Source organism: Polyodon spathula, chromosome 11 (assembly GCF_017654505.1).
Source record: "Polyodon spathula isolate WHYD16114869_AA chromosome 11, ASM1765450v1, whole genome shotgun sequence".
Taxonomy (NCBI): Eukaryota; Metazoa; Chordata; class Actinopteri; order Acipenseriformes; family Polyodontidae; genus Polyodon; species Polyodon spathula.
Genome location: NC_054544.1, coordinates 40,234,714 through 40,304,534, shown reverse-complemented (window position 1 = coordinate 40,304,534; position 69,821 = coordinate 40,234,714). Strand labels below are relative to the sequence as shown.

The following is a 69,821-nucleotide window of genomic DNA, read 5'->3' as shown; positions in this document are numbered from 1 at the left end:
ATTGCACTGCACGCAGTTTAGTTTAGTGAAAACAAAACGTTTCTAGTCGTAAAGGCTGCTTGACTAGGATGGCAGGCACAGTATTTTACAACACAGGTGAAAACGACTTGCTAGTAGTACGTCATTAATGATCTAATTATCAGCCCTATGAAAGCGACTCTATGGCTGATTCATGTGAAGCATGTGTGAAAGCCATGGAAGCCATTTTCGAGCGTTTGTTACTGGGAAGTTCTTTAAAGCCACCTTGCGTGAGTAAACATCAACAGTGTTTGTTTGCGTCCCAACGGGACAGCCTTATAGGGTTACAGTGTGTAACAATTATCATGTGTTTTGTTGCTGGAGAAACAGATTAACCTCAGTTATGGAAATTCAGTGTTTAGTTAGTACTCTAAGTGGAGTTAGTTTATTTTGCTGTTGTGTTTTCCATGCACTGTAAGCAAACGCACCCATTGTTTCGGAAAACAATCAAGTCGCCACACAGCATACATCCACTTTGTGGCGGATCGCCCCCTGCTCACACATTTCTCTTCTCCAAATAAACACTTTAGATACAGAATGCCAGGAAATGCCGTAGTGTGTGTATTATTTACAATAAAAAGAAAATAAAACAAAACAAAACCTAACCTGATCTCGGGCCCTAGCTAAACAAATGTTTCCCTAATTAATAACAAGGCAGGCTAAGCCTGTTACCTCATCACCAAAACCAAATCGCAATCCAAATCATAATCCAAATATCTTTTCCAATAGTTCGTTTTCCAGTTTCACAATAACTAGCTTGCTCTCCAAACTCTCCCAACCAAACTCCTACCATCACCCACACTCACACTCTTTTAATCATAATTAATTAGTGAATTAAATTAACCTGGAGTTGGTCCTGACTCCAGTAACCTCTACTGGGTCCCAATGCCACCCTTGTATGGTCTCAGCAAAACAAAAGTGTTTATTTGAAACCAGACTTATTTAACACACCGTTATCATTTAGCAGTTTATCAATTAACCAATTTTTTGTGTTAATCTCAAACACATTATATTCTGTGGCTCCGGCTCGACCTGGGCTTCCATGGGAGACCCAGGGGCTGAATCTGGTGCGAGTGGTAGCATGGCTGGGGCCTCAGGACCGCAGGAACTTGCTGCCTAGACAGCAGCTCAAGGACCTGAACCATCTGCTCCTTGAGGTAGATGATGTCCCTCGTTCACTTTGAGCACTTCACCCTTCTCACCTGGGGGGAGGGGTAGCAACTGCGAGGTCACAGGAGCCTGACTGTAGGGAATCTCCTGCTAGGGGCTCTGTGAGAGCTGGAGGAGCGGGGATGGCTCAGCCATCTCAAGGCTTCTGCCTTGAGAGTTCTTTGAGTTTATGACATATTCTAGAAGGATCTGGTCAACTCCTTTCAAAAAAATCTGATAGAACTTCTTTCCAAAAAATAGTGCAACATGATTTGGCTCTCTTTTTCCTATCCCCTCCTCTTTTCTCTAAATATCAGATGAAACAAAGTTCACAGGATACTTGCCACAGTATAAATGCAATATGATAGAAGTTAATATGTGTATTAAAATAGTTTTTTTTTTATATATATATTTAACATCAACTTTCTGTGTGATTATATTAACCTGAGCATAATATATTCCTTGTAACATACAATGGCTCTCAAAAGTATTCACCCCCTTTGGACTTTTCCACATTTTATTGTGTTACAACATGGAATCAAAATTGATTTAATTAGGAGTTTTTGCCACTGATCAACACAAAAAAGTCCATAATGTCATGACAAATTGTTCTAAATTAATTACAAATATAAAACAGAAAATTATTGATTGCATAAGTATTCACCCCCCCCCTTTGCTATGACACACCTAAATAAGCTCTGGTGCAACAAGTTGTCTTTAGAAGTCACATAATTAGTTGAATGGAGTCCACCTGTGTGCAATTAAGGTGTTTCACATGATTTCAGGTTAAATACACCTGTCTCTGGGAGGTCCCACAGTTGGTTAGTACATTTCCTAACAAAAACTACATCATGAAGACGAAGGAACATTCAAAACAAATCTGGAATAAGGTTCTTCAAAAGCACCAATCAGGGGTAGGATATAAAAACATTTCCAAGGCATTGAATATCCCCCGGAGCACAGTAAAGTCCATTATTAAGAAATGGATAGAATATGGCACAACTGTGAATCTGTCTAGAACAGGCCGTCCTCAAAAACTGAGTATCCGGGCAAGAAGGGCACTAGTCAGGGAGGCCACCAAGAGGCCTATGGCAACTCTAAAGGAGTTTCAGTCTTCCGTGGCTGAGCATACGGCAACAATAACTCGGGTGCTTCACAAAACTGGCCTTTGTGGGAGAGTGGCAAAAAGAAAGCCATTGTTGAAAACTCACATCAAATCTCGGCTAGAGTTTGCCAGAAGGCACGTGGGAGACTCTGAGACCAAGTGGAAGAAGATTCTATGGTCTGATGATACCAAAATTGAGCTTTTTGGCCTTAACACTAAGCGCTATGTTTGGTGCAAGCTTAACACCGCACATCATCCTGAGAACACCATCCCTACCGTGAAGCATGGTCGTGGCAGCATCATGCTATGGGGATGCTTCTATGCGTCAGGCCCTGGTAAGTTCGTGACGATGGAGGGCCAAATGGATGCAGCAAAGTCCAGAGAAATCCTGCAGGAAAACCTGCTGAAGTCTGCAAGAGACCTGGGACTTGGGAAAAGATTCATCTTCCAGCAGGACAATGACCCCCAACATACAGCCAAAGAAACACTGGAGTGGCTTAAAAACAAAAAGGTCAATGTCCTAGAGTGGCCCAGTCAAAGCCCGGACCTCAATCCAATTGAGAATATGTGGAAAGAGTTGAAAATTGCTGTTCACCAAAGGTCCCCTTCCAATTTTACGGAGCTTGAGCACTTTTGCAAAGAAGAATGGGAAAAAATTGCAGTGTCCAGATGTGCAAAACTGGTAGAGACTTATCCAAATACACTCATAGCTACAATTGCTGCCAAAGATGCCTCTACCAAATATTGGCTCAAGGGGGTGAATACCTATGCAATCAATTATTTTCTGTTTTGTATTTGTAATTAATTTAGAACAATTTGTAGATTTTATTTTTCACTTTGACATTAAGGAATTTTTTGTGTAGATCAGTGACAAAAACTCCTAATTAAATCCATTTTGATTCCATGTTGTAACATAATAAAATGTGGAAAAGTCCAGGGGGGTGAATACTTTTGAGAGCCACTGTATCTCATCATCTTTTCAGTTTGATTTACTTTCACATACAGATATATTAACAAAATGTGGAATGAAAAGACTGTAGGGGTTTATGACAAGCCTTTAAATAAACATACAGTGGTTAGTTCAGTTATTTCCATTTATATTTAAGCTATACAAAAACCTGTTAAATATAATAACCTTATGTTAACTTGTACCATGCTTGGACTAAAAATGACCTCTCTTTCTTTCTAAAAGTTACCTTCACAAGCAGGTTTCCACACACCTTGTTTACTTGCCAAACCTAGTGTTTTTAATTAATATATAACTTTACTGTAAGTGTTTTTCCAAATTCCCTGCATTAAGTCATTTTTGGCTTGCAAACATTTTCCCAATTAAAATCACTACCTAGCTGATAAGGACTGATACTGTAGAGGACTTTTCTATTTTAACCAAATGCTCATTCGTCTGCCAGGTATTCATTAATTTCTATAATATCGTGAAGAGAGTTCATTTTGAAAGAGCTTGGATTCAAAACTGCTGATGACCAGTGAATCTAGCTTTTTAAAGAGCCAACACCGAACCCTGCTTTAAATTGCCAAAGACTAAGCCTTACCTTTTGAAGGTCTATTGCCCTTCCAGAATTATACTGTGTGTCCGAGAAAAAAAACATTTACAGAAGAAAATTGTAGTTTAAAATTATTTATTTAACTTTCAAACTAAAGCTTTTTCTGCAAATAAGTATCTCTGTTTATTACTGCAGTAAAATCTTTATATAAACTAAACACGCATATTCTTTGGTTTAATTGATATTGTAATCTATAAAAGACTTTTTGTTTAGTTGAAGAAACTGAACTAAGTCTTAAATTGATTAAATTAAATTAACATTATTTTAAATGTGTCTTAAAAAATATGTTTACAATATTGTCAATGCCATTATTCTGTTATAATAAACTTTTACTATGTTCTTCCAACAGCTTAACTTTAAATGGTATTTTAAGATGTATTTCTAATTAAATTTCTTCGGTATAACAGTTACCCCTAGAAATTGTAATATTATTTTACTTCAATGATAAATCTTTTAGGCTTTTAATAGAAGTTCCAGTTATTTATATCTAAATACAGGCTAGCATTAATATATTAGAATGATGACCACCTTCTTCACTGTTCATAAAAAATCCAGTTAAAGCAGTGCGACAGAAATATGAGTTCTGGTGATGAATCTTCCTCCAGACCTGTGAGGGCGCTAAAGAATGAGAGGAAAAGTATCTGGAAGGGCTGGCCTGACAGTTCGTTTCCGGGTCAGGGAAGTGGTTTCGTCTGGAAAGAAGCGAGACTCTGTTGTAAGACCGTATTTTGCCAATTTTAAGGATGATTAATATGAAACACTATCGTAAACATTTTTCAATACTCGTTATTTCAAACCAATATCTAACTTAACGTATTAATATGTCCACACTTTCCATTCTCATCTCTTCCTACCAGTTTCTAATTAATTTCTATTACCCGAATGATATTTCCGTTTATTAATATTAATGAAATCGCTCATTATAGAGGGGATCTTGGCAGTTAAATCGCTGACCATCAGAAAAAATCCTCGCTTCATCGGCCAAAACCAATGAATCAGCTTTAACACTGCCTGTACCATGAGCGGGTGAGAACGAGGTTACAACATTAGTTGTATTCCTTTAGTAAGTTTACTGTTAGAGTTACAGTTTATACTATTTGTCTTGCTTCTTTTAAATACAACATTCTAATAAATGTATTATTGTAATCTAAATAAAAGATTTACTTCTAACTCGGGATCCTTTTAGATCAAGTCTTAATATTTATTTCAAATAAGATACATGACTGCCAATCCATTTTAAACTATACATTTGTTTAGCTCCCTGAAATACAGCAGCAGTTTTAAGACTTTAAATTGTTGATTCAAGTATTCTGTTTTCATTACTTTAGAATACTTATTTTTAAATCAGAGACCGTCTTTAAATAAGAGATTTGACTGTGAGTCTGCTTTATAACTGGTTACCCTGTACACTAGTTTTTCAATTACAAGATTTTTATTTGTTTTCTACTTTAAACATCTACACTAACATGTAGAACATGTATATATTTATTTCAAAGTATGTTTTTCATTTTTAACTGAGCTTAGCAGCTTTCTCCAGGAAAAAAAAAGGGAACTCAGGAAAGAACAGAACGCAGCACTCTGGCTGAAGTACTTTACAGCATGTTGATGCAGAGTCGTTATCGACATGCGATGAGATGCTGGTGTGGTTCAGTTGTGTGTACCATGTGAAAGTTTTCTAAGGGCGTGCCTGGATATATACATACTTTTTTTTATTGTTTTAAGAGGCGAGCGAACGAGTGTAACGTATTTCAAAATAATGTGACAGGGGCGGTACTATGATGCACTATAAATAGATATGCTATGGTTTGACTGTGATGCTAAACTGTAAGATTGCACTGTGTCTACGAATTCAGAACAAATGCCGTCCTGCAGGCATTAAGCCCGGGACCGGGACCTGATCCTTACATTTCGGGACTGTTCCACCCAATTAGGGATGGGTGGTCACCTTAGTCACTGAATGACCACTTTCACAACCCACACATTCAATTCTTTTTACATCCCGTGTGTCTACATTCAAGTGTGAAAATGACATCCCTTCAGGACTATTACATTCAAACAGAATTCGGCAGTGTCTGACTAAGTGACCTGATCAGGGGTAACTCATCTCACATCTTCACTTGTCACATCCACACTTTAAAAAAGGATTGCGTTCAACTGCTCTGTTCAAAGTTAGTTCTGTACCATGAACAACGGTTCAGGCTCTAACTGTTCTTTTTTTTTTTTTTTTAATCGTGCATTAGTTAATCGCCAGGTCAATGACATGACAGATAAACCAATCGGAGCGGGGAATTTGTTTTATACTTTACTAGAATGGCACCGGCGGCATATAACACTATGTAACACAATTTTTGTTCCTGGGTAGTAAATGTTATTTCCTAATTGCTTATGTCTCAAAAGTATAGAAAATGGCTATTATTCCCCACAAACTTTGCTTTTGTGACCAGGACAGTGATATTTTGAAATGTACCTATTTCCAATGAGAAAACGGGTGAATTTGTGTCTTTTCGTTCACATAAAGTCAGAAAAAAACAACATATGAATCCAAATTAACATGTATTTATACTAAAGTAATACAAAAATGACTACAAAAGATTTAGAAGTGAGAAGTTTTTCGAGATCTACGATTATACTGTAAATCACTTTCACGAATCAGCCCCCAAATGTAGTCTCCCATCATGTTCTCGTTATACTGTCCTTGGTAGCGGCGTTCAAAGTCCAGTATATCCTGGTAGAAGTGCTCGCCTTGCTCCTCCGAGTACGCTCCCATGTTCTCCTTGAATTTATCAAGATGAGCATCAAGGATATGGACTTTGAGGGACATCCTACAGCCCATTGTGCCGTAGTTCTTCACCAGAGTCTCAACCAGCTCCAGATAGTTTTAGGCCTTGTGATTGCCCAGGAAGCCCCGAACCACTGCGACAAAGCTGTTCCAAGCCACTTTATCCTCACTAGTGAGCTTCTTGGGGAATTCATTGCACTCCAGGATCTTCTTTATCTGTGGTCCGACGAAGACACCAGCTTTGACCTTTGCCTCAGACAGCTTAGGGAAGAAGTCTTGAAGGTACTTGAAGGCTGCCGACTCCTTATCTACAACTTTGACAAATTGTTTCATAAGGCCCAATTTGATGTGCAGTGGTGGCATCAGCACCTTCCGGGGGTCCACCAGTGGCTCCCACTTGACGTTGTTCCTCCCCACAGAGAACTCGGTCCGCTGTGGCCAGTCCCGCCTGTGGTAGTGCGCCTTGGTGTCCCTGCTGTCCCAAAGGCAAAGATAGCAGGGAAACTTGGTAAAACCACCTTGGAGACCCATCAGGAATGCCACCATTTTGAAGTCTCCTATGACCTCCCAGCCGTACTCATCATACTTCAAGGCGTCCAGCAAGGTCTTGATGCTGTTGTAATCCTCTTTGAGGTGCACCGAGTGAGCCAGGGGAAGAGACGGGTACTTGTTACCATTATGGAGCAGCACGGCTTTGAGGCTCCTGGATGAGCTGTCAATGAAGAGGCGCCACTCATTCTGGTTACAGGCGATTCCGATTGCCTCGAACAGACTGGTCACATTGTGGCAGAAGCAGAGCCCATCTTGACGGGTGAAGAAGCTGGAAAAAGGTTGGTGACGCTTCCTCTGATCTGCGACTTGCACACTTTCATCCAACAAGTTCCACTGCTTGAGCCTAGACGTCAAAAGCTCGGCATTGGACTTGGTGAGACCAAGATCTCTAATCAAGTCGTTGAGGTCTTTTTGGTTGGGGTAGTATGGGTTTCTCTCCTCAGCTCCACCTCTGAAATTGTCATCTGGATCTACAATGTCTTCCTCACTCTCTGACTTGCTGCTCTCTTCTAAAGACGGCTGCTCTCTCTCCGGAGGAGTGGGTACGGGGAGCTCATGGCAGTGTGGCACCGGGGCGATGGATGAAGGAAGGTCCGGATACGTGATAGCAGGTGCATTCTTGCCAGTCCGACGTTTGGAAGGGTCCACCATGCAGAAGTAGCAGTTGCTTGAGTGGTCAGTGGGTTCCCGCCAAATTCTTGGGATAGCGAACTTCATGGCTCTCTTTTCCCCTCTGTACCATCCTACAAAAATACATTTATTTCACCCATGACTAATGTGTAAGAGATTTTCGCAACATTTTTCATATATGATATATTTTTTCAATAACATTGAAAATTGTAAAACATTTTAAAATTATAAACTTTTACAATTTTAAAAATTTTAACAACATTTATAACATAAAATTCTGAGCAACAATTGTCCATCTTACCTTCCAGAGTTTTTTTGCAGTGCTTGCAGGTGAAATGAGGTGCCCAGGGTTTGTCTTGATCCCCGACAGGCATGCCGAAATATGCCTTGTAGGCCTCATACATCTTAGCAGATGCTTCCATGGAGTACTTTTTCGCTCTTGTCTTGATAAATTGGCCGCAGACATAGCAAAATGCATCTGCCCCGGATGCTTGCAGCCTCTTGTTGCCATCTCAGAAAAATGCAGATATGTATCCATTTAGGCAGCTGGAACTAAAATGAACTGGTGGGCTTAAGGCCCCTGTATTTATACTACTATTTATATTACTGGAAAGTTCTAGAAAGTTCTAGAAGTTACTCCAAGTTTACTCAGCACTGAATCTATCTGTAATGTTCTGGAAAATAGGTAAATTTCAAAATATCACTGTCCTGGTCACAAAAGCAAAGTTTGTGGGGAATAATAGCCATTTTCTATACTTTTGAGGCAAAAGCAATTAAGAAATAACACTTACTACCCAGGAATCAAAAAAAAATAAATAAAAAAAATTGTTACACGGTTTAATCGAACACAGTAGAAACTTAATAAAGGTGCGTTATTTTATTATTTTTATTTCCAACTGATCAATTAGCTAAAGGTATTGTGAGGGAGCCCCTTCACATGGTACCGTCTTTATAAAGTGTGCAATGCATTTGTACTATTTTAAATGTATACCCTGACATGATTGTTGTTTTTATTAAGTCAGCAGAAAGCCGTGCTCATGTTTATATTCTGTGTAAATATTTAGGCCACCAAGTTTATTTATACGGTACTACTGTATATTGATTGTATAAAAATAATAATAATAAGTCTTGAAGACAAATACAACACTTGCAGAGTGTGAGTGCACAGGGTAAAAAAAAACAAACTAATTGTTTTTATATTTATGTGCTTTATAGATATGTTATGAATATTTAAAAATATAAAAGTAAATGGTACGAAATTGTTTAGCTAGTGAAGGTAAAAGGTGTGGCTAAGTTCTATAAAAGGCACAGGTGAGGAAAAATAAAAACAACACTACTTCTACTACAAGTGCATAATAATTCCAGAACATGATTGTTTTAATTTGTTATGCAGTGAATGTTTTAAAACCAATGATGAGATATTGGTTGGATCAAAAACTCAGACTGTGTGAACGCAGGACTGATAAAGTCTGGGAAAATAATACAAATGATGCTGTCAAACATAATTCCCTACATAATTTATTTGACTGATATTAAACTGTGTGGAAGGTTGTACAGCAAGCCTGGCTATTAAATAGTAATCTCTGATCAATACATTTTTGTGGTTCTCTGCTGTGAAGAGGTGTAGAGCCTGGCATTACAAAGTTAACTCTGTTAGCTAATAATAGCTAAATAATAACTAAAATTATATTTAGTTAACTGTAATAATAAATACAACTAAAATTAAACTAATAACTATAACTATAACTAAAATAAAATAAAATCATAACTAAAAAAACACTGCTGCAAAAGTCTATATCTGGTACATATAAATCTGCATCGCAAATTTTCAACCACGTCATATATCTTCCACAGTTTTGAGTACGTGTGTATCGCTGTTATATGCATTGTTGTCTGTAATATGCCTTTCAAACTGCTCATTTCTTGTAAAGCCTATTTCTTAGCCCCCAATCTCTAAGATTAGATCTAATTTTATAGGACAACCCATCCACGTGGCTTGGCTGTAATGAACAAACAAATTGCCAACGAGAAGGATATATAAACAAACAGTGGTTCTAGGAGCCTGAAGAACTTGCAAATAAAAAAAGCATTTGGTATCGAATTCCAAAAGTTTCCTTTTCAGTCATGAAAAACATAATTCTTTTCTCGACTCTTGTTTTGCTTTTTCAAGTTGCATTATATACTTGCAAAGCACAAAAGGTAAGTGATTCTATAATACTTTAAAACTATAAGTCTTAAATTGGTAAGAGCAATTATACAGTGTAATGTTCTTTAAGACTAGAACCGCCACGCGGGTCACCCATACATTTTTAAACTGCTTATGGAAATGAAAGGCATACTATCGGATACAACTGAAAAGTTGTATTCATGAACACCACATCTACCATTTGCAACGCAAAAACACCGTAGTTAAATGTAAAATTAAACATAATACTTTATTTTTATAATGAGCATATACAGCACTACTACAAACAGAGAAACAATATAATAAAATAAACATTTCAAAAGAAACGGATATATATATATTGCTCTATCTGAGTGCAGCTTGCCGTATTCCAACAACGGAAGAGTAATTAACATTTTAAGCGCAAAATGGGTCACATCGACCCGCATGGCTGTTCTAGTGTTAAACATTGTGAGAGAACACATTTTGTTAAGCAAGTAAATACATCTTTATTGTCAACGTTTTATCGATGTTTTCTAAAAACACCTTCATGTGTTCAATTTATATGCACAATAACATACACTAACCTATACATAATTTTTGTTGTACAGTAACAGTACTTATGTATTCACAATATATATCCTAAAGTAATGGACAGATCTGCCCTTCTGACTGTCTGTGTATTTTGAAATGATCAATCTAAGCCTGTAAGTAATCAATGTTGTTGCAGTGTGATTTGAAAGGAAAATGGAAAAATGAACTTGGATCCACAATGACTATTTCCAGTGGACAAAACGATGGAAACTTCACTGGCTCATATTTAACTAAAGTGACAACAGAAAATAACGTGGAAATTAAGACATCGCCCATCTCTGGAGTTGTACATAATTCTTCTGAGCCGATATTTGCTTTCCTTGTTAAGTGGTCTTTCTCAGGTAAAGCAATACTTTTGTCCATTGCACAGTATATCAGAAACTCCTAGCACTATGAGCACTTGTATAACTCCCAGACTTCAACTTGGAACATCTCAGAATCATAAAGCTTAAATTAAAATCTAAAAACATCATGCATTGTAGAGTTAGTCAGAAAATATACTTTAATGAACATGGTATCTTGTATATATATATTGTATATATGTATATATATATGATTTTTTTTTTTTTTTTGCAGATTCTATAACAAGCTTTATTGGCCAGTGCTTTGATGACGACAAAGGTGATCGTCTTGAAACCATGTGGCTGCTCAGAGCAAAAGCGAGCTCCAGCGAAAACTGGGCGGCAACCAGGTAATCCAAAGACAGTCAAGCTATATTTGTAAGCAAGTAACAGGAGTATAAAGCTATAACAGTACATACTTATAAATGACGGTTCTGAGTTCTTTGCTATTTTTACATAAAATTACTTATTCCAACACTTGCCTTAGCTTCATTAACACAATAACTGCATTTTGTATATTCAAATACCTCTCTCTAGAATGGCCTGGGGTAAAGAAGAATATTTGCGTCCCTTTTATTATGTGTTTCTTCGCTTGGGGGGGGGGTTAACAAATTTCACTAACAATAAATACTTTGTATATTGAAACTGTGTCTCCAACTTTCCTGGAGCAAAATAGGTTTTATGGGTATAGCTACGATTTTGGCACTGATTTTTAGTACATTTCACGGGTACAAAAAAAAAAAATTCATAGAAAGGTCACCATATAAATGTAGCTTTTATTATCTATATCTATATCTCTCGCACACACACACACAAAATCAGCATATCATTGTTTTTCTGAGTAGCAAAGTCAAATCGCAGACAGGCAACGTGTTAAAGAAAGGGGGCCTCAAAAAGGTCAGAAAAAAGACCAGAAACAGATAAACCTCTCGTTTTACCTACAGTTTGCAGGAAATAAAAAAAATATATATGTTCAACGGCAGTCCTGAAGTATTTTGTTTAGCAATGTTTAGTTATAGAGAAAGTGAGCATTTATTTTCAACAGACTACTTGTAGACTACATTGTATGAAAAAAGTTTTTTTGAAGATGCAAGTACAATTTTTAGTGTAAAAAAATATATTATCAAGCGCTATACGTATTCAAAGATCACAACTAAGAGTTCACTATGAGGTGCCATTCAGGAAAAAAGTCATTTACTATATCCCAAACTATATTGAAATGCTGCCGCATATATTGAATTTTATTTGTGCATGTATTTGTTTGCTGGCGTATATTGGTCATCTATTGGTTTTCTTTTGTATTTATTGGTTTCCTGAATCATCTACTGGTTTGCTGGGCATATGTATTGGTTTACTGGGGCATCTATTAGATTGCTGGCGCATAAATTGGTTTGAAATTTAAAAGTGGGCATGATTTGCTCAGCCTCTGGCCCTGCATATATAAGCACAATTTATTTATTTTTTTTTTTTTTTTTTTCCTCAATAGAATTCAATGTAATATTTCGTGTAAATTCTTAGAAAGTATCAGGGATCTTTACTTCTCAGGTATGTACAAAATGACCACGCAGAGGAAGCATATAAACGGATCTCCCCTTAAGGACCCTTACCTTTTCTTTCGTATTGTGTTATGGCAGGAGAAAAGTTGCACATTTAATTATCATTTGGGTAGATATAATTCGATAAGGCTAGCATAAACAAAGGGATCACGCATTTCACATATGAGAGAGTTAAGTGACTTCTGAAGACTTTTTGTGACTTTTTTTTAGAGTTAGATAGGTGTACTGGTACTGTGCAATCTCTGGACTTGGCACAGTTAGAAGTTACATCAAGACACCTAGAGAGTCATAAACATATCATTTATTGTTTTGCCGAGTGAGTCTCAGCAAACGGCAAACATAATTATTGTAAACGGTCTACTAAACTCATTGTATATTGAAATTAATTCCCTTGTAGAAAGCTTTTCTGAACAGATGTATCACTTCAATCCAGAATTAGAGATTTCTGGTTGTTCACATCATAGCTGGCCGACCACGGTACAGGATGTAGTTACTGTGTTTCTGTTTAGACAGAAGAATTAATCTTTTTATGTATTGTACTATTTTAAATGGTTTAGTAAAAAATAAAAACAAAAAAAGTTAATATTACTTTGAAGTCTATTGAGGGAAAAATAAAAATAAATTGTGCTTAAGTGCAGGGTCAGGGGCTGTCCAAATCATGTCTGCTTTTAATTTCAAACCGATGTATGCCCCAGCAAACCAATACATGTGTCAACAGATCAATACATGTGCAAACAAAATTCAATATGCGCCAGCATTTCAATATAGTTGTGAATACAATGGTGTTTCTCTTTTTTGCCTCATAGTTCACTGAGCTACAAAATACAAATCTCATTTGCTGACCTACATAGCTACACAAATGCTGTGTGCTACACAACCAAACAATTTACACATACTGACATATTTGTATTTTCAGTGGATGACACTGCTTTTTTGCAGGAAGTAAAGGCAGTGCCTAACAATGTGTTTTTACATCAATTTCCAAGATTTCACTGACTTTTGTTTAAATTAATGATTTCCGTGACAATTTATAGGTGTGATTTGCCAAATATTTTGATTGCAAATATTTATGGATTTACAGCATTTGTAATCATATGGCTAAAGAGGATTTGAGCAAAAAAAAAAGTTATTTTTGTAGATTCCAGTATATCCTTGTGCATGCTAAACCAAATATAATTAAATATTATACATTAATAGAATAGATTTTAAATTGTTAGAACATAACATTCGTTTTACATTTAGATGCATCTAGATTCCTGTCTAATTGTTCAGTTGTAAAACTGCCCAAAGTGACTTTTGTTGACACTTTATTTTCTCTCAATCTGTAAAACAGGGTTGGCAGTAACGTGTTTCGTCGGTTGACCTAAAGAAAAGGAAATTCATCAGGAAGTTCAAAGCGATTGAAGCGGCGTTATCAAAAAAGGCTGAAATAATTTGCTCTCCCTACTTTGTAATCTTTCTTATCATGAAATTTAAGCATACTTAAATGAAATCTCTCTCTCTCTGATCTCATTTGATTTGTTTTTCCATTGTTCATTAAATTTAAAGCATTAAAATACATGTATCCTGTGTTTATTTAGTGTTATGAAATAAACAACAGTGGTAATATTCCTAGGGTGAACAAAATTAGTTTGTATATTATTTTTTGAGCACTGTCTGTACAGAAAATGTAATCATTATAATAATAATGTACAGCTTCTAAGGTGACCAATGAACTTTATTCAGTTGTGTACATTACTTCCCTTAGGCCTCTACACCTCTATGAAGTTTATAGGTTTGTAATAACTGCAATAACCATGACCCTATCTGCACTCTCGAAAGAGTTATTAGCAAGTTTTGCATTTGACCTTTAGCAGAGGTCACAGGTAAGGACATTTTTTGATAAGAGCATATGTGGGTTCCAGAATGTGTTCATAGTAACCATGACTCTGCACTCTCTAAGAATTTATAGAGCCAGTTATGCATTTTACATCAAAAGATAGGTACAGTAATGCATTAAAGGTTGTAATCATTGAGTGAAAACATTGAGTGAAATCACATCAAATGAGTGTAGTTCATTTGGAAAACCCATGGCCAGGGCACCAAGGTCTATACTTCAGCAGATGGCGCCTATGTTAATATCATGTCTGATTATATTTGTCTGATCAAAAGGATGGCAGCTCCAACAGAAGGAAGCTCCCACAAACTGTGATATGGTGCAGTACATGCAGTCCAGACATTTCCTTCTCATTTTCAATGACATGTAAAAGCAACTCTACTACCCCCTGCTGTTAGTACACCATTATGCAACATACTCTTTTTTTAACTTATCCATCTACAGCAATTAGCTGATTTTTTTTCCAAACAGAGGGGGGACTGAGTTCAAATAAAACCATACCCCATTCTAATAAACAGAGAGGCACATATTTTCAGAGCATTTACTTAAGTTTTTAACACATATTTTTGAAAGATGAAAATTTAATAGAAATATATAAAACTGAGAAACAATCAACTTGAGAGTGCTTGAAAGGCATTACTTTAGTAAATGTTTAATGTCATTTTTCTAAATAGCCATTTTTTTCCTTTCAAATAATAAGTGTTAAAGACTAGAGTGAACTCTTTGAAAATATGGCCCTAAAATACCCTTATTTGGCATTGAAAAGGGTCTTTCAAAACTAAAAAGTTGCCTCTAATTCTATTATAATAAGTCTACTTTTTGTCCGTTTGTCACCCTGTTTAAATTTCCCCTCAGATTGGTGTGTATACCTCAGAAATGTAAGCTGGTAACATTATCAGTAAACAACAAAAGATAGTAAATCTGGTCAAAGCATTACCACATAGTTTTGAAATTCTGAAGAAATATATATATATATATATATATATATATATATATATATATATATATATATAAACCTTAAGAGACACATTACAGCATTTGCTGTAATCAGTTATCAGTAATCAGTCATGCTACACAACCACCACATTGAGAAAAAGATTAATATTACACAATCTGGTCAGTAAATGTGGTCAAAGCATTACCACATAGTTTTGAAATTCTGAAGAGAGAGATATATAATATATATAATATATATAATATATATATATATATATATATATATATATTATAATAATATAGCATATATCACACAGTACTGTGCAAAAGTTTTAGGCAGGTGTGACAAAATGTTGTAAAGTAAGAATGCTTTCAAAAATAGACATGTTAATAGTTTATATTTATCAATTAACAAAATACAAAGTGAGTGAACAGAAGAAAAATCTACATCAAATCAATATTTGGTGTGACCACCCTTTGCCTTCAAAACAGCATCAATTCTTCTAGGTACACTTGCACACAGTTTTTGAAGGAACTCGGCAGGTAGGTTGGCCCAAACATCTTGGAGAACTAACCACAGTTCTTCTGTGGATTTAGGCAGCCTCAGTTGCTTCTCTCTCTTCATGTAATCCCAGACAGACTTGATTATGTTGAGATCAGGGCTCTGTGGGGGCCATACCATCACTTCCAGGACTCCTTGTTCTTCTTTACGCTGAAGATAGTTCTTAATGACTTTCGCTGTATGTTTAGGGTCGTTGTCATGCTGCAGAATAAATTTGGGGCCAATCAGATGTCTCCCTGATGGTATTGCATGATGGATAAGTATCTGCCTGTACTTCTCAGCATTGAGGAGACCATTAATTCTGACCAAATCCCCAACTCCATTTGCAGAAATGCAGCCCCAAACTTGCAAGGAACCTCCACCATGCTTCACTGTTGACTGCAGACACTCATTCGTGTACCGCTCTCCAGCCCTTTGGCGAACAAATTGCCTTCTGTTACAGCCAAATATTTCAAATTTTGACTCATCAGTCCAGAGCACCTGCTGCCATTTTTCTGCACCCCAGTTCCTGTGTTTTCATGCATTGTTGAGTCGCTTGGCCTTGTTTCCACATCAGAGGTATGGCTTTTTGGCCGCAAGTCTTCCATGAAGGCCACTTCTGACCAGACTTCTCCAGACAGTAGATGGGTGTACCAGGGTCCCACTGTTTTCTGCCAATTCTGAGCTGATGGCACTGCTGGACATCTTCCGATTGCGAAGGGAAGTAAGCATGATGTGTCTTTCATCTGCTGCAGTAAGTTTCCTTGGCCGACCACTGCGTCTACGGTCCTCAACGTTGCCCATTTCTTTGTGCTTCTTCAAAAGAGCTTGGACAGCACATCTGGAAACTGCTGACTGCCTTGAATTTTCTGCCTGGGAGAGACCTTGCTCATGCAGTATAACTACCTTGTGTCTTGTTGCTGTGCTCAGTCTTGCCATGGTGACAGTAAACTGTCTTCAGCAACCTCACCTTGTTAGCTGAGTTTGGCTGTTCGTCATCCAGTTTTATTCCTCCTACACAGCTGTTTCTGTTTCAGTTAATGATTGTGTTTCAATCTACATATTGAATTGATGATCATTAGCACCTGTTTGGTATAATTGTTTAATCATACACCTGACTATATGCCTACAAAATCCCTGACTTTGTGCAAGTGTACCTAGAAGAATTGATGCTGTTTTGAAGGCAAAGGGTGGTCACACCAAATATGGATTTGATTTAGATTTTTCTTCTGTTCACTCACTTTGCATTTAGTTAATTGATAAATATAATCTATTAACATGTCTATTTTTGAACGCATTCTTACTTTACAGTATTTTTTCACACCTGCCTAAAACTTTTGCACAGTAGTGTATATATATATATATTTATTCTTCAGAATTTCAAAACTGTGTGGTAATGCTTTGACCACATTTACTGACCAGATTGTGTAATAGTAATCTTTTTCTCAATATGGTGGTTGTGTTGCATGACTTATTACTGAGAACTGATTACAGCAAATGCTGTATGTGTTTCTTAAGGTTTATATATATATATATGCTGTATTTCCTGTTATGTGACTTTTTTTTTATAACACACTCTTGCAACATTGCCCGCAAGTACAAAACAGTTGCATTGCCGTTGTAGTGCCCCTGGATTACCAAAGAACATTGCTTGGTAGGGATACAGTAAATGTGAATATAAGCTTTGACTAAGTATGGCTATATACCATTTTGTGTTCCTGTTAGTTTGAACCTCCTGCCATTCAATCTTTTATAGTGTTTAATATATTGTTTATTTAATTCCATGTTTACAACCCCCACAATCCCATTATGCCCATAGAGATACTTTGTTTTGTTCCTTAAAGAGTAAACAGCAGGGTTCTGAAAGATACAACGTTACAGGCCCCCATGTGCTGTTACAACTGTTTAAATAATGTACCTGTAATTTTTCTTTCCATTGTTAACATCCTGACAACTTTTTACATTATAACTTTAAAAAGCTCTTTTCAAAATAGCCGCTCTATTGCACTGGGGTATGAGAGCTATCCTCTAATCGAAAGAGCGATTTAAAAAAAAAAAAGTTCTCTGGCTTTTCAGTTCCTTATAGGGTGACCACCCGACCTGCATTCCTAGACAAAATGCAATCTTAACATTTAACTATACCAGTGTAATATGAAAAACCGCACGGTTTACCACTTACCGCTTTCCGCTTCCACTCCCAGTGTAATCAGACCTTTAAGGTCGAAGTCACAGCACTGATAGTGATACATCGGTATGGCAAAGTGCCCACCCCTTGGTATTTATTTATGGATGTTTTCATTTTGTTAATAATAATAATAATAATAATAATAATAATAATAATATTATTATGTTCATGTGCAGATGGACGAAAGCCGTCCAACATTGTTATTTATTATTTGAGATGACGTTTGCATTTGTGTTATGTTTATTTTTAAAAAAAAATCATGTGCCGACGGTCACCTGTATAAAAACCGCTCAGAGGAGAGTCGTGAGGAAAGTGTCATAGGCGAGACGTGACTAAGTTTGTGAATCAGAAATAACAATTGCTAGATGTGCTGGTGTATTAACCAGCACAATACTTGTTAGAGTTTTGTTTTTTTGTTTGTTTGTTTGGCCAATGTGCCCTTTTTTTGTGCCTAATTGTTTGTTTAAATCTTTTATTTTTCATTCAATTAAAATACGAGTTTGCTGTTTGCCCATACTATCCTTCTTTGTTTTGTGTTGCTTCTTCCTGGTCTGTGACGTCACCACAGCTATATACTGCAAACACTCTTTTACATATGGTGGCCTGCTTGGGAAAAACAACGACTCCAGGAGCCTGACCAGGAAGGAGTGAAGTGCAGTTTTTTTTATTATTATTATTTTTGAAAAAATTAAGGTAAAGGAGCAGGAAGAGAATGGGGAGAGGAGCAGGAAGAGAATGGGGAGAGGAAAGCTGCAACAGCAACCGTAGCATCAGCAGGAGGAGGTCGGGATGACGGCTGAGATGCCTTTGTGAGGAACCTGACGGTGGAGTTGTGCGGGGCGTATGGGCACACGTTGGCCATCTGTCCAACGCAGTATGAAGAGGAGGAACTAGCACCTGAGTGGGAGGAGCCTGTGCATCCAGCGCTCAGAAGGGGGGAGCCCATGCATCCAGCGCCAAAAAGGGAGGAGCCCATGCATCCAGCGCCCAGAAGGGGAGAGCCCATGTGGCCACAGCCAAGAAGAGGAGTACCACAGGTCCAGAACCTATGTCTCCAGCAGTGGAGGAAGGGTGCCTGCTAGCAGCAGAGGAAGAATGCAGCAGGAGGAGGTCGGGAAGAGCAGAGCAGGATGCCTTCAAGTCGCCGCCCAGGGATGACTGCACGTCACCGCCCGGGGATGTCTGCCTCACTCCACTCACAATTGGCATTATTATTTATTATTTGAGATGACGTCGATGGTGACCATGTATAAAACCCAACAGTTTTCTGCACTCAGGAGAGAGTCGTGCTAGATGTGCTGTTGTATTAACCAGCACGATACTTGTTAGTGGTTTTTTTTGTTTGTTTGGCCAACATGGTCTTTTTTTGTGTCTTTTTGTTTGTTGAAATCTTTTATTTTTCATTCAATTAAAATGTGAGTGCAGCAGCGCTGTTTGCCCATACTATCCTTCTTTGTTTTGTGTTGCTTCTTCCTGGTCCATGACGTTACCGCAGGTACGCATTGCAACCACTCTGCCACAGTCGGTAAAGGAGTTTTTAAATATTAAACCTACAGTATCAGATGTGTAAATATACAACATATCTACCCCATCCCACCCATCTAAAAAATAAAATGAAAAAATTAAAAAAGGCAGGTGTCCTGTTTTGCATTTTGAAAAGGTGGTCACCCTAGTTCTGTACCACATCATGGATCGTTATTGCTGTGTTACCTGTTTGACAATGTGGTCAATAATCCTTACACTATCAGTGCACTATAGTCCGGCCATTTTGAAAAGAGCTTTTAAAGAGACTTTAAAGTTCTTGTGTTTTAGTTGTCAGGATGTTAACATTGAAAATAAATAATGACAGGTATGTTATTTAAACAGTTGCAGCAACACATGGGGATTTGTAACACTATATTTTTCAGAACCCCACTACTTACTCTTTAAGTCACTCATGTCTGGTTAGCCTTGAATTTTTTGGTGGAACTACTGGCCACCAAGAGGCACCTGGCAACTCTAAAGGAGTTACAGTCTTCCATGACTGAGTTAGGAGACACTGCGCATACAGCAACAATAGCCCGGGTGGTTCACAAATCTGGCCTTTATGGGATAGTGGCAAAAAGACAGTCGCTGTTGAAAAAATATCACATCAAATCTCAGCTAGAGTTTTCCAGAAGGCATGTGGGAGACTCAGAGACCAACTGGAAGAAGATTCTATGGTCTGATGAGACCAAAATAGCGCTTTTTGGGCTCAACGCTAAGCGCTATGTTTGGCGCAAGCCTAACACTGCACATCATCCTGAGAACACCATCCCTACCGTGAAGCATGGTGGTGGCAGCATCATGCTATGGGGATGCTTCTCTGCTTCAGGGCTTGGAAAGCTGGTGAAGATAGAGGGCAAAATGGATGCAGCAAAGTACACAGCAATCCTGGAGGAAAACCTGCTGAAGTCTGCAAGAGACCTGGGACTTGGGAGAAGATTTATCTTCCAGCAGGACAATGACCCCAAACATCCAGCCAAAGCCACATGGAATGGCTTAAAAACAAAAAGGTCAATGTCCTGGAGTGGCCCAGTCAAAGCCCGGACCTCAATCCAATTGAGAATATGTGTAAAGAGTTGAAAATTGCTGTTCACCAAAGGTCCCCATCCAACTTGACGGAGCTTGAGCAATTTTGCAAAGTAGAATGGGCAAAAATTGTAGTGTCCAGATGTGCAAAGCTGGTAGAGACATCCAAATAGACTCATGGCTGTAATTGCTGCCAAAGGTGCCTCTACCAAATATTGACTCAAGAGAGTGAATACTTATGCAATCAATTCTGTTTTGTATTTGTAATTAATTTAGAACAATTTATAGATTTTATTTTTCACTTTGACATTATTTTTGTGTTGATCAGTGACAAAAACTCCTAATTAAATCCATTTTGATTCCATGTTGTAACACAATAAAATGTTTACAAGTCCAAGGGGGGGGGGGGGGGGGGGGGGGGAGCCACTGTACTTCTAACTCGGGATCCTTTTAGATCAAGTCTTAATATTTATTTCAAATAAGATACATGACTGCCAATCCATTTAAACTATACATTTGTTTAGCTCCCAGAAATACAGAAGCAGTTATAAGACTTTAAATTGTTGATTCAAGTATGTTTTTCCTTTTTTTACTGAGCTCAGCAGCTTTCTCCAGGAAGTTAGCTACTGAGGACTGACACGTAAATCAAAGAGTTGCCTAACTATGATAAGGACCTGCCACAAGTCGGGTCAGCCTGACCTTTCTTTGCATGCTTTTACACAGACTGTACATACCTTATATTTTCTACTGAGTGTGCAGGCCTATTTGAAACAGAGTACATACAGAGTTACTACGATTACTGACTAAGAGTATATCATATTATTTAAATCAATACATGTTCGTTTAGACCATCCAATTCATGTCTAACAAATCAGTCCATTCCCAGCAAGATTCGAACTCTGTGCTAGGCTCAGCTCGGACTGGTTCTACAAACACCACAACAGGCTTTTTCATCCAATTCTTCACATCGCAGGTGTGGGCCAACAGGGTTTTCACTTGATACCTGCAAGACACTTGTACACGTTTGGCAGAAACATCCTCGTCACATTCTAGCTTACTCAAATGAGCCCATGTCACTGGTAGGGTGACTACCTTTTCAAAATGGAAAAACGGGACATTTCTTATGCTGTGGTATGCATAATTTTTTGCCCTCGAAGAGCGCGTGGGGTGGGGTGGGGGGGGAGCGGGGACTCAGGGGTAATGATTACTTGTAGTGATTGTGAGAGTAAAATGATTAGAAATGGAACCAGCATAAAGATTTGTGAGCTAGTTTTTCCTTTTAAGTCTGTATTTCAAATAGGTTTATTTGTAGCTTTGGACTATTTGGCTGTCACTGTAGTTGATGTTCTGTCACGATGGCAGCGCGCTGTGTTTATTCATTTTTGAAAAGGGAACTCAGGAAAGAACAGAATGCAGCACTCTGACTGAAACACTTTACAGCATGTTGATGCAGAGTCGCTATCGACATGCGATGAGATGCTGGTGTGGTTCAGTTGTGTGTACCATGTGAAAGTTTTCTGGGGGCGTGCCTGGATATATACATACTTTCTTTTTATTGTTTTAACTGGCGAGCGAACGAGTGTAAGGTATTTAAAAATAATGTAGCAGGGGAGGTACTATGATGTGCTATAAACAGATATGCTATGGTTTGACTGTGATGCTAAACTGTAAGATTGCACTGTGTCTACGAATTCGGAACAAATGCCGTCCTGCAGGCATTAAACCCGGGACCGGGACCTGATCCTTACATTTCGGGACTGTCCCACCCAATTAGGGATGGGTGGTCACCTTAGTCACTGAATGACCACTTTCACAACCCACACATTCAATTCTTTTTACATCCCGTGTGTCTACATTCAAGTGTGAAAATGACATCCCTTCAGGACTATTACATTCAAACAGAATTCGGCAGTGTCTGACTAAGTGACCTGATCAGGGGTAACTCATCTCAGCCCTTATCACATCTTCACTTGTCACATCCGCACTTTAAAAAAGGATTACGTTCAACTGCTCTGTTCAAAGTTAGTTCTGTACCATGAACAACAGTTCAGGCTCTAAATGTTCTTTTCTTTTTTTTTTTAAATCGAGCATTAGTTAATCGCCAGATCAATGACATGACAGATAAACCAATCGGAACGGGGAATTTGTTTTATACTTTACTAGAATGGCGCCGGCGGTATTTAATCGAACACAGTAGAAAGTCAATAAAGGTGCGTTATTTTATTTATTTTTTATTTCCAACTGAACAATTAGCTAAAGGTATTGTGAGGGAGCCCCTTCACATGGTACCGTCTTTATAAAGTGTGCAATGCATTTGTACTATTTTAAATGTATACCCTGACACGATTGTTGTTTTTATTAAGTCAGCAGAAAGCCGTGCTCATGTTTATATTCTGTGAAAATATTTAGGCCACCAAGTTTATTTATACGGTACTACTGTATATTGATTGTATAAAAATAATAATAATAAGTCTTGAAGACAAATACAACACTTGCAGAGTGTGAGTGCACAGGGTAAAGAAAAACAAACTAATCGTTTTTATATTTATGTGCTTTATAGATATGTTATGAATATTTAAAAATATAAAAGTAAATGGTACGAAATTGTTTAGCTAGTGAAGGTAAAAGGTGTGGCTAAGTTCTATAAAAGGCACAGGTGAGTTAAAATAAAAACAACACTACTACTACAAGTGCATAATAATTCCAGAACATGATTGTTTTAATTTGTTACACAGTGAATGTTTTAAAACTAATGATGAGATATTGGTTGGATCAAAAACTCAGACTGTGAGTCCCCAGGACTGATAAAGTCTGGGAAAATAATGCAAATAATGCTGTCAAACATAATTCCCTACATTTCATATAAGGAAATATTTACAGAAACTAGGTTGTTAGAAAATTTTGGCAGTATCTAGTTATATATGGTAAAAAAAAAAAAAAAAAACAACATGTTTTATTAGTGGCCCTCAGAAGTGATGTCGGATTTCTTTTTTGCACCTCACAATTGTATCTGTCTACATTTTTTTGAATGGTGCATAGCATTAAATGGAAATGTTTATCCACTGAAAAATGTGGGCTACCATCGCTCTACCACACATAATAGTGATTTGTCCACCCCTGCAGCAGTGTCAGCACCAGTCTTACTAGTCCCAGCAGTAGCAGCACTAGTCCCAGAGTAATTTTAAGTTGATGTTTTTGCTGGGAGATTTGTTTAAAAAAATGTGTCATGAAATTTCAAACATCATCCAAGGTGGGTCACTGGGTAAAAAGAGTTAGCGATTCACATTGCTTTGCAGTTTGCATGAATAGTCTCCAGGCTTCATGAACAGGATATGCGGGGGGTAGACAAAAATTCCTAGCTATGCCCCTGCTTAATGAATATTGTGCACAATACCCTGACCGACGGCTGATGTCTCCGCGGCAGGACGAAGCAGGCCCGTCTGCCTAGCCTTCCAGTGACTATGAGTCCAGCTGTGCTGAAGCAGGAGGGGGGCGGACCTCAGACTCTGAATAATAAGTACAAGTTAGTTGTGTTCAACTATCTCTAGTTTTGTTCTGTGCATATTATTTTTCCCTGTAAATGTATGTTATAAAAGTCTGTGTAATACACTTTTATAGGCTGCGATTTCTGCGGTTTATTTGAGACCATTTTTAAATGTGTGTAGGATCTTTATCTATACGTTTAGCTCCGCTGTGACCAAACATTGTTTCATTTAGAATGTTGGTAACTGTTGGTGAATGTTGGTGAATATGATAAAGGGGTTTAGCTAAACAAAAGGGTTCTCAATGGCATAAAAAGTGTGTTTTTTTTTTTTTTAAGCATAAAGGTCGATTTCACCCATTCTCTGCTTGAATGGAAAAATAAAGATCGAAAAAACTCAATAAATTCTTTAATCAAAGTTAATAAAATGAAACGAGTGTGATATTACATGTACGGAATTAAAATATATCTTGTGACAAAGCTTTTATCTGAATACTGAATGGTAATGTAAGCCTATAGAAAATGTCTCATATTTGTCTAGAGGGGGCAGCCTGAAGGAACACAGAGCGTAATCTTTAGAGGGCCAGCAATCCCCCAAGGCCTGCCTCTCAGAGAGGGGGAAAGCCACATACACCCTTTTCCCACCTCTCCATGTCACTACCATGCCTGACAGGCAGATCTATGAGACTGCTGGCCCCTACCTGCAGTACCATACATGCGCCAGACAGTCAGTACAGGCCTCCCCTGTTACAGTTCCATATTCATAAAGCATTTTCAACCAAAATCAAAAATAACCATTGCTTATAGGGACTTGTTAAATTAGCACATGAAAGATGTATCTGACATTACAACTTCATTATGTTGCTTTCTGATGTAGGAGGAAAGAATTCACACCAGTCCGTTGTCTTTGTAGTAGGGTAAAGCTTTTATTCACGAGCCCGGGGGGGGGGGGGGGGGGGGGTTACACAAGTGGTACAACACAAAACAAGCTCACTGATCCACAGGTTAAAACTCCTTTTATATCTCATTACAATTACAAATTCAGTCCTGGCCCCCCTTCCCGTTATTGGATAATTTCTGCTGCATAGGCGTGCAGTCCCAGTTACCATCCATTGATTAGTACCATTCTGCTGCAAAGGGCTGGTCTTCACTGTCAGGATGGCCGAGCTGTTCTAGGAAGTTCTTTCTTGTCCTTGAAGTTGTCTGACCCTGTTTCTTAGTGCAGCTTGTCACATACACAATTTCCTATTCTGCTCTAAGCAGGCAACCTGTGGTTAAGCTAAAACTTCCTGTTGCTGTTAAAACTACGTCTGTGCAAACAGCAGTCAAGCACACAATATTTATCAAAATTCCATATGCACTCTTCACTACACATTAACACTTGACTGATCTAAAATCCTACTTCACATTCCAATACCACTGATTCAGGTAAATATATGCTTATATATTTAAGCCTTTCATATGCCTTGTTTTCATCAGGTTCTACTTAAATATTTACAACTGCAAATTAAATGGTTTAATTAGTTTTCCTCAAGTTAGTTTAATGCAGAAAACTAAATATAGCTTTTCTGAATTGTTAAGTAAAAATCAAGCTGAAATAAATAGCCTGCTTTTACTACTTGTTTTCAGCACACATAATTTATTTGACTGATATTAAAGTGTGGAAGGTTGTACAGCAAGCCTGGCTATTAAACAGTAATCTCTGATCAATACCTTTTTGTGGTTGTCTACTGTGAAGAGGCGTAGAGCCTGGCATTACAAAGTTATTTTTACCTCGACAGATTTCAAGGTCATCACAACTCTGTTAACTAATAATAACTAAAATTATATTTAGTTAACTGTAATAATAAATACAACTAAAATTAAACTAATAACTATAACTAGCTATAACTAAAATAAAATAAAATCAAATCATAACTAAAAAAACACTGCTGCAAAAGTCTATATCTGGTACATATAAATCTGAAGACTTGCATCGCAAATTTTCAACCACGTCATAGATCTTTCACAGTTTTGAGTACGTGTGTATTGCTGTTATATGCATTGTTGTCTGTAATATGCCTTTCAAACTGCTCATTTCTTGTAAAGCCTATTTCGTAGCCCCCAATCTCTAAGATTAGATCTAATTTTATAGGACAACCCATCCACGTGGCTTGGCTGTAATGAACAAACAAATTGCCAACGAGAAGGATATATAAACAAACAGTGGTTCTAGGAGCCTGAAGAACTTGCAAATAAAAAAAGCATTTGGTATCGAATTCCAAAAGTTTCCTTTTCAGTCATGAAAAACATAATTCTTTTCTCGACTCTTGTTTTGCTTTTTCAAGTTGCATTATATACTTGCCAAACACAAAAGGTAAGTGATTTTATTATCCTTTAAAACTATAAGTCTTAAATTGTTAATAGCAATTATACAGTGTAATGTTCTTTAAGACTAGAACCGCCACGCGGGTCACCCATACATTTTTAAACTGCTTATGGAAATGAAAGGCATACTATCGGATACAACTGAAAAGTTGTATTCATGAACACCACATCTACCATTTGCATAGCAAAAACACCATAGTTAAATGTAAAATTAAACATAATACTTTATTTTTATAATAAGCATATACAGCACTACTACAAACAGAGAAACAATATAATAAAATAAACATTTCAAAAGAAACGGATATGTATATATTGCTCTATCTGAGTGCAGCTTGCCGTATTCCAACAACGGAAGAGTAATTAACATTTTAAGCGCAAAATGGGTCACATCGACCCGCATGGCTGTTCTAGTGTTAAACATTGTGAGAGAACACATTTAGTTAAGCAAGTAAATACATCTTTATTGTCAACGTTTTATCGATGTTTTCTAAAAACACCTTCATGTGTTCAATTTATATGCACAATAACATACACTAACCTATACATAATTTTTGTTGTACAGTAACAGTACTTATGTATTCACAATATATATCCTAAAGTAATGGACAGATCTGCCCTTCAGACTGTCTGTGTATTTTGAAATGATCAATCTAAGCCTGTAAGTAATCAATGTTGTTGCAGTGTAATTTGAAAGGAAAATGGAAAAATCAACTTGGATCCACAATGAATATTTCCAAGGGACAAAACAATGGAAACTTCACTGGCTCATATTTAACTAAAGTGACAAGAGAAAAGAACGTGGAAATTAAGATATCGCCCATCTCTGGAGTTGTACATAATTCTTCTGAGCCGATATTTGCTTTCCTTGTTAAGTGGTCTTTCTCAGGTAAAGCAATACTTTTGTCCATTGCACGGTATATCAGAATCTCCTAGCACTATGAGCACTTGTATAACTCCCAGACTTCAACTTGGAACATCTCAGAATCATAAAGCTTAAATTAAAATCTAAAAACATCATGCATTGTAGAGTTAGTCAGAAAATATACTTTAATGAACATGGTATCTTGTGTTTTTGTCTATATATATATATATATATATATATATATATATATATATATATATATATATATATATATATAGATATATATATATATATGATTTTTTTTTTTTTTTTTGCAGATTCTATAACAAGCTTTATTGGCCAGTGCTTTGATGACGACAAAGGTGAACGTCTTGAAACCATTTGGCTGCTCAGAGCAAAAGCGAGCTCCAGCGAAAACTGGGCGGCAACCAGGTAATCCAAAGACAGTCAAGCTATATTTGTAAGCAAGTAACAGGAGTATAAAGCTATAACAGTACATACTTATAAATGACAGTTCTGAGTTCTTTGCTATTTTTACATAAAATTACTTATTCCACCACTTGCCTTAGCTTCATTAACACAATAACTGCATTTTGTATATTCAAATACCTCTCTCTAGAATGGCCTGGGGTAAAGAAGAATATTTGCGTCCCTTTTATTATGTGTTTCTTCGCTTGGGGGGGGGGGGTTATCAAATTTCACTAACAATAAATACTTTGTATATTGAAACTGTGTCTCCAACTTTCCTGGAGCAAAATAGGTTTTATGGGTATAGTTACGATTTTGGCACTGATTTTTAGTACATTTCACGGGTACAAAAAAAAAATTCATAGAAAGGTCACCATATAAATGTAGCTTTTATTATCTATATCTATATCTCTCGCACACACACACACAAAATCAGCATATCATTGTTTTTCTGAGTAGCAAAGTCAAATCACAGACAGGCAACGTGTTAAAGAAAGGGGGCCTCAAAAAGGTCAGAAAAAAGACCAGAAACAGATAAACCTCTCGTTTTACCTACAGTTTGCAGGAAATAAAAAAAATATATATGTTCAACGGCAGTCCTGAAGTATTTTGTTTAGCAATGTTTAGTTATAGAGAAAGTGAGCATTTATTTTCAACAGACTACTTGTAGACTACATTGTATGAAAAAAGTTAAGAAATAAAATAAGTATTTATTTTTTGAAGATGCAAGTACAATTTTTAGTTTAAAAAAATATATTATCAAGCGCTATACGTATTCAAAGATCACAACTAAGAGTTCACTATGAGGCGCCATTCAGGAAAAAAGTCATTTACTGTATCCCAAACTATACTGAAATGCTGCCGCATATATTGAATTTTATTTGCGCATGTATTTGTTTGCTGGCGTATATTGGTCATCTATTGGTTTTCTTTTGTATTTATTGGTTTCCTGAATCATCTATTGGTTTGCTGGGAGTATGTATTGGTTTACTGGGGAATCTATTAGATTGCTGGCGCATAAATTGGTTTGAAATTTCAAAGCGGGCATGATTTGCTCAGCCTCTGGCCCTGCACTTATAAGCACAATTTATTTATTTATTTATTTTTTTTCCTCAATAGAATTCAATGTAATATTTCGTGTAAATTCTTAGAAAGTATCAGGGATCTTTACTTCAGGGATATTTACTTCTCAGGTATGTACAAAATGACCACGCAGAGGAAGCATATAAACGGATCTCCCCTTAAGGACCCTTACCTTTTCTTTCGTATTGTGTTATGGCAGGAGAAAAGTTGCACATTTAATTATCATTTGGGTAGATATAATTCGATAAGGCTAGCATAAACAAAGGGATCATGCATTTCACATATGAGAGAGTTAAGTGACTTCTGAAGAATTTTTGTGACTTTTTTTTAGAGTTAGATAGGTGTACTGGTACTGTGCAATCTCTGGACTTGGCACAGTTAGAAGTTACATCAAGACACCTAGAGAGTCATAAACATATCATTTATTGTTTTGCCGAGTGAGTCTCAGCAAACGGCAAACATAATTATTGTAAACGGTCTACTAAACTCATTGTATATTGAAATTAATTCCCTTGTAGAAAGCTTTTCTGAACAGATGTATCACTTCAATCCAGAATTAGAGATTTCTGGTTGTTCACATCAGAGCTGGTCGACCACGGTACAGGATGTAGTTACTGTGTTTCTGTTTAGACAGAAGAATTCATCTTTTTATGTATTGTACTATTTTAAATGGTTTAGTAAAAAATAAAAACAAAAAAAGTTAATATTACTTTGAAGTCTATTGAGGGAAAAATAAAAATAAATTGTGCTTAAGTGCAGGGCCAGGGGCTGTCCAAATCATGTCTGCTTTTAATTTCAAACCGATGTATGCCCCAGCAAACCAATACATGTGTCAACAGATCAATACATGTGCAAACAAAATTCAATATGCGCCAGCATTTCAATATAGTTGTGGATACAATGGTGTTTCTTTTTTTGCCTCATAGTTCACTGAGCTACAAAATACAAATCTCATTTGCTGACCTACATAGCTACACAAATGCTGTGTGCTACACAACCAAACAATTTACACATACTGACATATTTGTATTTTCAGTGGATGGCACTGCTTTTTTTTTTTTTTTGCAGGAAGTAAAGGCAGTGCCTAACAATGTGTTTTTACATCAATTTCCAAGATTTCACTGACTTTTGTTTAAATTAATGATTTCCGTGACAATTTATAGGTGTGATTTGCCAAATATTTTGATTGCAAATATTTATAGATTTACAGCATTTGTAATCGTATGGCTAAAGAGGATTTGAGCAAAAAAAAAGTTATTTTTGTAGATTCCAGTATATCCTTGTGCATGCTAAACCAAATATAATTAAATATTATACATTAATAGAATAGATTTTAAATTGTTAGAACATAACATTCGTTTTACATTTAGATGCATCTAGATTCCTGTCTAATTGTTCAGTTGTAAAACTGCCCAAAGTGACTTTTGTTGACACTTTATTTTCTCTCAATCTGTAAAACAGGGTTGGCAGTGATGTGTTTCGTCGGTTGACCTAAAGAAAAGGAAATTCATCAGGAAGTTCAAAGCGATTGAAGCGGCGTTATCAAAAAAGGCTGAAATAATTTGCTCTCCCTACTTTGTAATCTTTCTTATCATGAAATTTAAGCATACTTAAATGAAATCTCTCTCTCTCTGATCTCATTTGATTTGTTTTTCCATTGTTCATTCAATTTAAAGCATTAAAATACATGTATCCTGTGTTTATTTAGTGTTATGAAATAAACAACAGTGGTAATATTCCTAGGGTGAACAAAATTAGTTTGTATATTATTTTTTGAGCACTGTCTGTACAGAAAATGTAATCATTATAATAATAATGTACAGCTTCTAAGGTGACCAATGAACTTTATTCAGTTGTGTACATTACTTCCCATAGGCCTCTACACCTCTATGAAGTTTATAGGTTTGTAATAACTGCAAAAACCATGACCCTATCTGCACTCTCGAAAGAGTTATTAGCAAGTTTTGCATTTGACCTTTAGCAGAGGTCACAGGTAAGGACATTTTTTGATAAGAGCATATGTGGGTTCCAGAATGTGTTCATAGTAACCATGACTCTGCACTCTCTAAGAATTTATAGAGCCAGTTATGCATTTTACATCAAAAGATAGGTACAGTAATGCATTAAAGGTTGTAATCATTGAGTGAAAACATTGAGTGAAATCACATCAAATGAGTGTAGTTCATTTGGAAAACCCATGGCCAGGGCACCAAGGTCTATACTTCAGCAGATGGCACCTATGTTAATATCATGTCTGATAATATTTGTCTGATCAAAAGGATGGCAGCTCCAACAGCAGGAAGCTCCCACAAACTGTGATATGGTGCAGTACATGCAGTCCAGACATTTCCTTCTCATTTTCAATGACATCTAAAAGCAACTCTACTACCCCCTGCTGTTAGTACACCATTATGCAACATACTCTTTTTTTAACTTATCCATCTACAGCAATTAGCTGATTTTTTTTCCAAACAGAGGGGGGACTGAGTTCAAATAAAACCATACCCCATTCTAATAAACAGAGAGGCACATATTTTCAGAGCATTTACTTAAGTTTTTAACACATATTTTTGAAAGATGAAAATTTAATAGAAATATATAAAACTGAGAAACAATCAACTTGAGAGTGCTTGAAAGGCATTACTTTAGTAAATGTTTAATGTCATTTTTCTAAATAGCCATTTTTTTCCTTTCAAATAATAAGTGTTAAAGACTAGAGTGAACTCTTTGAAAATATGGCCCTAAAATACCCTTATTTGGCATTGAAAAGGGCCTTTCAAAACTAAAAAGTTGCCTCTAATTCTATTATAATAAGTCTACTTTTTGACCGTTTGTCACCCTGTTTAAATTTCCCCTCAGATTGGTGTGTATACCTCAGAAATGTAAGCTGGTAACATTATCAGTAAACAACAAAAGATAGTAAATCTGGTCAAAGCATTACCACATAGTTTTGAAATTCTGAAGAAATATATATATATATATATATATATATATATATATATATATATATATATATATATATATATATATATATACACACACAGTACTGTGCAAAAGTTTTAGGCAGGTGTGACAAAATGTTGTAAAGTAAGAATGCTTTCAAAAATAGACATGTTAATAGTTTATATTTATCAATTAACAAAATACAAAGTGAGTGAACAGAAGAAAAATCTACATCAAATCAATATTTGGTGTGACCACCCTTTGCCTTCAAAACAACATCAATACTTCTGGGTACACTTCCACACAGTTTTTGAAGGAACTCGGCACGTAGGTTAGCCCAAACATCTTGGAGAATTAACCACAGTTCTTCTGTGAATTTAGGCAGCCTCAGTTGCTTCTCTCTCTTCATGTAATCCCAGAAAGACTTGATTATGTTGAGATCAGGGCTCTGTGGGGGCCATACCATCACTTCCAAGACTCCTTGTTCTTCTTTACGCTGAAGATAGTTCTTAATGACTTTCGCTGTAAGTTTAGGGTCGTTGTCATGCTGCATAATAAATTTGGGGCCAATCAGATGTCTCCCTGATGGTATTGCATGATGGATAAGTATCTGCCTGTACTTCTCAGCATTGAGGAGACCATTAATTCTGACCAAATCCCCAACTCCATTTGCAGAAATGCAGCCCCAAACTTGCAAGGAACCTCCACCATGCTTCACTGTTGACTGCAGACACTCATTCGTGTACCGCTCTCCAGCCCTTTGGCGAACAAATTGCCTTCTGTTACAGCCAAATATTTCAAATTTTGACTCATCAGTCCAGAGCACCTGCTGCCATTTTTCTGCACCCCAGTTCCTGTGTTTTCATGCATTGTTGAGTCGCTTGGCCTTGTTTCCACATTGGAGGTATGGCTTTTTGGCAGCAAGTCTTCCATGAAGGCCACTTCTGATCAGACTTCTCCAGACAGTAGATGGGTGTACCATTGTTTTCTGCCAATTCTGAGCTGATGGTACTGCTGGACATCTTCCAATTGCGAAGGGAAGTAAGCATGATGTGTCTTTCATCTGCTGCAGTAAGTTTCCTTGGCCGACCACTGCGTCTACGGTCCTCAACGTTGCCCATTTCTTTGTGCTTCTTCAAAAGAGCTTGGACAGCACATCTGGAAACTGCTGACTGCCTTGAATTTCCTGCCTGGGAGAGACCTTGCTCATGCAGTATAACTACCTTGTGTCTTGTTGCTGTGCTCAGTCTTGCCATGGTGACAGTAAACTGTCTTCAGCAACCTCACCTTGTTAGCTGAGTTTGGCTGTTCGTCATCCAGTTTTATTCCTCCTACACAGCTGTTTCTGTTTCAGTTAATGATTGTGTTTCAATCTACATATTGAACTGATGATCATTAGCACCTGTTTGGTATAATTGTTTAATCATACACCTGACTATATGCCTACAAAATCCCTGACTTTGTGCAAGTGTACCTAGAAGAATTGATGCTGTTTTGAAGGCAAAGGGTGGTCACACCAAATATGGATTTGATTTAATTTTTTCTTATGTTCACTCACTTTGCATTTAGTTAATTGATAAATATAATCTATTAACATGTCTATTTTTGAACGCATTCTTACTTTACAGTATTTTTTCACACCTGCCTAAAACTTTTGCACAGTAGTGTATATATATATATATTTATTCTTCAGAATTTCAAAACTGTGTGGTAATGCTTTGACCACATTTACTGACCAGATTGTGTAATAGTAATCTTTTTCTCAATATGGTGGTTGTGTTGCATGACTTATTACTGAGAACTGATTACAGCAAATGCTGTATGTGTTTCTTAAGGTTTATATATATATATATGCTGTATTTCCTGTTATGTGACTTTTTTTTTATAACACACTCTTGCAACATTGCCCGCAAGTACAAAACAGTTGCATTGCCCTTGTAGTGCCCCTGGATTACCAAAGAACATTGCTTGGTAGGGATACAGTAAATGTGAATGTAAGCTTTGACTAAGTATGGCTATATACCATTTTGTGTTCCTGTTAGTTTGAACCTCCTGCCATTCAATCTTTTATAGTGTTTAATATATTGTTTATTTAATTCCATGTTTACAACCCCCACAATCCCATTATGCCCATAGAGATACTTTGTTTTGTTCCTTAAAGAGTAAACAGCAGGGTTCTGAAAGATACAACGTTACAGGCCCCCATGTGCTGTTACAACTGTTTAAATAATGTACCTGTAATTTTTCTTTCCATTGTTAACATCCTGACAACATTTTACATGTATAACTTGTTACAAAGCTCTTTTCAAAATAGCCGCTCTATTGCACTGGGGTATGAGAGCTATCCTCTAATCGAAAGAGCGATTTAAAAAAAAAAAAGTTCTCTGGCTTTTCAGTTCCTTATAGGGTGACCACCCGACCTGCATTCCTAGACAAAATGCAATCTTAACATTTAACTATACCAGTGTAATATGAAAAACCGCACGGTTTACCACTTACCGCTTTCCGCTTCCACTCCCGGTGTAATCAGACCTTTAAGGTCGAAGTCACAGCACTGATAGTGATACATCGGTATGGCAAAGTGCCCACCCCTTGGTATTTATTTATGGATGTTTTCATTTTGTATTATTATTATTATTATTATTATTATTATTATTATTATTATTATTATTATTATTGTTCATGTGCAGATGGACGAAAGCCGTCCAACATTGTTATTTATTATTTGAGATGACGTTTGCATTTGTGTTATGTTTATTTTTTTAAAAAAATCATGTGCAGACGGTCACCTGTATAAAAACCGCTCAGAGGAGAGTCGTGAGGAAAGTGTCATAGGCGAGACGTGACTAAGTTTGTGAATCAGAAATAACAATTGCTAGATGTGCTGGTGTATTAACCAGCACAATACTTGTTAGAGTTTTGTTTTTTTGTTTGTTTGTTTGGCCAATGTGCCCTTTTTTTTGTGCCTAATTGTTTGTTTAAATCTTTTATTTTTCATTCAATTAAAATACGAGTTTGCTGTTTGCCCATACTATCTTTCTTTGTTTTGTGTTGCTTCTTCCTGGTCTGTGACGTCACCACAGCTACATACTGCAAACACTCTTTTACATATGGTGGCCTGCTTGGGAAAAACAAAAACGACTCCAGGAGCCTGACCAGGAAGGAGTGAAGTGCAGTTTTTTTTATTATTATTATTTTTGAAAAAATTAAGGTGGGGAGAAGGAGCAGGAAGAGAATGGGGAGAGGAAAGCTGCAACAGCAACCGTAGCATCAGCAGGAGGAGGTCGGGATGACGGCTGAGATGCCTTTGTGAGGAACCTGACGGTGGAGTTGTGCAGGGCGTATGGGCACACGTTGGCCATCTGTCCAACGCAGTATGAAGAGGAGGAACTAGCACCTGAGTGGGAGGAGCCTGTGCATCCAGCGCTCAGAAGGGGGGAGCCCATGCATCCAGCGCCAAAAAGGGAGGAGCCCATGCATCCAGCGCCCAGAAGGGGAGAGCCCATGTGGCCACAGCCAAGAAGAGGAGTACCACAGGTCCAGAACCTATGTCTCCAGCAGTGGAGGAAGGGTGCCTGCTGTTCCTGCATCAGCCAGCAGAGGATGTATGCCTGCTGCCTCCAACACCTCCACTGGCAAGAGCAGAGCAGGAGGAGCTGCCTCTGCCTCCACCACCTCCATCGGCAAGAGCAGAGCAGGATGCCTTCAAGTCGCCGCCCAGGGATGACTGCACGTCACCGCCCGGGGATGTCTGCCTCACTCCACTCACAATTGGCATTATTATTTATTATTTGAGATGACGTCGATGGTGACCATGTATAAAACCCAACAGCTTTCTGCACGAGAGTCGTGCTAGATGTGCTGTTGTATTAACCAGCACGATACTTGTTAGTGGTTTTTTTTGTTTGTTTGTTTGGCCAACGTGGTCTTTTTTTGTGTCTTTTTGTTTGTTGAAATCTTTTATTTTTCATTCAATTAAAATGTGAGTGCAGCAGCGCTGTTTGCCCATACTATCCTTCTTTGTTTTGTGTTGCTTCTTCCTGGTCCATGACGTTACCGCAGGTACGCATTGCAACGGTAAAGGAGTTTTTAAATATTAAACCTACAGTATCAGATGTGTAAATAGATATAAATAGAAGATTTATCTTCCAGCAGGACAATGACCCCAAACATACAGCCAAAGCCACATGGAATGGCTTAAAAACAAAAAGGTCAATGTCCTGGAGTGGCCCAGTCAAAGCCCGGACCTCAATCCAATTGAGAATATGTGGAAAGAGTTGAAAATTGCTGTTCACCAAAGGTCCCCATCCAACTTGACGGAGCTTGAGAGCAATTATGTCCAATATAGACTCATGGCTGTAATTGCTGCCAAAGGTGCCTCTACCAAATATTGACTCAAGAGAGTGAATACTTATGCAATCAATTCTGTTTTGTATTTGTAATTAATTTAGAACAATTTATAGATTTTATTTTTCACTTTGACATTATTTTTGTGTTGATCAGTGACAAAAACTCCTAATTAAATCCATTTTGATTCCATGTTGTAACACAATAAAATGTTTACAAGTCCAAGGGGGGGGGAGCCACTGTACTTCTAACTCGGGATCCTTTTAGATCAAGTCTTAATATTTATTTCAAATAAGATACATGACTGCCAATCCATTTAAACTATACATTTGTTTAGCTCCCAGAAATACAGAAGCAGTTATAAGACTTTAAATTGTTGATTCAAGTATGTTTTTCCTTTTTTTACTGAGCTCAGCAGCTTTCTCCAGGAAGTTAGCTACTGAGGACTGACACGTAAATCAAAGAGTTGCCTAACTATGATAAGGACCTGCCACAAGTCGGGTCAGCCTGACCTTTCTCTGCATGCTTTTACACAGACTGTACATACCTTATATTTTCTACTGAGTGTGCAGGCCTATTTGAAACAGAGTACATACAGAGTTACTACGATTACTGACAGGGTTTTCACTTGATACCTGCAAGACACTTGTACACGTTTGGCAGAAACATCCTCGTCACATTCTAGCTTACTCAAATGAGCCCATGTCACTGGTAGGGTGACTACCTTTTCAAAATGGAAAAACGGGACATTTCTTATGCTGTGGTATGCATAATTTTTTGCCCTCGAAGAGCGCGTGGGGTGGGGTGGGGGGGGAGCGGGGACTCAGGGGTAATGATTACTTGTAGTGATTGTGAGAGTAAAATGATTAGAAATGGAACCAGCATAACAGATTTGTGAGCTAGTTTTCCTTTTAAGTCTGTATTTCAAATAGGTTTATTTGTAGCTTTGGACTATTTGGCTGTCACTGTAGTTGATGTTCTGTCACGATGGCAGCGCGCTGTGTTTATTCATTTTTGAAAAGGGAACTCAGGAAAGAACAGAATGCAGCACTCTGACTGAAACACTTTACAGCATGTTGATGCAGAGTCGCTATCGGCATGAGATGAGATGTCGGTGTGGTTCAGTTGTGTGTACCATGTGAAAGATTTCTGGGGCGTGCCTGGATATATACATACTTTTTTTTATTGTTTTAACTGGCGAGCGAACGAGTGTAAGGTATTTCAAAATAATGTAGCAGGGGAGGTACTATGATGTGCTATAAACAGATATGCTATGGTTTGACTGTGATGCTAAACTGTAAGATTGCACTGTGTCTACGAATTTGGAACAAATGCCGTCCTGCAGGCATTAAACCCGGCACCGGGACCTGATCCTTACATTTCGGGACTGTCCCACCCAATTAGGGATGGGTGGTCACCTTAGTCACTGAATGACCACTTTCACAACCCACACATTCAATTCTTTTTACATCCCGTGTGTCTACATTCAAGTGTGAAAATGACATCCCTTCAGGACTATTACATTCAAACAGAATTCGGCAGTGTCTGACTAAGTGACCTGATCAGGGGTAACTCATCTCAGCCCTTATCACATCTTCACTTGTCACATCCGCACTTTAAAAAAGGATTACGTTCAACTGCTCTGTTCAAAGTTAGTTCTGTACCATGAACAACAGTTCAGGCTCTAAATGTTCTTTTCTTTTTTTTTTTTTAAATCGAGCATTAGTTAATCGCCAGATCAATGACATGACAGATAAACCAATCGGAACGGGGAATTTGTTTTATACTTTACTAGAATGGCGCCGGCGGTATTTAATCGAACACAGTAGAAAGTCAATAAAGGTGCGTTATTTTATTTATTTTTTATTTCCAACTGAACAATTAGCTAAAGGTATTGTGAGGGAGCCCCTTTACATGGTACCGTCTTTATAAAGTGTGCAATGCATTTGTACTATTTTAAATGTATACCCTGACATGATTGTTGTTTTTATTAAGTCAGCAGAAAGCCGTGCTCATGTTTATATTCTGTGTAAATATTTAGGCCACCAAGTTTATTTATACGGTACTACTGTATATTGATTGTATAAAAATAATAATAATAAGTCTTGAAGACAAATACAACACTTGCAGAGTGTGAGTGCACAGAGTAAAGAAAAACAAACTAATCGTTTTTATATTCATGTGCTTTATAGATATGTTATGAATATTTAAAAATATAAAAGTAAATGGTACGAAATTGTTTAGCTAGTGAAGGTAAAAGGTGTAGCTAAGTTCTATAAAAGGCACAGGTGAGTTAAAATAAAAACAACACTACTACTACAAGTGCATAATAATTCCAGAACATGATTGTTTTAATTTGTTACACAGTGAATGTTTTAAAACTAATGATGAGATATTGGTTGGATCAAAAACTCAGACTGTGACTATAAATTGCTTATATATTTAAGCCTTCCATATGCCTTGTTTTCATCAGGTTCTACTTAAATATTTACAACTGCAAATTAAATGGTTTAATTAGTTTTCCTCAAGTTAGTTTAATGCAGAAAACTAAATATAGCTTTTCTGAATTGTTAAGTAAAAATCAAGCTGAAATAAATAGCCTGCTTTTACTACTTGTTTTCAGCACACATAATTTATTTGACTGATATTAAAGTGTGGAAGGTTGTACAGCAAGCCTGGCTATTAAACAGTAATCTCTGATCAATACCTTTTTGTGGTTGTCTACTGTGAAGAGGCGTAGAGCCTGGCATTACAAAGTTATTTTTACCTCGACAGATTTCAAGGTCATCACAACTCTGTTAACTAATAATAACTAAAATTATATTTAGTTAACTGTAATAATAAATACAACTAAAATTAAACTAATAACTATAACTAGCTATAACTAAAATAAAATAAAATAAAATCATAACTAAAAAAACACTGCTGCAAAAGTCTATATCTGGTACATATAAATCTGAAGACTTGCATCGCAAATTTTCAACCACGTCATAGATCTTTCACAGTTTTGAGTACGTGTGTATTGCTGTTATATGCATTGTTGTCTGTAATATGCCTTTCAAACTGCTCATTTCTTGTAAAGCCTATTTCGTAGCCCCCAATCTCTAAGATTAGATCTAATTTTATAGGACAACCCATCCACGTGGCTTGGCTGTAATGAATAAACAAATTGCCAACGAGAAGGATATATAAACAAACAGTGGTTCTAGGAGCCTGAAGAACTTGCAAATAAAAAAAGCATTTGGTATCGAATTCCAAAAGTTTCCTTTTCAGTCATGAAAAACATAATTCTTTTCTCGACTCTTGTTTTGCTTTTTCAAGTTGCATTATATACTTGCCAAACACAAAAGGTAAGTGATTTTATTATCCTTTAAAACTATAAGTCTTAAATTGGTAATAGCAATTATACAGTGTAATGTTCTTTAAGACTAGAACCGCCACGCGGGTCACCCATACATTTTTAAACTGCTTATGGAAATGAAAGGCATACTATCGGATACAACTGAAAAGTTGTATTCATGAACATATCATCTACCATTTGCAACGCAAAAACACCTTAGTTAAATGTAAAATTAAACATAATACTTTATTTTTATAATGAGCATATACAGCACTACTACAAACAGAGAAACAATATAATAAAATAAACATTTCAAAAGAAACGGATATGTATATTGCTCTGAGTGCAGCTTGCCGTATTCCAACAACGGAAGAGTAATTAACATTTTAAGCGCAAAATGGGTCACATCGACCCGCATGGCTGTTCTAGTGTTAAACATTGTGAGAGAACACATTTAGTTAAGCAAGTAAATACATCTTTATTGTCAACGTTTTATCGATGTTTTCTAAAAACACCTTCATGTGTTCAATTTATATGCACAATAACATACACTAACCTATACATAATTTTTGTTGTACAGTAACAGTACTTATGTATTCACAATATATATCCTAAAGTAATGGACAGATCTGCCCTTCAGACTGTCTGTGTATTTTGAAATGATCAATCTAAGCCTGTAAGTAATCAATGTTGTTGCAGTGTAATTTGAAAGGAAAATGGAAAAATCAACTTGGATCCACAATGAATATTTCCAAGGGACAAAACGATGGATACTTCACTGGCTCATATTTAACTACAGTGACAAGAGAAAAGAACGTGGAAATTAAGATATCGCCCATCTCTGGAGTTGTACATAATTCTTCTGAGCCGATATTTGCTTTCCTTGTTAAGTGGTCTTTCTCAGGTAAAGCAATACTTTTGTCCATTGCACAGTATATCAGAAACTCCTAGCACTATGAGCACTTGTATAACTCCCAGACTTCAACTTGGAACATCTCAGAATCATAAAGCTTAAATTAAAATCTAAAAACATCATGCATTGTAGAGTTAGTCAGAAAATATACTTTAATGAACATGGTATCTTGTGTTTTTGTCTATATATATATATATATATATATATATATATATATATATATATATATATATATATATGATTTTTTTTTTTTTTTTGCAGATTCTATAACAAGCTTTATTGGCCAGTGCTTTGATGACGACAAAGGTGAACGTCTTGAAACCATGTGGCTGCTCAGAGCAAAAGCGAGCTCCAGCGAAAACTGGGCGGCAACCAGGTAATCCAAAGACAGTCAAGCTATATTTGTAAGCAAGTAACAGGAGTATAAAGCTATAACAGTACATACTTATAAATGACGGTTCTGAGTTCTTTGCTATTTTTACATAAAATTACTTATTCCACCACTTGCCTTAGCTTCATTAACACAATAACTGCATTTTGTATATTCAAATACCTCTCTCTAGAATGGCCTGGGGTAAAGAAGAATATTTGCGTCCCTTTTATTATGTGTTTCTTCGCTTGGGGGGGGGGGGTTTATCAAATTTCACTAACAATAAATACTTTGTATATTGAAACTGTGTCTCCAACTTTCCTGGAGCAAAATAGGTTTTATGGGTATAGTTACGATTTTGGCACTGATTTTTAGTACATTTCACAGGTACAAAAAAAAAAATTCATAGAAAGGTCACCATATAAATGTAGCTTTTATTATCTATATCTATATCTCTCGCACACACACACACAAAATCAGCATATCATTGTTTTTCTGAGTAGCAAAGTCAAATCAAGACAGGCATACGTGTTAAAGAAAGGGGGCCTCAAAAAGGTCAGAAAAAAGACCAGAAACAGGAAAAAAGTCATTTACTGTATCCCAAACTATACTGAAATGCTGCCGCATATATTGAATTTTATTTGCGCATGTATTTGTTTGCTGGCGTATATTGGTCATCTATTGGTTTTCTTTTGTATTTATTGGTTTCCTGAATCATCTATTGGTTTGCTGGGAGTATGTATTGGTTTACTGGGGAATCTATTAGATTGCTGGCGCATAAATTGGTTTGAAATTTCAAAGCGGGCATGATTTGCTCAGCCTCTGGCCCTGCACTTATAAGCACAATTTAATTTATTTATTTATTTATTTTTTTTCCTCAATAGAATTCAATGTAATATTTCGTGTAAATTCTTAGAAAGTATCAGGGATCTTTACTTCTCAGGTATGTACAAAATGACCACGCAGAGGAAGCATATAAACGGATCTCCCCTTAAGGACCCTTACCTTTTCTTTCGTATTGTGTTATGGCAGGAGAAAAGTTGCACATTTAATTATCATTTGGGTAGATATAATTCGATAAGGCTAGCATAAACAAAGGGATCATGCATTTCACATATGAGAGAGTTAAGTGACTTCTGAAGAATTTTTGTGACTTTTTTTTAGAGTTAGATAGGTGTACTGGTACTGTGCAATCTCTGGACTTGGCACAGTTAGAAGTTACATCAAGACACCTAGAGAGTCATAAACATATCATCTGTTGTTTTGCCGAGTGAGTCTCAGCAAACGGCAAACATAATTATTGTAAACGGTCTACTAAACTCATTGTATATTGAAATTAATTCCCTTGTAGAAAGCTTTTCTGAACAGATGTATCACTTCAATCCAGAATTAGAGATTTCTGGTTGTTCACATCAGAGCTGGTCGACCACGGTACAGGATGTAGTTACTGTGTTTCTGTTTAGACAGAAGAATTCATCTTTTTATGTATTGTACTATTTTAAATGGTTTAGTAAAAAATAAAAACAAAAAAAGTTAATATTACTTTGAAGTCTATTGAGGGAAAAATAAAAATAAATTGTGCTTAAGTGCAGGGCCAGGGGCTGTCCAAATCATGTCTGCTTTTAATTTCAAACCGATGTATGCCCCAGCAAACCAATACATGTGTCAACAGATCAATACATGTGCAAACAAAATTCAATATGCGCCAGCATTTCAATATAGTTGTGGATACAATGGTGTTTCTTTTTTTGCCTCATAGTTCACTGAGCTACAAAATACAAATCTCATTTGCTGACCTACATAGCTACACAAATGCTGTGTGCTACACAACCAAACAATTTACACATACTGACATATTTGTATTTTCAGTGGATGGCACTGCTTTTTTTTTTTTTGCAGGAAGTAAAGGCAGTGCCTAACAATGTGTTTTTACATCAATTTCCAAGATTTCACTGACTTTTGTTTAAATTAATGATTTCCGTGACAATTTATAGGTGTGATTTGCCAAATATTTTGATTGCAAATATTTATGGATTTACAGCATTTGTAATTGTATGGCTAAAGAGGATTTGAGCAAAAAAAAAAGTTATTTTTGTAGATTCCAGTATATCCTTGTGCATGCTAAACCAAATATAATTAAATATTATACATTAATAGAATAGATTTTAAATTGTTAGAACATAACATTCGTTTTACATTTAGATGCATCTAGATTCCTGTCTAATTGTTCAGTTGTAAAACTGCCCAAAGTGACTTTTGTTGACACTTTATTTTCTCTCAATCTGTAAAACAGGGTTGGCAGTGATGTGTTTCGTCGGTTGACCTAAAGAAAAGGAAATTCATCAGGAAGTTCAAAGCGATTGAAGCGGCGTTATCAAAAAAGGCTGAAATAATTTGCTCTCCCTACTTTGTAATCTTTCTTATCATGAAATTTAAGCATACTTAAATGAAATCTCTCGCTCTCTGATCTCATTTGATTTGTTTTTCCATTGTTCATTAAATTTAAAGCATTAAAATACATGTATCCTGTGTTTATTTAGTGTTATGAAATAAACAACAGTGGTAATATTCCTAGGGTGAACAAAATTAGTTTGTATATTATTTTTTGAGCACTGTCTGTACAGAAAATGTAATCATTATAATAATAATGTACAGCTTCTAAGGTGACCAATGAACTTTATTCAGTTGTGTACATTACTTCCCATAGGCCTCTACACCTCTATGAAGTTTATAGGTTTGTAATAACTGCAAAAACCATGACCCTATCTGCACTCTCGAAAGAGTTATTAGCAAGTTTTGCATTTGACCTTTAGCAGAGGTCACAGGTAAGGACATTTTTTGATAAGAGCATATGTGGGTTCCAGAATGTGTTCATAGTAACCATGACTCTGCACTCTCTAAGAATTTATAGAGCCAGTTATGCATTTTACATCAAAAGATAGGTACAGTAATGCATTAAAGGTTGTAATCATTGAGTGAAAACATTGAGTGAAATCACATCAAATGAGTGTAGTTCATTTGGAAAACCCATGGCCAGGGCACCAAGGTCTATACTTCAGCAGATGGCACCTATGTTAATATCATGTCTGATAATATTTGTCTGATCAAAAGGATGGCAGCTCCAACAGCAGGAAGCTCCCACAAACTGTGATATGGTGCAGTACATGCAGTCCAGACATTTCCTTCTCATTTTCAATGACATGTAAAAGCAACTCTACTACCCCCTGCTGTTAGTACACCATTATGCAACATACTCTTTTTTTAACTTATCCATCTACAGCAATTAGCTGATTTTTTTTCCAAACAGAGGGGGGACTGAGTTCAAATAAAACCATACCCCATTCTAATAAACAGAGAGGCACATATTTTCAGAGCATTTACTTAAGTTTTTAACACATATTTTTGAAAGATGAAAATTTAATAGAAATATATAAAACTGAGAAACAATCAACTTGAGAGTGCTTGAAAGGCATTACTTTAGTAAATGTTTAATGTCATTTTTCTAAATAGCCATTTTTTTCCTTTCAAATAATAAGTGTTAAAGACTAGAGTGAACTCTTTGAAAATATGGCCCTAAAATACCCTTATTTGGCATTGAAAAGGGCCTTTCAAAACTAAAAAGTTGCCTCTAATTCTATTATAATAAGTCTACTTTTTGACCGTTTGTCACCCTGTTTAAATTTCCCCTCAGATTGGTGTGTATACCTCAGAAATGTAAGCTGGTAACATTATCAGTAAACAACAAAAGATAGTAAATCTGGTCAAAGCATTACCACATAGTTTTGAATATATATAGTATAGATAATATATATATATATATTACCTATATAAACATATATATATATATATATATATATATATATATATATATATAATATATATATATATATATATACACACACAGTACTGTGCAAAAGTTTTAGGCAGGTGTGAAAAAATGTTGTAAAGTAAGAATGCTTTCAAAAATAGACATGTTAATAGTTTATATTTATCAATTAACAAAATGCAAAGTGAGTGAACAGAAGAAAAATCTACATCAAATCAATATTTGGTGTGACCACCCTTTGCCTTCAAAACAGCATCAATTCTTCTAGGTACACTTGCACACAGTTTTTGAAGGAACTCGGCAGGTAGGTTGGCCCAAACATCTTGGAGAATTAACCACAGTTCTTCTGTGGATTTAGGCAGCCTCAGTTGCTTCTCTCTCTTCATGTAATCCCAGACAGACTCGATGATGTTGAGATCAGGGCTCTGTGGGGGCCATACCATCACTTCCAGGACTCCTTGTTCTTCTTTACGCTGAAGATAGTTCTTAATGACTTTCGCTGTATGTTTGGGGTCGTTGTCATGCTGCAGAATAAATTTGGGGCCAATCAGATGTCTCCCTGATGGTATTGCATGATGGATAAGTATCTGCCTGTACTTCTCAGCATTGAGGAGACCATTAATTCTGACCAAATCCCCAACTCCATTTGCAGAAATGCAGCCCCAAACTTGCAAGGAACCTCCACCATGCTTCACTGTTGACTGCAGACACTCATTCGTGTACCGCTCTCCAGCCCTTTGGCGAACAAATTGCCTTCTGTTACAGCCAAATATTTCAAATTTTGACTCATCAGTCCAGAGCACCTGCTGCCATTTTTCTGCACCCCAGTTCCTGTGTTTTCATGCATTGTTGAGTCGCTTGGCCTTGTTTCCACATTGGAGGTATGGCTTTTTGGCAGCAAGTCTTCCATGAAGGCCACTTCTGACCAGACTTCTCCAGACAGTAGATGGGTGTACCAGGGTCCCACTGTTTTCTGCCAATTCTGAGCTGATGGTACTGCTGGACATCTTCCAATTGCGAAGGGAAGTAAGCATGATGTGTCTTTCATCTGCTGCAGTAAGTTTCCTTGGCCGACCACTGCGTCTACGGTCCTCAACGTTGCCCATTTCTTTGTGCTTCTTCAAAAGAGCTTGGACAGCACATCTGGAAACTGCTGACTGCCTTGAATTTTCTGCCTGGGAGAGACCTTGCTCATGCAGTATAACTACCTTGTGTCTTCTTGCTGTGCTCAGTCTTGTCATGGTGACAGTAAACTGTCTTCAGCAACCTCACCTTGTTAGCTGAGTTTGGCTGTTCGTCATCCAGTTTTATTCCTCCTACACAGCTGTTTCTGTTTCAGTTAATGATTGTGTTTCAATCTACATATTGAACTGATGATCATTAGCACCTGTTTGGTATAATTGTTTAATCATACACCTGACTATATGTCTACAAAATCCCTGATTTTGTTCAAGTGTACCTAAAAGAATTGATGCTGTTTTGAAGGCAAAGGGTGGTCACACCAAATATGGATTTGATTTAATTTTTTCTTATGTTCACTCACTTTGCATTTAGTTAATTGATAAATATAATCTATTAACATGTCTATTTTTGAACGCATTCTTACTTTACAGTATTTTTTCACACCTGCCTAAAACTTTTGCACAGTACTGTATGTATGTATGTATGTATATATATATATATATATATATATATATATATATATATTATATATATATATATATATATATTCTTCAGAATTTCAAAACTGTGTGGTAATGCTTTGACCACATTTACTGACCAGATTGTGTAATAGTAATCTTTTTCTCAATATGGTGGTTGTGTTGCATGACTTATTACTGAGAACTGATTACAGCAAATGCTGTATGTGTTTCTTAAGGTTTATATATATATATATATATATATATATATATATATATATATATATATATATATATATATGCTGTATTCCTGTTATGTGACTTTTTTTTTATAACACACTCTTGCAACATTGCCCGCAAGTACAAAACAGTTGCATTGCCCTTGTAGTGCCCCTGGATTACCAAAGAACATTGCTTGGTAGGGATACAGTAAATGTGAATATAAGCTTTGACTAAGTATGGCTATATACCATTTTGTGTTCCTGTTAGTTTGAACCTCCTGCCATTCAATCTTTTATAGTGTTTAATATATTGTTTATCTAATTCCATGTTTACAACCCCCACAATCCCATTATGCCCATAGAGATACTTTGTTTTGTTCCTTAAAGAGTAAACAGCAGGGTTCTGAAAAATACAACGTTACACATCCCCATGTGCTGCTACAACTGTTTAAATAATGTACCTGTAATTTTTCTTTTCATTGTTAACATCCTGACAACATTTTACACTTACATTATAACTTGTTTCAAAGCTCTTTTCAAAATAGCCGCTCTATTGCACTGGGGTATGAGAGCTATCCTCTAATCGAAAGAGCGATTTAAAAAAAAAAAAGTTCTCTGGCTTTTCAGTTCCTTATAGGGTGACCACCCGACCTGCATTCCTAGACAAAATGCAATCTTAACATTTAACTATACCAGTGTAATATGAAAAACCGCACGGTTTACCACTTACCGCTTTCCGCTTCCACTCCCGGTGTAATCAGACCTTTAAGGTCGAAGTCACAGCACTGATAGTGATACATCGGTATGGCAAAGTGCCCACCCCTTGGTATTTATTTATGTATGTTTTTTTTGTATTATTATTATTATTATTATTATTATTATTATTATGTTCATGTGCAGATGGACGAAAGCCGTCCAACATTGTTATTTATTATTTGAGATGACGTTTGCATTTGTGTTATGTTTATTTTTTTAAAAAAATCATGTGCAGACGGTCACCTGTATAAAAACCGCTCAGAGGAGAGTCGTGAGGAAAGTGTCATAGGCAAGACGTGACTAAGTTTGTGAATCAGAAATAACAATTGCTAGATGTGCTGGTGTATTAACCAGCACAATACTTGTTAGATTTTTGTTTTTTTGTTTGTTTGTTTGGCCAATGTGCCCTTTTTTTTGTGCCTAATTGTTTGTTTAAATCTTTTATTTTTCATTCAATTAAAATACGAGTTTGCTGTTTGCCCATACTATCTTTCTTTGTTTTGTGTTGCTTCTTCCTGGTCTGTGACGTCACCACAGCTACATACTGCAAACACTCTTTTACATATGGTGGCCTGCTTGGGAAAAACAACGACTCCAGGAGCCTGACCAGGAAGGAGTGAAGTGCAGTTTTTTTTATTATTATTATTTTTGAAAAAATTAAGGTGGGGAGAAGGAGCAGGAAGAGAATGGGGAGAGGAAAGCTGCAACAGCAACCGTAGCATCAGCAGGAGGAGGTCGGGATGACGGCTGAGATGCCTTTGTGAGGAACCTGACGGTGGAGTTGTGCGGGGCGTATGGGCACACGTTGGCCATCTGTCCAACGCAGTATGAAGAGGAGGAACTAGCACCTGAGTGGGAGGAGCCTGTGCATCCAGCGCTCAGAAGGGGGGAGCCCATGCATCCAGCGCCAAAAAGGGAGGAGCCCATGCATCCAGCGCCCAGAAGGGGGGAGCCCATGTGGCCACAGCCGATAAGGGGAGTACCACAGGTCCAGAACCTATGTCTCCAGCAGTGGAGGAAGGGTGCCTGCTGTTCCTGCATCAGCCAGCAGAGGATGTATGCCTGCTGCCTCCAACACCTCCACTGGCAAAAGCAGAGCAGGAGGAGCTGCCTCTGCCTCCACCACCTCCATCGGCAAGAGCAGAGCAGGATGCCTTCAAGTCGCCGCCCAGGGATGACTGCACGTCACCGCCCGGGGATGTCTGCCTCACTCCACTCACAATTGGCATTATTATTTATTATTTGAGATGACGTCGATGTTGACCATGTATAAAACCCAACAGCTTTCTGCACGAGAGTCGTGCTAGATGTGCTGTTGTATTAACCAGCACGATACTTGTTAGTGGTTTTTTTTGTTTGTTTGTTTGGCCAACGTGGTCTTTTTTTGTGTCTTTTTGTTTGTTGAAATCTTTTATTTTTCATTCAATTAAAATGTGAGTGCAGCAGCGCTGTTTGCCCATACTATCCTTCTTTGTTTTGTGTTGCTTCTTCCTGGTCCATGACGTTACCGCAGGTACGCATTGCAACGGTAAAGGAGTTTTTAAATATTAAACCTACAGTATCAGATGTGTAAATAGATATAAATAGAAGATTTATCTTCCAGCAGGACAATGACCCCAAACATACAGCCAAAGCCACATGGAATGGCTTAAAAACAAAAAGGTCAATGTCCTGGAGTGGCCCAGTCAAAGCCCGGACCTCAATCCAATTGAGAATATGTGTAAAGAGTTGAAAATTGCTGTTCACCAAAGGTCCCCATCCAACTTGACGGAGCTTGAGCAATTTTGCAAAGTAGAATGGGCAAAAATTGTAGTGTCCAGATGTGCAAAGCTGGTAGAGACTTATCCAAATAGACTCATGGCTGTAATTGCTGCCAAAGGTGCCTCTACCAAATATTGACTCAAGAGGGTGAATACTTATGCAATCAATTATTTTGTTTTGTATTTGTAATTAATTTAGAACAATTTGTAGATTTTATTTTTCACTTTGACATTATGGACTTTTTTTGTGTTGATCAGTGGCAAAAACTCCTAATTAAATCCATTTTGATTCCATGTTGTAACACAATAAAATGTGGAAAAGTCCAAGGGGGGGGGGGGGGGGGGGGGGGGGCCACTGTACTTCTAACTCGGGATCCTTTTAGATCAAGTCTTAATATTTATTTCAAATAAGATACATGACTGCCAATCCATTTAAACTATACATTTGTTTAGCTCCCAGAAATATAGCAGCAGTTTTAAGACTTTAAATTGTTGATTCAAGTATGTTTTTCCTTTTTTTACTGAGCTCAGCAGCTTTCTCCAGGAAGTTAGCTACTGAGGACTGACACGTAAATCAAAGAGTTGCCTAACTATGATAAGGACCTGCCACAAGTCGGGTCAGCCTGACCTTTCTCTGCATGCTTTTACACAGACTGTACATACCTTATATTTTCTACTGAGTGTGCAGTCTTTAAATAAGAGTACATTTACTGTGATTACTGACAGGGTTTTCACTTGATACCTGCAAGACACTTGTACACGTTTGGCAGAAACATCCTCGTCACATTCTAGCTTATTCAAATGAGCCCATTCACTGGTAGGGTTACTTTTCAAAATGGAAAAACGGGACATTTCTTATGCTTTATGCTAATTTTTTGCCCTCGAAACATCTACACTAACATGTAATGAACATGTATATATTTATTTCAAAGTATATTTTTCCTTTAAGTTTGTATTTCAAATAGGTTTTTTGTAGCTTTGGACTAGCTGTTGTGGCAGCTTTCTCCAGGAAAATTCATTTTTAAAAAGGGAACTCAGGAAAGAACAGAATGCAGCACTCTGACTGAAACACTTTACAGCATGTTGATGCAGAGTCGTTATCGGCATGCGATGAGATGCTGGTGTGGTTCAGTTGTGTGTACCATGTGAAAGTTTTCTAAGGGCGTGCCTGGATATATACATACTTTTTTTTATTGTTTTAAGAGGCGAGCGAACGAGTGTAACGTATTTCAAAATAATGTGACAGGGGCGGTACTATGATGCACTATAAATAGATATGCTATGGTTTGACTGTGATGCTAAACTGTAAGATTGCACTGTGTCTACGAATTTGGAACAAATGCCGTCCTGCAGGCATTAAACCCGGCACCGGGACCTGATCCTTACATTTCGGGACTGTTCCACCCAATTAGGGATGGGTGGTCACCTTAGTCACTGAATGACCACTTTCACAACCCACACATTCAATTCTTTTTACATCCCGTGTGTCTACATTCAAGTGTGAAAATGACATCCCTTCAGGACTATTACATTCAAACAGAATTCGGCAGTGTCTGACTAAGTGACCTGATCAGGGGTAACTCATCTCAGCCCTTATCACATCTTCACTTGTCACATCCGCACTTTAAAAAAGGATTACGTTCAACTGCTCTGTTCAAAGTTAGTTCTGTACCATGAACAACAGTTCAGGCTCTAAATGTTCTTTTCTTTTTTTTTTTTAAATCGAGCATTAGTTAATCGCCAGATCAATGACATGACAGATAAACCAATCGGAGCGGGGAATTTGTTTTATACTTTACTAGAATGGCGCCGGCGGTATTTAATCGAACACAGTAGAAAGTCAATAAAGGTGCGTTATTTTATTTATTTTTTATTTCCAACTGAACAATTAGCTAACGGTATTGTGAGGGAGCCCCCTCACATGGTAACGTCTTTATAAAGTGTGCAATGCATTTGTACTATTTTAAATGTATACCCTGACATGATTGTTGTTTTTATTAAGTCAGCAGAAAGCCGTGCTCATGTTTATATTCTGTGTAAATATTTAGGCCACCAAGTTTATTTATACGGTACTACTGTATATTGATTGTATAAAAATAATAATAATAAGTCTTGAAGACAAATACAACACTTGCAGAGTGTGAGTGCACAGGGTAAAGAAAAACAAACTAATCGTTTTTATATTTATGTGTTTTGTTCTGTGCATATTATTTTTACCTGTAAATTTATGTTATAAAAGTCTGTGTAATACGCTTTTATAGGCTGCGATTTCTGCGGTTTATTTGAGACCATTTTTAAATGTGTGTGGGATCTTTATCTATACGTTTATCTCCACTGTGATCATTATTTCATTTAGAATGTTGGTAACTGTTGGTGAATGTTGGTGAATATGATAAAGGGGTTTAGCTAAACAAAAGGTTTCTCAATGGCATAAAAAGTGTGGAGTTTTTTTTTAAGCATAAAGGTCGATTTCACCCGTTCTCTGCTTGAATGGAAAAATAAAGATCGAAAAAACTCAGTAAATTATTTAATCAAAGTTAATCAAATGAAACGAGTGTGATATTACATGTATGGAATGAAAATGTATCTTGTGACAAAGCTTTTATCTAAATACTGAATGGTAATGTAAGCCTATAGAAAATGTACATTTTAATATGAATTTGAAAATGGCTAATATTTGTCTAGAGGGGGCAGCCTGAAGGAACACAGAGCCTAATCTTTAGAGGGCCAGCAATCCCCCAAGGCCTGCCTCTCAGAGAGAGGGAAAGCCACACACACTCTTTTCCCACCTCTCCATGTCACTACCATGCCTGACAGGCGAATCTATGAGACTGCTGGCCCCTACCTGCAGTACCATGCATGCGCCAGACAGTCAGTACAGGTCTCCCCTGTTACAGGTCCATATTCATAAAGCATTTTCAACCAAAATCAAAATAAGCATTGCTTATAGGGACTGTTAAATTAGCACATGAAAGATGAATCTGACATTACAACGTCATTATTTTGCTTTCCAATAAGGAAAAAAAAGGTAAATGCTTTATAAATGTGGCCCTACATTATGTTTTCTCCAGATCTCTTGGAAAGCCTGTGAGTCAGGGACATTTTGTATTGTATAGAGAAAGACAAATGTTTTATTGTTAATAAAACATGGGTACCATTGATTCAGGTAAATTACTTATATATTAACCCTTTCAAATGCCTTGTTTTCAGCAGGCATTGAGGTTCTACTTAAACGTTTACACCTGCAAATTAACTGGTTTAATTAGTTTTCCTCAAGTTAGTTTAATGTAGAAAACTAAATATAGCTTTTCTAAATTGTTAAGTAAAAATCAAGCTGAAATAAACAGCCTGCTTTGTACTACTTGTTTCCAGCACACACAATCTATTTGACTGGTATTAAAGTGTGTGGAGAGCTGTACAGCAAGCCTGGCTATTAAATAGTAATCTCGGATCAATACATTTCTGTGGTTGGCTATCCTAAGGAGTGTACTGTGAAGAGGTATGGCATTACCAAGTTATTTTTACCTCGACATATTTCAAGGTCATCACAACTCTGTTAACTGTAATAACAGCTAAATAATAACTACAATTACATTTATTTAACTGTGATAATAAATACAACAAAAATTAAACTAATGATTATAACTAACTATAACTAAAAAAAAAAAAACACTGCTGCGAAAGTGTATATCTGGTACATATAAATCAGAAGAGTTCCGTCGCAAATTTTCCATCTCGTCATATATCTTCCACAGTTTTGGGTACGTGTGTGTGTATCGCCGTTATATGCACTGTTATCTGCGATTTGCCTTTCAAACTGCTAATTTCTTTTAAAGCCTATTTCTTAGCTCCCAATCTGTATCTTATAGGACAACCCATCCACGTGGCTTGGCTGTAATGAACAAATTGCCAATGAGAAGGATATAAACAGAGGTTCCGAGAGACTGCAGAAATCGCGAATAAAAAAAGTTTTGGTATTGAATGTCTGTGCAAGTTTCCTTTTCAGTTATGAAAAACATGATTCTTTTCTCGACTCTTGTTTTGCTTTTTCGACTTGCATCATATACTTGCAAAGCACAAAAGGTAAGTGATTCTATAATACTTTAAAACTATAAGTATTAAATTGGTAAGAGCAATTATACAGTGTAATGTTCTTTAAGACTAGAACCGCCACGCAGGTCACCCATACATTTTTAAACTGCTTATGGAAATGAAAGGCATACTATCGGATACAACTGAAAAGTTGTATTCGTGAACACCACATCTACCATTTGCAACACAAAAACCACCGTATTTAAATATAAAATTAATATGCTTTATTTTTATAACGAGCGTATACAGCACTACTACAAACATAGAAACAATATAATAACATGCACATTTCAAAATAAACGGATATGTACATATATCCGTGTAAATGCGTATATGTACAGACAAAACTAAAACCGGAACCATTGTTTCTAGTACTACATAAAAATAAAATATAACACCACTTCCGGTATGACGGCTGCGTTGTGCTCTATGGAGGAGCGTATGCTTCTGCCAGCTGGTTGCCTGCATCCAGGAGCTGTGCTGTAAAACGGACGCAATTCCATTGAACACTGCTGTGTAAACTGCTTATAAACTGTACGTTATAAACCTGCAAAACCCAAACTTTTTTTTTTTTTTTTTTTTTTTTTTCTCTAAAAGTAATATATAAAAAAAAAAAAATACTTTTCATATTAGGCACAAGTTGTTATCCTACTTGTCATTTCGGTTTGCAGTATGAGTGTAGCTTGCCGTATTCCAATCAAAATCACTACTTTCAACATTAAATATTTCCTTCTGATATATTCCAAGTTGTATTTGTGGAACAAAACGAATTATTGTTGTCTCTAAGGTACATTGAAAAACAATCAACTAGACATTCATTGAGTTAACATCTTGACAAATCCACTGTCATACGTAGCAATCTGTCTCGTAGTCAGTCTTCAAACAAACGCTTGAAATAATAAAAAGGAGGGGGCATGTCTTGTTTGCTTCATTTACAAAAATAATAGAATATCTTATTTTATTTTATAGATATCTAGAATCTATGGAGAAGGAATCTATGAAAAAAGGACCTAGGTTTTTGTTGATTCAGAAATGTCTTCATCTAGGCAATGTGGGGAAGCTATAAAAAAGGCTAACGAGATGCTCGGATACATTGTGAAAAGTGTTGAATTTAAATCAAGGGAAGTAATGTTAAAACTGTACAATGCACTTGTAAGACCTCATCTTGAATATTGTGTGCAGTTCTGGTCACCTCGCTATAAAAAAGATATTGCTGCTCTAGAAAGAGTGCAAAGAAGAGCGACCAGAATTATTCCGGGCTTAAAAGGCATGTCATATGCAGACAGGCTAAAAGAATTGAATCTGTTCAGTCTTGAACAAAGAAGACTACGTGGCGACCTAATTCAAGCATTCAAAATTCTAAAAGGTATTGACAGTGTCGACGCAAGGGACTTTTTCAGCCTGAAAAAAGAAACAAGGACCAGGGGTCACAAATGGAGTTTACAAAAAGGGGCATTCAGAACAGAAAATAGGAGACACTTTTTTACACAGAGAATTGTGAGGGTCTGGAATCAACTCCCCAGTAATGTTGTTGAAGCTGACACCCTGGGATCCTTCAAGAAGCTGCTTGATGAGATTTTGGGATCAATAAGCTACTAACAACCAAACGAGCAAGATGGGCCGAATGGCCTCCTCTCGTTTGTAAACTTTCTTATGTTCTTATGTTCTTATATTAAAGACACGTATTGTAATGCATGGGACACATTGACCCACGTAGCGGTTCTCGATAGAACTGTTTATAACTTTATCATTTTTGCGATTCTGGCTATCGAACGCCGTCAGGGTATTTAATTCATATATTTTATTAAGTCAAAAACGGACCTACAAATACGATTTACAACCGAAGAGTAATTAACATTTTAAGCGCAAAATGGGTCACAGCAACCCGCATGGCTGTTCTAGTGTTAAACATTGTGAGAGAACACATTTAGTTAAGCAAGTAAATACATCTTTATTGTCAACGTTTTATCGATGTTTTCTAAAAACACCTTCATGTGTTCAATTTATATGCACAATAACATACACTAACCTATACATACATTTGTAACAATATAAACAGTACTTATGTATTCACAATATATATCCTATATATCCAAACTGCCCTGAATCCATCATTAAAATCCATGCATGTTGAAATTGTTATCAATCTAAGTCTGTAAGTAATCAATTTTATTTCAGTGTAATTTGGAAGGAAAATGGATAAATGATCTTGGATCCAACATGATTATTTACAAGAGAAATAACAAGGGAATCTTCTTTGGCTCATACTTCACTGCAGTGACAACAGAAAAGAACGTGAAAATTACTCCATCGCCCATCTCTGGAGTTGTACATAATTCTTCTGAGCCGGTATTTGCTTTCCTTGTTAAGTGGTCTTTCTCAGGTAAAGCAATACTTTTGTCCATTGCACAGTATATCAGAAACTCCTAGCACTATGAGCACTTGTATAACTCCCAGACTTCAACTTGGAACATCTCAGAATCATAAAGCTTAAATTTTAAATGTAAAAACATTATGCATTGTAGGGCTAGTCAGAAAATATACTTTAATGAACATGGTATTTATATTTTTTAGATAGATATATGAATTTAGATATATAATTATATATATATATATATATATATATAGATATCAATATAGTATATATATATATATATATATATATATATATATATATATATATATATATATATATATATATATATATATATATATATATATATATATATATATCTATATAATTTTTTTATTTTTTTTTTTTTTTTTAGTCTAAGATATTGTTCGAAATGACCGGTACGAAACTACCGTTCCCACTTGCAGAACTTGGTACACCGATGCGTCTCGTTTCGTTTTAGGTGAGGTCATTTCTATTGAAACCAATAGTTGGCCTCAGAGAGCACGTTTGTTCAAGAAGGGGTGGCAACCAGGTAATCCAAAGACTGTCAAGCTATATTTGTAAGCAAGTAAAGAGTATACAGCTATAACAGTACATCATTATGAATGACGATTCTGAGTTTTTTGCTATTTTTACATAAAATTATTCCACCACTTGGCATCATTTTAACACAATAACTGCATTTTGTATATTCAAATACCTATCTAGAGTGGCCTGGGGTGGAGTGTTTTAAAGACATAAATATTTGCATCCCTTTTATTATGCGTTTCTTCGCTATGGGGGGGAATATAAAATTTAGCTAAGATTTGTCACCATATAAATGTAGCTTTTATTATATATCTATCTCTCTATCTCTCGCACACACTCAAAGTCAGCATGTCATTGTTTTTCTGAGTAGCCTACGCAGCACTAAATATAAAACAAACAAAAAGTTGAAAAGTCAAATCGCAGACAGGCAACGTGTTAAAGGGGGCCTCAAAGGTCAGAAAAAAGACCAGAAACAGATAAACCCCTCGTTTTACCTACAGTTTACAGGAAATTAAAAAAAAGTTCAACGGCAGTTTGTTTTTTTTTTTTTTTTTTTTTTTTTTTTTTTTTTTTTTTTTTTTTCCATAGAGAAAGTGAGTTAAATAAAAGTTGTCTGACTGAATATTGTTATGTAACATACTTTTTCAAAGTCCCTTTATTTATAGATATATCTTTTTTTTTTTTTTTTTTGAAGATTCAACAGAGTCTATTTTGTTTTATTTGTATTTTGCTAAAAAACAGAAATTTCATGAAATAAACATAGGTTTTTGATATAACTTTACGACACCGCGTATAACGTAACAATAAACGGGAAGAAGATGCAAGCACGATTTTTTGTTTAAAGTAATTTATTGTATCCAAAACTATATTGAAATGCTGCCGCATATTGCATTTTATTTGCGCATGTATTTGTTTGCTGGCGTATATTGGTCAGCTGTTGGTTTTCTTTTGTATTTATTGGTTTTCTGAATCGTCTATTGGTTTGCTGGGCATATGTATTGATTTACTGGGGCATCTATTAGATTGCTGGCACATAAATCGGTTTGAAATTTAAAAGCGGGCATGATTTGCTCAGCCCCTGGCCCTGCACTTTTTTTTTTTTTCCCCCCTCAATAGAATTCAATGTAACGTTTCTCGTAAATTCATAGAAAGTATCAGGGATCTTTACTTCTCAGGTATGTATAAAATGACCATGCAGAGGAAGCATATAAACGGATCTCCCCTTAAGGACCCTTACGTTTTTTTTTCGTATTGTGTTATGGCAGGAGAAAAGTTGCACATTTGATTATCATTTGGGTAGATATAATTCGATAAGGCTAGCATAAACAAAGGGATCACGCATTTCACATATGAGAGAGTTAAGTGACTTCTGAAGAATTTTTGTGACTTTTTTTTAGAGTTAGATAGGTGTACTGGTACTGTGCAATCTCTGGACTTGGCACAGTTAGAAGTTACATCAAGACACCTAGAGAGTCATAAACATATCATTTATTGTTTTGCTGAGTGAGTCTCAGCAAACGGCAAACATAATTACTGTAAACTGTCTACTGAACTCATTGTATATTGAAATTAATTCCCTTGTAGAAAGCTTTTCTGAACAGATGTATCACTTCAATCCAGAATTAGAGATTTCTGGTTGTTCACATCAGAGCTGGTCGACCACGGTACAGGATGTAGTTACTGTGTTTCTGTTTAGACTGAAGAATTAATCTTTTATGTATTGTACTATTTTAAATGGTTTAGTAAAAAATAAAAACAAAAAAAGTTAATATTACTTTGAAGTCTATTGAGGGAAAAATAAAAATAAATTGTGCTTGAGTGCAGGGCCAGGGGCTGTCCAAATCATGTCTGCTTTTAATTTCAAACCGATGTATGCCCCAGCAAACCAATACATGTGTCAACAGATCAATACATGTGCAAACAAAATTCAATATGTGCCAGCATTTCAATATAGTTGTGAATACAATGGTGTTTCTATTTTTTGCCTCATAGTTCACTGAGCTACAAAATAAAAATCTCATTTGCTGACCTGCATAGCTACACAAATGCTGTGTGCTACACAACAAACAATTTACACATACTGACATATTTGTATTTTCAGTGGATGACACTGCTTTTTTGCAGGAAGTAAAGGCAGTGCCTAACAATGTGTTTTTACATCAATTTCCAAGATTTCACTGACTTTTGTTTAAATTCACGATTTCCGTGACAATTTATGGGTGTGATTCGCCAAATATTGATTGCAAATATTTATGGATTTGCAGCATTTGCAATTGTATGGCTAAAGATTTGAGCAAAAAAAAGTTATTTTTGTAGATTCCAGTATATCTTTGTGCATGCTAAACCAAATATAATTAAATATTATACATAGAATCAAATAGAATAGATTTTAAATTGTTAGAACATAACACTCGTTTTACATTTAGATGCATCTAGATTCATGTCTAATTGTTCAGTTGTAAAACTACTCAATGATTTATTAACTTTTTTTATTTTCTCCCAATCTGTAAAACAGGGTTGGCAGTGATGTGTTTCGTCGGCCAACCTAAAGAAAAGGAAATTCATCATGAACTTTAAAGGAAGTTAAAAGCAAATGAAGCGATGTTATCAAAAATCTGAAATAATTTGCTCTCCCTACTTTAATCTTTCTTCTTATCATGAAATTTAAGCTTACTTAAATGAAATCTCTCTCTCTCTCTCTGATCTCATTTGATTTGTTTTTCCATTGTTCATTTAAATTTAAGCATTAAAATACATGTATCCTGTGTTTTCGTGTTATGAAATAAACAGTGGTAATATTCTCTATTCCTAGGGTGAACAAAATTAGTTTGTATATTATTTTTTGAGCACCGTCTGTACAGAAAATGTAATCATTATAATAACGAAGTTGCTAGCAACTTTACAGCTTCCAAGGTGACCAATGAACTTTATTCAGTTGTGTACATTACTTCCCATAGGCCTCTACACCTCTATGAAGTTTATAGGTTTGTAATAACCATGACCCTATCTGCACTCTCAAAAGAGTTTAGCAAGTTTTGCATTTGACCTTTAGCAGAGGTCACAGGTAAGGACATTTAAGAGCATATGTGGGTTCCTGAATGTGTTCATAGTAACCATGACTCTGCACTCTCTAAGAATTTATAGAGCCAGTTAGGCATTTTACAGAAATTAAAAAATCCAATATGGCTGCCAAATCATGGGACCAACCAATGCCATTCTTTTGTTGACATTAATTCCCTTAGGCCTCTACTACTCATTAAGTTTCATCACATTAAATTCTCTGCATTTATTAGGAAACTCAATTGAATAACACATTTCAACAAACAAAATACATTTCTTGGACACTCCAAAACAGGCAGTTATATTCTATTACTAGAACAGTTTATCCACTCACTTCATAGAATTAGCTACAGTTAATTTCTCGAGTCATACAATGTTTTATATTTGATATGTGCAGTACTTATCAATTTTCAACAAAGACATCTATCTTGTAGTGGTGATAGTAACACTAGTTTCTCCTCTCTGGATCTGAAGTCCACCCAAAGTAAAGGAGATGGTGGTTCTTGAAATATTGCGTCAGCTCTCAGAAAAACAATAGTTCTTTTCAAAAGATAGACAGCTTGTTGATTTCCAACAGTCTTGCAACATTATCTTTGTTGGAAGATTTCCAACTGGAAATAATTCTGTTGAAGAGATGTAACTCGGTTCAAAGAATGTGTTGTACTTAAAGCTAGGTTTGTGTTCTTGTTGCAAACTTTCTTTTCCAGAGGCATAAACGCTGGCTTTACTTCAGTTGGTTTTGTGCAGCGACATAAAAACAAAGAGCCGCTTTGAGATCAATGCAGTTTCCTATTTCAGTCTAGCAGGGCCGTCTTCAAAGCTGATTTCAGCCTTCTCGGAACATGATTTTTAGCCATCTTTCGGACCCAATTCTCCCATGACTTTTGAGCTTATTCTCCTTGCTTACTCCAAAATTTATTTTGTGCCCTCAGATCCTCTTCAGAACTTTTTGAACTCTGTCAACAGATCCCATTTCAGACCTCAGAACCCTTGTTTCTTTGTGTAGCACTAGCTCCATGAATGCAGCATAAGTAATTTGCTGCCTGCTGCTCTTAATTGAGTATCAGAATACCTGGCCAGGTTAATTTAATTCTCTGTTCAACTGCTAAATAAGTAATTTTGTTCTCATTTTTAAAGTGGGCCTTTCAGATTCCATAAGGTAAAATTAGGTGAAGCTATTTCAATTTACTGTTAAATTTTGGTAAGGGGTTTATCTCTGCACTGGACTTTCTTGTTTTAACTGAATGATCTTTTCCTTAATTGCCTCATGACATTCTATTTAGATTCAGGTGTTTTCCTTAATTGGCTTTGCAAAGGTCTTATTGGGCTTGATGTATCATTAAATCTAAGTATCTTAATTGGTGGCTCTTTAAATAGGACTATTACTTCCTGGTGAGGGGGTTGGTTCCTTTTTTTTTTTTTTTTTTTTTGCTGGGGTGATTCTTTTTCAGGTGTGGTTTTTTGTGGATGCAGAATGTTTGAAGAGGGAGTTTGCTGGTCTGTAAAGGAGAAATCAGGAAGCAATAATTTTTTGGTTGTTAGAAACAGTATTTTCTCTAATCTGCCATTTTTCCAGTTTCAATTAATCAGTTATCTAATCTTCTGCCAAACTGAAACTATCCACATCATTCAAATTGTTTATATGGATCCGAAGAACAACAGCAACTAATCCATTTATCATCGCTTTTTGTCTTCTTACCTGGTTGGAAACTCCAAACTCTACAGGACCAAGGAAGAACTGGGTGAGATCCCCTAATGGGGAGGAATCTTTTTTTTTCTGCTGGATTATCTGGGCTGTTCTGACTCTGAGTATTATCATTTTTGTTTATTTATTGGGGATCAACGAGCACCCAGCACAGCAGTTTCATTTGTTTTGTGTTTAAACTTTTCTGGTTCAACTACATTTGCAATATGGATTGGATAATATTTTAGGACTTTTAAAGTATTGGTGGTTGTTTCATGGACTTCTTTTTTTCTTTTTATAAGGACTGCCTGATGGACTGTGGTAAACATTTTGAAGGGTTCAAATGCTGTCTGTTTAAAACTCATGTACCCCAAATGTTTGTTGCATCTGTCTCAAGTATAATATTCCACACATTCAATAACATCGTGCTATTTGAACTCTGTTGCCTTCTGGTTTAATTGTCTTCCTATGTTCTATTTGTTGTAAACAATCCTGACTTACCCGGCAATTTCTTGGTTCTGTTGCGCAAGCCTACTGCTTTGGAGACTTATTGTTCAGGGTAGTTTATTTGTATTTCAGTCAAATACTAGTTATTGGACGTTGCTTAAGGATTGGGTTTGTTACATTTGTCTGTCCCAGGCTTTTGAATTAAGCGCTGACCCACCTTGAGTGGATCGTTTAATTCATGGGTGGTGTCTCTTCATTATTGGCTTTTTTTAAAACCATTTCCTTCTTAGAAAGAAAAGAGAAACTGGAATGACTGTGTTGTTGAAAATACTTTACAAAAACATTTGCAAGAGTTTACTTGCAGGTCTTGGTTAAAAATAATCAAATAGATGCACCTGTGATAGGTAGCATTCACTTCTGTATAAATGTCCCTCGTGTGACTAATTACGCAACTGGAGTTACAGAAATCCTGTGGTGTGTAATAAATTAGATTTTTAGAAATCTGAAAACAGTTTTTGTGAACTCTATGGAATTCTAGCAGTTGCCCTGCCAAAACTAAATGTGCATTGTAAAATAGATACTTAAACAGGAAACGTACCATGGTACAATTTATACACACAGTGATTGAAGGAGGTATAACAGTTGCATCTCCCTGTTGAAAATCAGTTTTTCTCTAAATGTGTAACACAAGATATTGGGCTGATTGCAGGTGCTTGGTTGGTACATCAAAAAAAATAGGTACAGTAATGCAATAGAGGTGGTAATCAAATGAGTGCAGTTCATTTGGAAAACCCATGGCCAGGGCACCAAGGTCTATACTTCAGCAGATGACACCTATGTTAATATCATGTCTGATTACATTTGTCTGATCAAAAGGATGGCAGCTCCAACAGCATGAAGCTCCCACACACTGATATATATGGTGCAGTACATGCAGTCCAGATATTTCCTTCTCATTTTCAATGACATGTAAATACAACTCTACTACCCCCTGCTGTTAGTACACCATTATGCAACATACTCTTTTAACTTATCCATCTACAGCAATTAGCTTTTTTGTTTTCCTTTTTCTTTGATTAATAACATCCCTAGTTGGGTTTACTAGTTGGCAGGTTATATTGTACCATTCCAATATAATAGGATTGGACACTAATGACATTTTCAACTATTGTGGTAATCTCAATTATCTTTCTTAGAAGTAACTGAATTAAAATAAAACCATACCCCTGTTCTCATCCAAATAGAGGGGGGGGGGGCTGAGTTCAAATAAAACCATACCCCTGTTCTAAAACAGAAAGGCACATATTTTCAGAGCATTTACTTAAGTTTTTAACTCATATTTTTGAAAGATGAAAATTTAATAGAAATATATAAAACTGAGAAACAATCAACTTGAGTGCTTGAAAGGCATTACTTATTAGTAGATGTTTAATGTCATTATTCTAAATAGCCATTTTTTCTCCTTTCAAATAGTTAGACTAGAGTGAACTGTTTGAAAATATGGCCCTAAAATACCCTTATTTGGCATTGAAAAGGGCCTTTCAAAACTAAAAAGTTGCCTCATTTTATTATGTCTACTTTTTGACTGTTTGTCACCCTGTTTAAATTTCCCCTCAGATTGGTGCGTATACCTCAGAAATGTCAGTTGGTAACATTGTCAGTAAACAACAAAAGATAGTCAATGTGGTCAAAGTATAGTTTTGAAATTGAGTGTGTATGTGTATATATATGTATATGTGTGTAATATATAAAACCTTGACACGTACAGCAGTTTGCTGTAGTCAGTCATGCTACACAACCACCATGTTGAGAAAAAGTTTAATATTACACAATCTGGTCAGCAAACAAGCACCCACTCCACCTACCATATTCCTTGATTTGTCTTGTAGCAAGTGCTTTAGCTGCACAGTTTGGAATCCTGACCGGTTTTTACTATCTTTGCTGATAACTTTAAATTGTTCTTATATTTATATATTGCATGACTTTGCTAGTTTACAGCATATAATCAGAGTAAAGTGAAAGCATGTTATTTTTTTTTTTTTGTATATGCTGTATTTCCTGTTGTGACTTTTTTTTTTTTTAACACACTCCTGCGACATTGCCCGCAAGTACAAGATAGTTGCATTGCCACAGAACATTGCTTGGTAGGGATACAGTAACTGTGAATGTAACCTTTGACCAAGTATGGCTATATACCATTTTGTGTTCCTGTTAGTTTGAACCTCCTGCCATTCAATCTTTTATAGTGTTTAATATATTGTTTACTTAATTCCATGTTTACAACCCCCACAATCCCATTATGCCCATAGAGATACTTTGTTTTGTTCCTTAAAGAGTAAACAGCAGGGTTCTGAAAAATACAGCATTACAGGCCCCCATGTGCTGTTACAACTGTTTAAATAATGTACCTGTAATTCTGTCTTTCCATTATTAACATCCTGACAACATTTTACATTTATAACTTGTTACAAAGATCTTTTCAAAATGGCCGCTCTAGTGCACTGGGGTATGAGATCTAAAAAAAAAGTTCTCTGGCTTTTCAGTTCCTTATAGAGTGACCACCTGACCCGCATTCCTAGACAAAGTGCAATCTTAACATTTAACTATATATATATATATATATATATATATATATATATATATATATATATATATATATATATATATATATATATATATATATATATATATATATATAGCATTATTTTTTGACATCCTTCATCAAATTCATTTCATCTCAACATTAACATTTAATAATACATCTACCGCAAGGTTTCCCGCCACCAGTGTAATATGAAAAACCGCATGGTTTTCCGCTTCCACTCCCGGTGTAATCAGACCTTTAAGGTCGAAGTCACAGCACTGATAGTGATAGATCGGTATGGCAAAGTGCCCACCCCTTGGTATTTATGTATGTTTTCATTTATTATTATTATGTTCATGTGCAGACGGACGAAAGCTGTCCAACATTATTATTTGCCTTGACGGTGAAAAACTGTGCTTTTTTTTTTTTTTTTTTATTTAAAAAACTGTGTAGACGCTGACCATCTCCCAAGTTAATTAATTGATTGTTGCTAATCGGGAGATGGTCACCTGTGTAAAAACCAGCAGTAAATATACAACATATCTACCCCATCCCACCCATCTAAAAAATAAAATTAAAAAAGGCAGGTGTCCCGTTTTGCATTTTGAAAAGGTGGTCACCCTAGTTCTGTACCACATCATGGATTGTTATTGCTGTGTTACCTGTTTGACAATGTGGTCAATAATCCTTACACTATCAGTGCACTATAGTCTGGCCATTTTGAAAAGAGCTTTGAAACAGACTTTAAAGTTCTAGTGTATAAGTTGTCAGGATGTTACCTGTCATTTTCTTTTCAATGTTATGTTATTTAAACAGTTGCAGTAACACGTGGGGATGTGTAACGCTATATTGTTTGGAACCCCACTACTTACTATTTAAGTCACTCATGTCTGGTTAGCCTTTAATTTTTTCTGGAATTGCTGTATGAACTTTCCCTTAAGGTTCTGTAACACTTTGCATTGCATGCCAAGGATAAAATTCAAAACATGTCCACTATCCTAACTGTTTCAATTAAAACCAAGATAGAAATAAATGAATAGAAAATAGGTTTTAGAAAAAAAGAAATGCAGGTGATTTAATATTGTTTTGCATTTATATAGACCCATTTACTGAGATGGATGGTTGGAAACCAATTAGCAATCAAACAGATCTTCACAAACACTAAAAGAGCATATTTTTTTTTAGTTTTATTTTACATTCCGGAGAGAGACTATTCTTTCTTGAAATGTATACTGAAATTCTCTTTGAATATTTGGAGCTCAATTAATGCAGTAGGGCCTTTTAAAAATGGGTGTTAGTTATAACAAGTTATAACCAGTGTTGTGTTTTTGAATATATATTAATGGAGAAGAAATAAGCAAAGGAAATGTTATAATCAGTAACTATCTCAATGTTAATAAAAATTGTATTAAGAGGACATTGAGTCTTAACTGTGCATCTTTACTTATTTATAAACGCATACATGGTTGTCCATCTTCAGCCATGGGTCTCTGTTCATTTGTTTTGTGTTCTTTAACAACAAATTGTATTTTGAAATGGTTCTAGCAAATTTCAAAAATCATATGTGTATATCTTGCATGTGCAGTAGCAATTTCCATAAACAGTGTGTGTTTATATATAATCCAGGGCTGGTTATGGAATGTAAAACAAGCAACGTGATTGGTCGAGCAAGGTTTCAGCTTACAGACAGTTGGAGCCTTGTCACATGTTCTAATTCACTGCGCCGCTTCACAGAATTTAAAGTATCGGTAGTCTTCTTGTTTACAGTTACAGATGTACAGTATAAAACTGAGTGACCAATTACCAGCAAAAAAAATCACAAAAGTACTATAGACTTTTATACTCAAAAGATTTTGTCACTTCAAATACTGTATTTTTTATTAATGCTACAGAAAACTACAAAAAGACACTTCAGGACATTATCCTTTCCTGTCCGATACAGACCTTGAAAAATTGTTGAAATCCGAGACATCATTATTTAGTTTTTGTTTACTCCCATTCTCCAGAAACAAGTGTTCTTGCACTAACAGAAAAAATGAATTCAGTGCCATCTCAATTCCACCTGCTGGTGGATCTTTTCAGTGTCAATGTAAAATTCAACATCAGAAATAAATACAGGGCGATGAGAAAGTAAGTTTACCACATCAAAGCACCATGAGTTGATGTGGTAAATTTGCTTTCCAATCACCCTGTATATTTACTTCATTTTGCATGTTTCAATTAAATCAATTTACTCAACTTAGTGTGTAGTTCAAAGTTTTATAAATGGGACTACTTTTGTGGTCCCATTATTTGCATAATGATATTTAATAAAAAAAACAACCATATGCTGTTCAGAAGTCTATGCTCTGAAGAAGACCTATGGGTCAACGTTTTAGCTATGAAGTTTTAAAGATATTAAATAAAGACACTTTCTTTTATTGAGAACTCTGTGTGGTTATGGACATGATCATAACGGGAGTTGTTGTCTTTTTTTTTTCCCCTTCGCTGTGGTTGTCCACTGGAGGAGATTTTTGTATGCAGTTGTCCCAAGACGAAGCACCCTGTGCTTGAAGTTTTTTTGAACACTTTTGTAGCGCTGGTGTTCACATTTAATATATAATAAATAATAGCAAAGCAGGGCCCACAACAGCAAACTTGTATAGCAATTGGTCTCAGAATAATGGTAACACATGCTGATGTCTCAGTTCAGTCAGGGCAAGGCCTGGTTCTTTATTCTCTCCCTCTTTCCAGGTAGAGGGATCGTCGGTTTAAGTAGCAAAGTTCGGTACACAGTATAGGTTTTCATGTAAGAGGGTCTTGCAGCTGGCACGGTAATCCAAATGTTCCAAGTCCAACACGGGTGATCGAGATTTCACAGCAGAATAACTCTCCTTGTCTCCACGCAGAAATACAGCAAAACAACCTCCAAAAGCTCACCACTTCTTTGTGGCTATTCCTGCTCTACTTATACAGGTGGTTGGAGTTGAATTGCACCATTAACAGATAAGCATCACCTATTCACACCTTTCCTGAGACACCTGTCTCCCGGCAGATTTCCCTGTCGACCATTTTGTATGAGGGCACAATCCCAACAAAATGTCTGCCCTCACATCTCCCGTTGATCACTTTACCTCAATCGTTATCACTAATATATATATATGCATGCCTCCACACTTCAGCAGGTAATCTTCAAACAATAAATAGATAACCAGATAAAGAGACGGATATTAATGTCTATGCAACAGTGCTGAAGTTTCGATGCTGCCAGCGTCTTCCTCAGAGCATTAACATCTGTCTCTCTTTATATGGACTAAATAATTAAATATACATTGTAATGTTGCCATGTATGCTGTCACAACTTTTTGCTTTCCTGGGGGGAGTCCATTTAGTGAAGTCTCTATCATACTTTCAGGTAGCCTTACAAATAAATAGTAAAATGAATAATTTACAGAAAGTTAGAGTCTGTTGCGGTTACCTGGATGCATTTTCTGTCTTTTTATTTTTTTAATAATATAGGCCATTTCATGGACTTGTAACACCTTCTCTCCTGTCATTAACCACCGAGCATCCTTCCCCAGTGATGAACAGCCAGTGACATGCGGTGACCAAGAAGACTGAAATAATCAAGCAAGTACAGGTGTAACGGACTAACTGAAAATGAGGCATGCAGAGTGAGAGCTTCCTCTTACCTGGTATGGTAGCAGATATTCTTTTTAAAATGAACATGCAGGAGCTGTTTTTTTTTTTTTTTTTTTTTTTTTTTTTTTTTTTTTTTTTTCCCAAACCAGGCCTACAGAGCATATGGGAGTCCATGACAGGTTATTATAGTACCTGAAAATATGTTTAGAATCTTGGATTTTCATCATGCACGAATATTACCATTTCTACATTATCAACATGTATTTGAAAATCAGATTTATTTTAAATACATTTTTTTTTTTATGTTTATATGGTATTTCTTTCCCATGCCTTTGGCTTCTGACTTTTTCCATTCGGTGATGTGTAAAGGAAGGCAAAAGAACTTGGTCTCTCTATGAAAACCCACTTTGTCTAACTTATTTACTCTGATGTTAGTCACTGCAATGATGTTATCTGATGACTGTCAAAAGTTCACAGGGTGCCTGTACAGAAGGGTTCACTGTAGCACAGTAGGAAGAAACAGTCTCTGTAGATATTGCCTCTCTAACCTGTGGGTGAGTCAGAGGCAATGCAATGTTCCCTGCAGAATCCCCAGCAACTTTACACAGCCAAGACAGGAACCTGCACTCCCCTAACTGTATGACTCTCCCTGCACACTACAGGCCTTTACCAAGCGAACCACTCGGAGATAGAGCTACAATGACCTCCCTTCTTGAGCTGAGTTGGATTTGAATCCAGACCTCCAGAGGTGTGAAAAATAGAATGAATTTAACCTGTTGCTTGCATAAAGTCCCAAGCTATCTCCTAATATTTTCCATTTTGCACAAGCAGGTAGTTCTTTTTTTAAAAAAAAAAAAAAAAAAAAAAAAAAAAGCAACCTTACCCTCCTAAAAATCTGTGACACTTATCTTGTGTGCCTCTAGCATTTAAAAGTTATAGGTTATTGCCGTGACTGTAGATGACTTCAATGGCAAAGTGGCAAGCAAGTTTCAAGGAGTGAGGAAACTCTACACTGTAGATACAGCTACCTTTGGGAATTAAACATAGGACTAATTACTTCTGAACAAAGACTGAATCTACAGTCATATCTCAATCTTAGCCCTGGGGAGAAATTAATTTCATGCAACTAAAAATAAATAAGAAAACAATACTGTATATTCCTTAATATGATTACCCTTTCAACTAGAAAGCTTTTAATTAGTACATGTACAGCTTTGAACCCTCTATTTTGAGTACATTATTGATTAATGTAGTTTTTTGTAGCTCTGTACAGTGTTAGTCTTTGTTAGTTTTTATGCCCCTTACTTATTTGGGATGTTTGCTATCATTCCTAGTGTTTCTTACTATTACCCAAATAGTTCTGCACTTCACTTCTCATTGCCTGCCATAGACATCTGTAACTAAGACTAGATTAACCAAAGTATCATTCTGGAAGTAAAAGCCAGTGCCATCTCGTACACAGTGGTGTATTGCCAGATCATTCAAAGTGTCTTCAGAGCAGTGCGCTAGATGGCTCTTCTATGTAGCCACTCTAGCTGACCTATCCTCTACTACATACTGTGTGGCTGCAGCAGGCAACAAGGAGCTTCCCCACTCTGTCAAAGCAATTTAACACAGACATATAAAGAAAACGCAGTTTTCAAATAGATAAGAAGCACCAGTAAGAGTCACTCAGAATGAGAACAAAGGTAGGTAAAGGGACAGGAAAAAAGATTAACACGTGAATGAAGCTACTTTTTCTTTATCTGTGGGTGAATAACATGTCAATTGTAAAGTACAACTTTTTACCTCTAAGTGCTGTTCATTTGAATTAATAGAAATTGCCAGCTTGTAATATATATTTTACACACTTGAAAATGCTATTCAACATCAACCAAACTGTCTTTTTTGTGTCAGCCAGCTGGGAAATTATTATTTATTTACTTTTGGTATACTGGTATTTAAAACTCAAAGACCTAAAAAAAAAAAAAGGATTTATATAGGTAACAATCAACACTCGACGCTTAATTTTCTGTCTTCAACCTGCTTGACTGTCTCTAATCACTTTTAGTACCAACAGATGGAAACTAGAGCAACAATGACATTAATCTCATCATATGAGTCGGTCTATAAAAAAAAAAAAAAAAAAAAAAAGTAGACTTCGATCTGATCGATGTAACAGCCTGTGCAGTAAAAGTCATCATACACCTGCCGGTTTTTACCGAACCACCACTGTAAGAAAAGAGAGGTTTCAAAAGTCAGGTTGTTGCAACAACCTTCTTGACCTTGTTTCGTAATGTTTACGTGTCAACTCACGAAAAGTGCCCTCTTCTGGTGAAAAGGAGGACCTACAGCCAAATGCTTGGGGTGATTCGGAAAGTCCATTCACCTTGTTCTCTGATCAACAGACATTTATAATCTTAATTTCCAATGGCTGTTCTAACAGTATGTTCCAATATGCAACACAAGGGGGTGATTGTAATGAGAACTTATGTCACAGGAGCGGAGGAGGG

The 69,821-nt window shown here is 36.4% G+C and overlaps 3 protein-coding genes and 1 long non-coding RNA gene across 4 annotated transcripts; all 4 read left to right on the top strand.

Moving 5' to 3' along the window:
* The first annotated feature begins 9,743 nt into the window (after positions 1–9,743).
* LOC121323397 (avidin-like) lies at positions 9,744–14,071 on the top strand. Its single transcript, XM_041264441.1, has 4 exons — positions 9,744–9,994; positions 10,690–10,894; positions 11,130–11,244; positions 13,784–14,071. The coding sequence occupies exons 1-4, from the start codon at positions 9,920–9,922 to the stop codon at positions 13,815–13,817; spliced, it is 429 nt and encodes a 142-aa protein (XP_041120375.1). The 5' UTR covers positions 9,744–9,919; the 3' UTR covers positions 13,818–14,071.
* Positions 14,072–26,106: 12,035 nt separating this feature from the next.
* LOC121322662 (avidin-like) lies at positions 26,107–30,551 on the top strand. Its single transcript, XM_041262857.1, has 4 exons — positions 26,107–26,375; positions 27,071–27,275; positions 27,569–27,683; positions 30,264–30,551. The coding sequence occupies exons 1-4, from the start codon at positions 26,301–26,303 to the stop codon at positions 30,295–30,297; spliced, it is 429 nt and encodes a 142-aa protein (XP_041118791.1). The 5' UTR covers positions 26,107–26,300; the 3' UTR covers positions 30,298–30,551.
* Positions 30,552–39,269: 8,718 nt separating this feature from the next.
* On the top strand, positions 39,270–43,235 carry LOC121322671 (avidin-like). The gene is made up of 4 exons (XM_041262865.1): positions 39,270–39,442; positions 40,132–40,336; positions 40,607–40,721; positions 43,009–43,235. The coding sequence occupies exons 1-4, from the start codon at positions 39,368–39,370 to the stop codon at positions 43,040–43,042; spliced, it is 429 nt and encodes a 142-aa protein (XP_041118799.1). The 5' UTR covers positions 39,270–39,367; the 3' UTR covers positions 43,043–43,235.
* Positions 43,236–50,428: 7,193 nt separating this feature from the next.
* Positions 50,429–55,460, top strand: LOC121322672. The gene is made up of 3 exons (XR_005951071.1): positions 50,429–50,767; positions 52,788–53,001; positions 55,189–55,460. It is a non-coding gene; the product is annotated as an uncharacterized LOC121322672 (long non-coding RNA).
* Positions 55,461–69,821: the final 14,361 nt, after the last annotated feature.

What these genes read in the sequence shown, in the direction of transcription:
- LOC121323397 (XM_041264441.1), top strand. Translation starts at nt 9,920, where the DNA reads ATGAAAAACATAATTCTTTTCTCGACTCTTGTTTTGCTTTTTCAAGTT. An exon ending in ATACTTGCAAAGCACAAAAG is followed by an intron (nt 9,995 to 10,689) that starts GTAAGTGATTCT and finishes ATGTTGTTGCAG; the next exon opens with TGTGATTTGAAAGGAAAATG. An exon ending in TGTTAAGTGGTCTTTCTCAG is followed by an intron (nt 10,895 to 11,129) that starts GTAAAGCAATAC and finishes TTTTTTTTGCAG; the next exon opens with ATTCTATAACAAGCTTTATT.
- LOC121322662 (XM_041262857.1), top strand. Translation starts at nt 26,301, where the DNA reads ATGAAAAACATAATTCTTTTCTCGACTCTTGTTTTGCTTTTTCAAGTT. An exon ending in ATACTTGCCAAACACAAAAG is followed by an intron (nt 26,376 to 27,070) that starts GTAAGTGATTTT and finishes ATGTTGTTGCAG; the next exon opens with TGTAATTTGAAAGGAAAATG. An exon ending in TGTTAAGTGGTCTTTCTCAG is followed by an intron (nt 27,276 to 27,568) that starts GTAAAGCAATAC and finishes TTTTTTTTGCAG; the next exon opens with ATTCTATAACAAGCTTTATT.
- LOC121322671 (XM_041262865.1), top strand. Translation starts at nt 39,368, where the DNA reads ATGAAAAACATAATTCTTTTCTCGACTCTTGTTTTGCTTTTTCAAGTT. An exon ending in TGTTAAGTGGTCTTTCTCAG is followed by an intron (nt 40,337 to 40,606) that starts GTAAAGCAATAC and finishes TTTTTTTTGCAG; the next exon opens with ATTCTATAACAAGCTTTATT. An exon ending in GAAAACTGGGCGGCAACCAG is followed by an intron (nt 40,722 to 43,008) that starts GTAATCCAAAGA and finishes TCTGTAAAACAG; the next exon opens with GGTTGGCAGTGATGTGTTTC.